Below are 72,089 nucleotides of genomic sequence, written 5' to 3'. Positions count from 1 at the left end.
CACCCCAGGAGGGTGCCCCTTCGTGGGGCATGGTCCCTAGCTATCCGCTGGCACCAGTGGCTGGGAGTCCCGGGAGAGAATTTCAAAGGAGGAGGCCGTGGCGGAACCCAGAGCTTCTTGGGAGCTCTGGACTCTGAAGAAATCCCGGCTTTTTTCCGAAAGCTCCAGGATCCGGGGCGTCTCGCCGCCCCGCCGCCACCCCAGGAGGGTGCCCCTTCGTGGGGCATGGTCCCTAGCTATCCGCTGGCAAAAGTGGCCGAGACTCCCGAGAGAGAATTTCAAAGGAGGGAGCCATGGCGGAGCTCAGAGCTCCTTGGGAGCTCTGGACTCTGAAGAAATCCCGGCTTTTTTCCGAAAGCTCCAGGATTCGGGGCGTCTCGCCGCCCCGCCGCCACCCCAGGAGGGTGCCCCTTCGTGGGGCATGGTCCCTAGCTATCCGCTGGCACCAGTGGCTGGGAGTCCCGGGAGAGAATTTCAAAGGAGGAGGCCGTGGCGGAACCCAGAGCTTCTTGGGAGCTCTGGACTCTGAAGAAATCCCGGCTTTTTTCCGAAAGCTCCAGGATCCGGGGCGTCTCGCCGCCCCGCCGCCACCCCAGGAGGGTGCCCCTTCGTGGGGCATGGTCCCTAGCTATCCGCTGGCAAAAGTGGCCGAGACTCCCGAGAGAGAATTTCAAAGGAGGGAGCCATGGCGGAGCTCAGAGCTCCTTGGGAGCTCTGGACTCTGAAGAAATCCCGGCTTTTTTCCGAAAGCTCCAGGATTCGGGGCGTCTCGCCGCCCCGCCGCCACCCCAGGAGGGTGCCCCTTCGTGGGGCATGGTCCCTAGCTATCCGCTGGCAAAAGTGGCCGAGACTCCCGAGAGAGAATTTCAAAGGAGGGAGCCATGGCGGAGCTCAGAGCTCCTTGGGAGCTCTGGACTCTGAAGAAATCCCGGCTTTTTTCCGAAAGCTCCAGGATCCGGGGCGTCTCGCCGCCCCGCCGCCACCCCAGGAGGGTGCCCCTTCGTGGGGCATGGTCCCTAGCTATCCGCTGGCAAAAGTGGCCGAGACTCCCGAGAGAGAATTTCAAAGGAGGGAGCCATGGCGGAGCTCAGAGCTCCTTGGGAGCTCTGGACTCTGAAGAAATCCCGGCTTTTTTCCGAAAGCTCCAGGATTTTAGCCCCAAAAAGAGCCGATCGACAAGCTCTTAGCGCCCGAAAAAGGTTGAGGTTTTCGGCCGGGGGTCCTCCAGGGGGTCCCCGGGGACCCCTGGAGCCCATGCCAGCACTCGGCGCGATTTTTCAATTTTTTGGAGAACCATGACTCGGGGCCCCTCCGGACCCGTCGCCTGCCCAGGACCCATGCCTCTGTCCTGGGCTACAACTACCCGATGGCACCGGTCGGCCTTCCGGGCCCCTGGAGGAAAAATGACGGAGGCAGGAAGGGTCGTCCTGGCCTCCTCTAGGGCCCTGGGCACTTAGAAGAATTTTCGATTTTTTTCAGAGAACCAGGATTTGGGGCCCCTCGGCGCCCCGGCTCTGCCCCAGGATGGAGCCTCATCCCGGGCATGGTCCCTAGCTACCCGATGGCACCAGTCGGCCTTCCGGGCCCCTGGAGGAAAAATGACGGAGGCAGGAAGGGTCGTCCTGGCCTCCTCTAGGGCCCTGGGCACTTAGAAGAATTTTCGATTTTTTTCAGAGAACCAGGATTTGGGGCCCCTCGGCGTCCCGGCTCTGCCCCAGGATGGAGCCTCATCCCGGGCATGGTCCCTAGCTACCCGATGGCACCAGTCGGCCTTCCGGGCCCCTGGAGGAAAAATGACGGAGGCAGGAAGGGTCGTCCTGGCCTCCTCTAGGGCCCTGGGCACTTAGAAGAATTTTCGATTTTTTTCAGAGAACCAGGATTTGGGGCCCCTCGGCGCCCCGGCTCTGCCCCAGGATGGAGCCTCATCCCGGGCATGGTCCCTAGCTACCCGATGGCACCAGTCGGCCTTCCGGGCCCCTGGAGGAAAAATGACGGAGGCAGGAAGGGTCGTCCTGGCCTCCTCTAGGGCCCTGGGCACTTAGAAGAATTTTCGATTTTTTTCAGAGAACCAGGATTTGGGGCCCCTCGGCGTCCCGGCTCTGCCCCAGGATGGAGCCTCATCCCGGGCATGGTCCCTAGCTACCCGATGGCACCAGTCGGCCTTCCGGGCCCCTGGAGGAAAAATGACGGAGGCAGGAAGGGTCGTCCTGGCCTCCTCTAGGGCCCTGGGCACTTAGAAGAATTTTCGATTTTTTTCAGAGAACCAGGATTTCGGGCCCCTCGGCGTCCCGGCTCTGCCCCAGGATGGAGCCTCATCCCGGGCATGGTCCCTAGCTACCCGATGGCACCAGTCGGCGGTTCCCCCTGCCTTCCCCGCTCACACAGGGGAAGGGCCAGGGAGCCCAGTGCCTCGCGGCACACTGCCGGGTGAGCGCCCGCCCGCTCTACCTGCCCCGGGAGCCACCGTCCCTGGGCACGGAGGTGGTCCATGGACCCCCGATGGGGACCGGGGGACGCCGGTGGTATTGCGCCCCGCGGCCACCACAGGCCTACGCAGCCTTGTCGATCTGCTCTTTTTCGACGGCAGCACTTGGTTCTCTTCCACACTCACCACCAGGGACCCCTTCGGGCGGTCCCTGGGAGATTCCGGCTGTCGGAACTCCGGGGTGTCGGAGTAGCGAGGTGGATCCAATGCACATGCCCTGTTTCCCTGAAATATGTTACAATAAGGACATGAAGTACCATTTCAGTTCATCTTTAAGGATAAGGATAACTAACTTGGATCAGGGGGAACATTGTATCTAGTCTAGTAATGTTTGGGTCATGATCTCATGGAGAAAAACGTGGGTCCTGAGCAAATCAAGTTGAGAGAAAGACTACTTTAGAGTGTTGTGAGCAAGGTTGGTGTGATGGGATGAGACCTTCAATCTGTGAGAAGACGATGTGATTTGAGGTCGACTTTTACTCTTGGCAGAGAATGTTCTTGTTCAAACATGAGGATTTTTCTTTTGATTTATTTTTTATTTTTTTTACAAAAAGGCACTTTCTTCACCGATGTTTGGTTTTCTTTATCGTTTCTTTTATCAACAAAGTACTGACATTTTTTTTAAGGTTTTAAAAATGTCTTATTTGAGTTGGCATAAGTTGTTCATTTTAAATAAATATTTCAAAGATTTTGACAATAAAAAAAAGAGTTGTTGACTAGTTTATCTTGCACTATACTCTTTAAGGCTAACATCGAGGACAACACTTAATACATTTTTTATACGTTGGCTATTAAAACAAATCAGATACGAGCTCACAGCGCGTCACTTTGTGCCACGCTGCGAGCTTGTATCTGATAGAAACCGACACTTGACCCCTCTGAGATCAAGAACTACAGACCGGTTTCCCTTCTATCCTTCCTATCTAAAACTCTCGAACGTGCTGTCTTTAAACAACTGTCCTCGTACCTCCACCAGAACAACCTCCTGGACTCCCACCAGTCTGGGTTCAAAGTGGGTCACTCGACCGAGACTGCCCTCCTGGCAGTGACGGAGTCGCTTCATGCCGCTAGAGCGAACTCTCTCTCCTCCGTCCTGGTACTCCTGGACCTGTCTGCAGCGTTCGACACAGTGAACCATCAGATCCTCCTCTCCACCCTTGAGGGGATGGGTGTCTCAGGCTCTGCACTCTCCCTGTTTGCATCCTACCTGACGGGTCGCTCCTACCAGGTGATGCTGAGAGGGTCTGTGTCAGAACCACACAGACTCACTACTGGGGTTCCCCAAGGCTCGGTTCTGGGTCCTCTTCTTTTCTCTCTCTACACTACATCTCTTGGTGCTGTCATCCACTCCCATGGCTTTTCCTACCACTGCTATGCCGATGACACCCAGCTGATCCTCTCATTCCCCCCCCTCTGACACCCAAGTGGAGGCACGCATTGCTGCTTGTCTGGCTGACATCTCAGAGTGGAGGTCAACGCACCACCTGAAGCTCAACCTGGACAAGACCGAGCTGATGTTCCTCCCGGGGAAGGGCTGTCCGCACCGAGACATGGCCATCACCATTGATAATGCTGAGGTGACCTCAACTCGGACTGCGAAGAATCTGGGTGTGACCCTGGACGATCAACTGACGATCTCGGCAAACATCGCATCAGTGACAAGGTCCTGCAGATTCCTCCTCTACAACATCAGGAGGATTCGCCCCTTCCTCACGGAGAAGGCAGCCCAGGTGCTCATCCAGGCTCTTGTCATCTCCCGCCTGGACTACTGCAACTCCCTCCTTGCTGGTGCTCCGGCATCTGCCATCAGACCTCTGGAGCTTGTTCAGAAAGCTGCGGCTCGTCTGGTGTTCAACCGCCCCAAGTTCTCCCACACAACCATCCTTCTCCGTTCTCTACACTGGCTCCCCGTAGCGGCTCGCATCCAGTTCAAAACCCTGGTGCTAGCCTATAGGGCAGTGAAAGGAACAGCTCCTTCTTACCTCCGGGCTATGGTCGATGCCTACACCCCTGCCCGACCATTTCGGTCTGCCACCTCGGGGCGACTGATTGCCTCGCCACTCAAGGGTCCTTCTGGCCGATCCACACGGTCACAACTTTTTTCTGTTCTGGCCCCACAGTGGTGGAATGAACTTCCCACTGATGTCAAGACAGCAGAGTCACTGCCCATATTTCGCCGCTGAAACCCTCTTCAGGAAACACTACCCTTCCTCTCTGCCTAGCCTACTTGTTGTTAACTAGTTGTACGAACACTTGTTTTATTGTTGTATTGTTTATTGGATCTTGTTTAGTCGATACACTTATTTGTTTTAGCTCCTGCTCATTTGATTTTGCTATTTTGTCTCATCTGTTTAAGGAAATAGGTAGCTGATATATTGCACTTTTACCTTAGCGCTAGGTATACTCTTGGTTGCTTGTTTTTGCAGAAAATGCACTTAAGACTTCTGGTGATTAGTAGTTTTCGTTCCCTACCTATGTTGAATGCACTTATTGTAAGTCGCTTTGGATAAAAGCGTCTGCTAAATGACTGTAATGTAATGTATATTCTGAAACAACGCTAAACACAAGGAAAACTATAATGTAGCTTGGTGGCTCACCGTTGAGACGCTGTCTTGATGCTGCCAAGGTCGTGGGTTCAAACGCCAAGGTTGTCCTAGTCTTTGAACTAAAGCGTATTATGAAGGATAACACAGTGGTGGAAAGTAACAAACTACATTTACTTAAGTACATTCAATACAATGTTGAGGATATTATTACTTTACTTGAGTATTTCCAATTTTCAGTACTTTTACTTCTACTCTCCACTACATCTCAGAGGCAAATATTGTACTTTTTACTACAAGTACGTGTAAGCTTTAGTTACTAGTTATAACTTTTTTTTAGTACAGATTTGAACTATTACAAAACATATACCACTTAAGCCATATTTCATACATAGGATATACAAAAAAAAACATGTGGCGCGTTGTGGGCCTACAGGGGCCTATTACACGAAAGGAGAATTAAATAAGCCTGGATTTAAGTCAAATCCAGGTTTGACAAAGTCTGGTCCGTACAGCCTGGTTTATTCCGTTCCATGAACGCCAAGCCAGGCTGAAAAGGAGCGACTTTGTCGAGCTAGGCCTTGTCTAGGTTTGGGTTGTGTAGTTACCTTGCCATCATGATGTAACTCCAAAGGTGGACAAGAAATAAAAAATAATTTCTCCATTGACTAGAAATAGATCATTTAAAATATGCTCCTCATTGACTTACATTCAGTGAAGAGGTCAGACATTTTTTATAATATAAAACATCTGTAATATCTGTAATATATTATCAAACATCTAACAACAATATGAACTATAGTGTTAACAGAGTGACAATGACATATCACATGAGTCATTGTGAAACGATTATGATTCATGGTCACACACTATTTCAGTAATTTGATTATATCTTATTGTATTTATTTCCTTTTATTTTAATGCAGGGTCATTAAAATGAGTCCATATACAAACATAGGTGTTGAATTAACTTTGGAAAAAGTCATTGGTTTAAGATTGGAGTCATTGGACTAACAGCTATTTCCCAAAACTTGAAGAACAAGGCACTGGATTAATTACGCTTGGCTGTTAGCCTGCTCCTGACCAGGCTAACTTCACAGCTAAATTGCCATGGTAACTAAGGTAGGATTGCTTCAATTTTCTTTCGTGAAATCAAGACATGGATAAACTTAGACAGGGTGAACAGGCTAAGTTAATCTGGCAAGATAACTCAGCTTTCATGAAACCGATTCATCGCAAATCCTGGCTAAATCAAGCCAGGATAGGTGTTAAAGCCAGGCTTAAGCCCTAATTCTGCTTTCGTGAAATAGGGCCCTGGTCCACTACTAATGGATAAAAACACTGGCAGCAGCAGTGTACTTCTGTGTGTATTTGCGAACATTAGATGGATGAAGAAAATAACTCACTGTGTAGTTCTGCTGACATCAAGTGGATAAAGTAAAGAACTGCATTACTGCAAACAACAGCAAACAACAGCAGGATGATAAGGGGAGACCATTTTACCAGTGAATATAATTAAAAAGTATGTATATGTTGTATGTTGTTTTCTCTCTCACAATTGCCTATCTAAAAAAAAAAAAGCAACAAACAAAAAGCAAAACAAGCTAATTGTTTTTTAACTCTGTTAATGGCTGGACATTATTTATTAAGCTTGATATATGATAGTTATTTCTTTGACTGGAACAGTTTTATTAGTTTCTCTCAGGCTTCTCTTCAGTATAAGTAGATGTACTTCTGGCACCGGCACTTCTGTGGAGGAATCCTGATCAGGCAGGCAGGACGTGGTGATGACCGCTGTCCGCTGCTCACTGTGTGGACTGGATCAGGTAACATACTGTTTACATACTGCACTGTATGCATTAAAGTGCCAACCTACGCTTTATTGGCCTTATGAATTTGAGTTACATCCAAAGCGTCTGTGTCATTTTAGATTTGAGCTATATAGCACATTGGCTGGCTATAAAAAAAAAATAGCAGATATACAAGCTCATAGTGCCACGCTATGAGCTTGTAGATCTGCTTTTTTTTTTTTTAATCGAAAGAAATTGTGACAATTCTTTCAATATATATATATATTTAAAGCAAACATTTATGACTCATATCTTTGCTTCTGGGGGTCCCTGGAACAAAATGTTTTGAGATGGGGGTCCGCAGCCAAATACATACAATTTTGGGGGTCCTTGACATGAAAATCTTCGAGAACATACATTTTTCTGAAAATTGTTAGGATTTGGAAGGCATTTGTAGAATTCCCTTTCTCTGTTAAGTTATAGTTTTACATAGATCATAATGTAGATCAATCAATTCATTCAGTGTCAATGCCCGTGAATAAAGGAGCTTGGGGGCTAAATCCTGACTCCGACTGACTATCTGAGTGGAGTTTGGCTAACTGCTTATGTGTACAAGCACACACACAAGGGGAGCAGTGGGGAGGGGGGCACTAAACGTAAGTTGGATTCAATATTTAAAAATAAATATGTTGCGGTTTTATCAACTTGTTTTAGAATCAGGCATTTCCCATTGGCATAGTAATTTGGGGAGGTTACCCCCTCTAGGGGTAGTGACCTGTTCTACACCTATAAAGCGCAGAATGGCTGTAGAACCATGATTTGCTTCAAGAGTGTGTTCAGCCATATAGTATTCAACAATGCCTGTGTGTGTATTGCATTTTTATGTTCGGAAATACAAAATTGTAAGCACGTTTTTGTTTGTCCAATAAGTGCTTTACCACAAGGACAGGTGTGAAAAAAGGCCAGCTGAACTCAGTTAAGAACAGCTGATTGGCAAAGGGCTACTCAGCCTATCCCAGCCCAAGCCACTGGATTGCTAACTAGTGTATTCAGGGTATCTGCACATCAATACAATTTAATGACCTGTAAGACCTTTTAATACAGTTTAATGACCTGTAAGACCTTTTTAATACTTAATTGGCCAAATATTACGTAAGAAAGTGGCAAAGATTGTGAAAATAGCCTATCTACAAGCTTGTAGTTAGGCTATTTTCACAATATTTATCTGTGGAACCGAGTCAAACTAAATGTAATGCCTACAATTAATGCTTGTCAGGGTGGGGGTCCCCAGTTCAAATATGATTCATTTAGAGGTCGCAACCTGAAAAGTTTGGGAACCTCTGAGTTAAGCCTTTCTTCATAAATTGTGAAAATAGTCAATGTACTGTAGATGCGTACATATGATGTGTTTGTAGATCAGAGGGTAGCACCTGTATCACCGAGGTTAACCACTGGACTAGTTCTAGGTTCTTATGAGTGGGGACAATAAAATATTAGACCAGAGACGACTTACTTTAAATGCAAAAGCCGGCAATCTTACTTAGTTAGACATAGACATACAACAACATACAATAACCATGAATTTTAAACCCAGACTAAAATATCCTGCAGGTATCTCTAAGTTAAGTAGCTCACTTTCCCTTTTTGTTTCCTTTAAACTTAATTTTAGAAATAGATTCTCCTTTTTTTAAACTAAGTTTAGTGAATTTTTCTATTTTCGGTCAACTATTTTAGATAGGTCTTTAACTAATTTGAGTAAACAATTTATCTATTTTTGTTCATCTATTTATCTTGAGTTAACCCTTCTTTCCCTTTCTCCACAGGTAAAAGAAGATTCACCAAAACCAGGTTTCAATAATCAACTTTCACAGAGAGGTAAGTAGCAGTTTAAAAAAAATCAAAATAGAATGTTCTCAATACCTTACATCACTTGATGTCGACAATAAAATAAAACAATGTTACATTTCAATCAGGTTAGAGATCAATTCAAAAACGTGTCTGTATCAAACTAAATATGTGACACTGTAACTCTGTCCTTTTTCAGTTCAGTTTGTGTCTTAAATCAAAAGGTTATGACACTTTGACTCTTGTCTTTTTTTCAGTTCCTCCTAGCTCGCCATCTTGTATCTCCAAGAAATATCCTAAATGTTTTCCAACAGAGACAACAAACCTGACCTGTACAACAGGTCATAAAGAAAATAAATCTCTATCAATGATTCAAATCAAACAATAAAGTGCTTCAGGTACTGTGGGTCAAATAACACAAGCTGCAGTGAACACAACGAGACCCACATTGATGGCTGATTGCTGTCAGCTGGCTGCCCAGCTCAGCTGCCTTGATTACACAGCTTGTTCTTTTCCATGAATAAATCTTTATATTTTGCCCCTAAGCCATTCATGGATTTATAAACCAACAGTATTTCAACAGGACAGGAACCTGTTCAGCGTGGGTCAGACGAAGGTCCTCTTCAGGGCGCGGGTCCTGGCCCACTTGGAGGAGGAGTGGGACTGGAAGATCGGTGACACCACCATCCGCTACCAGAGGAGCGCAGATCTGGCCCATAAGTACGATCAATGTCAATGAATACCTCATTAATTTCTCTGAGAGTGTACTGTACAAATGTAACCGAATGGATTTGGTTACTTTTTTTACACTCTCAGTTACAAATGGATACACAAAAAAACGAAAAAATGGATAATAATAATTTATTCTTTAGGGGGAATTAGTCTAAACTGTGTTTGATTTTAAACTGTATTTTGTGGCATTTTGGGGGTAATAGGCTTGTTTACATTGGTAATGTTAGACAGACGTAAAGGGTGTTCAAGTGTTGATTTATGAAAAAATAAATAAACGCTGAATATGAGTTAGCTGGTTTCTGCCCGACAGGGATGATATGTTCTGTTCCAGGCGCGTCATTGTCTGGAGGGATCTAAGGCCGTCCTGGAGGACGAGAGACGCTACCCTTAGGTACAAGCTGAAGACCCTGCAGGGGGGCCGCAGGGGGGCCGCATGGAGAGCGAGAGATGGCGCAAGAGGACCGAGGGCCATCTTGAGGAGCGCGCCGCTCGCCTGGCACAGGCCGACAGAAAGAGAGAAGGAACGAGTAGCCTACAGCCTTTTGTATTTTGACCCTGAAGCAGCGCACCCTGCAGGAGGCGTTGATGAAGTTGTTGCAGCTGAAAGAGGAGGTGGAGAAGGAGAGGGGGATGAGGGAGCGCTGTTTGGCGACAGTGAAGGCCAAATGGTACCGTTAATCTGGAGATGGTGTTGGCATCCGATATCTTGCTGCATCTCTACTCTTCGTTGTTGGTGGCCTTGCCGGCAAGTTTCATAGAGCTAACCCTACATATGATGATTCAACATGTTTTTTCTTCTCTACTACACCCCATACAATGGACTAGTGGACTAGTTCTAGGTTCTTAGAAGTGGGGAATAATAAAGTATTAGACCAGAGACCACTTACTTTAAATACAAAAGCCGGCAAAGTTTTACTTTAAAGTTAGACAAAGACATACAACACAACAACCATGAATTTTAAACCCAGTAATAAAACAAAAATATCCTGCAGGTATCTCTAAAGTAGCCTAGCTCACTTTCCCTTTTTAACCTAATTTTAGAGATCACTAGTTTTAGGTTTATAAACTGATTTTTAGTAAACTAGTTTGTATCTATTTTTGTTAATCTATTTATCTTGAATTAACTCTTTTCCCCTTTTCCTCCACAGGTAAAATAACCAGGATTTGATAATCACATTTCACAGGTAGAGGTAAGTAACAGTATCAAAAATCAAATACAATGAGATCTACAAGCTCACAGCTACGTGTTGATGTGAGCTGCGTTGTGAGCTTGTAGATCAGATAAACTCGGGGCGCGACACCACAATGGTAGCATGTGTGCGTTTATCGTATTCTTTATTATGGTGAAGAAATTGATGCTATTGAAGGATTAATATTATTATTATTATCGGTGTACAGTTGGTGCTCTGGATAGGCCTACAGTAGCAGATACACTGTGAGCATACTCTTCTATTATATGTAAATGCGCAAAATATGATAGCATAATAGCCTCATAATAATAATAATACGTTTAATACGTTTTCCCCCTTATTCAGAATACAGACAGTCAAAATAACGGGAGGTCGAACCTGCAGGACCTCCCTTTAGTCCGAAAGTCTGACGGGTCGAACTAAAGAGACGTCGGATTATTGGGACTTATAGGACGTCTCTGGACTATAGAGACGCCGAACCAATGGGAGGTTGGACTAATGGGAGGTCGGACCAGCGCCACGTTACCTTGAAAACAACCTTGTGGAAGCCAAACCACAGATAACAGTTCATATTGATATTTCATAATTAATGTGTATTGAGTAAAAATGGTAAAACCTAAATATTTGAAGAAGATAAATAATTGCTAAATTCATATGTTTAATTCATGGTATATGTATGTACAAGTATTGACATAAGAGGACTTTTGCTTTAAGAGAACATCACAGAGTACCTTTGTTAATTAAGGCCTTTGATAATTAAGGTTGAGTAAGGACAGGTGTGTATTGTGTCACTGTGACATTTTGATGATTAGACTCAGCTGCTGTCATCAGTTGGACTGAGAGTCAGTCAGTGCCAGTCAGTGTCAGACAGTTTGGAGTTTGGAAGCATACAGTTTTCTTACCGTGTTCATCTCACAATTATTGTAACCTGTGGAATATTATTTTTTGTCTTTTGAGAAGTAAAACTTCAAGTACATTTTTACATCCGTCTGGAGTGAATTATTTTAAGACAATTTTTTGGGAAATACAAACGGTGAGCAAACGAGTAAGCCACATGCTTCCAGTGGACAATTTAAACCTCTACAAACCTTGCAACCTTACAGTACATACATGGTTGTCACCATGGTGACAACATGTATAAGCCCAATTAGAATATCAATCTATGTTGTTTAAAACGATTAAATAAAATAGATTGCAAACTTTTGTCATGATAACAGAATTTGTGACACGAGTTTGGAATCTGCATTATAAGCAACACAATACAGAGATACATTGCAATATCCACAATCCCTCAGCACTCTGCTCAGCTGTTCAGAATGCTCATTTGTTAATTACATGCGGCTGCTTTGTCTCAAGTTCAATCTATTCTGTTTCTATGTCTTATTGTGCTATTATTGCATATTGCTTTTTGCCTTTCATTCTTTGGCCCTGTTTATCACTGCTTGCAGCTATATATTTTTTGTTTTTAGACACTAATACATTCTAATTGTAGGCTGCATAATATAAACGGTGAGGTTCTCTCATAAGCCCTCCTAGGGTTTTTACCTCACCGGCACAACAATACTCTGTCATCTTTCCTAGGAAAGAAGTAGTATACTATATGTATATGATTCCTGTTGTGCATATCAATACATCAAATCAAATCATCAAACACAACCTTGCTTGGTTTTTATGAGATATTTTATTCAAAAGCATGGCCTTTTCATTTCAGTGCCGTTTACGCAAAACAATGATTTAAAATGGAACACACAATCATCATTCCACCTGCCATAGGCTGAGAAACTAAAACATCAGTAGACAATTCTATATCGTTTCTGTTTTGTTTTTTTGTAAATCAATGCCTGACTTTGTCATACTACAGCATCACACAAACATAGTGTGAAACTGGGTTTTATTTTAAGGCACGGTTCAAGATTTAACAAATATTGAACAAATGAAAAGTATTAACAAGAGCTTGTGACTAAATAATAACTACATTGGATCCATTGGAACCATAGAGTTAAAAATAAGATTGGAACACAGGTTATTTTTCCCCCATATCCTGAAAAGTAACGGATTTGGACATACAAGGTTTCCATCCGACAGTGATGATATGACAGCAGTGTTTCTCCATGTACCCCTAGAGGTACACGGAGGAACTACAGGTTACATGAAAGAAATTGGAAAAATTGAAGAATTTATGTTGCCGTTATCATTTATGATAAAACGTTGACAAAGTGTGCGTGAACCTACTGATCTGTGATGTGTAAAACCAAATTAAATCAACGTGACTAGCGCAACTGTTACTGAATAGAAAGCAATACTTATTTGCACATTATTTGAAGATATTTACATTAAGTGGACTTACATGGGTGGGAAAGATTTAGTTGTTCAAACCCATTTTTCCAATATGTAAATTAAATATAGAAAAAAAGTGTGTGTGTGGGGGGGGGGGGGGGGGGGGGGGGGTCTAGAGTAAAACTCCAAAACAAGGTGCTCTTCTATAAAATTGGGTAATAATTAATAAAGAGCCACTAGGGAGGGGCTAAAGAGCCACATGTGGCTCCAGAGCTGCGGGTTGCTGACCACCCACAAAGTAAGGTGGGTTATCATTAGGGCTGTCACGATTACAAATTTAAGTTGACGATTAATTGTCACACTAATAATTGCGATTAACGATTTAATTCTATTTTTGGCATTGAAATATTGGAACATATATAGCCACAAGCCTTTTAGGCTTCGTAATCAAAAATTGCACAGGGAAGATAATGTCAAATACTGTAACTGATATACTGTAGGCTATACAAAGACATTACTAACATGTATTCATTTTTTACAAAAACAAAAAGGTAAAAATAGCGAAAAAATATGATCTACAAGCTTACAACGCGTCACAAAGTGACACATTGTAAGCTTGTAGATCAGCTATTTCTGTTTTTTTATGTATGAACATTTTTCAACATGATTATGACGATTATGCAAAAATAATTGCGATTATCTCAAATAATTGCGATTAGACGATTATGTAATAATTGTGACAGGCCTACTTATCATTGATTCATCAATCATTATGCTATATGGTTTCTTTTGCTGTTTTCTGAGCATAAATGTTCTAGTCATGTAAAGGGGGAATAAGAAATCAGGGAAAGGGGTACTGAATGGAAAAAAACGAAAATGTCTGAGAACGACTGTTGTATGAAGTATGGTGACAAGCTCAAAACGCGTCGCTTCGTGCCGCGTTTCCAGCTTGTCAATCTGCTGCATTTGATGCTTTTGTGTGACGCAGTTGTATGATCAAGTAGGGCGTTCATTTACACAGAAACTAAAAAAGTTTAAATATGGAGATAAGAGGTTTCTGCCCGACAGCAACGCTATACTCCTGTTGCTGCTAACTCCTACTGTTGGACTGTAGACCCAAATGTTTTTCAGCTCGAGACCCAAAAGAGACATCTGGTGTCTCCCCGGGAGCAACTTAAAATACATTGTGAATTAATGACTTACAGTAAGCCCTATTTCAAAATGTGGAAAAGTTCCGAAAATGTCTGGGGAAAAAAAAAAAAAAAGAGAAGAAAAAATAATATATACAACAATGTATATTTGGGAAACATTAGTGTAGACAATGTCTCCTCAGATACACGTCAGTCACCAGTACTGCTTTTCACCAGACAGTGGCCTTTACTTAGCCTGGTAAACCCTCCCTCCGGAAATCTCATTTCCATTTGATTTCAGGAGTGAGTCTGGCCTGATCGCCCATTCTGCAATATTGGCTGTGGGCTGGAGTTGGGCGGGAGTAATACCGTTGACTGACAACCCCTTCAGCCAATGATCGTTGTTCCCCTCCAGCCAATCAGCAGACTTCCAGACTAATGTGACGCAACGGGACTTTTGAGACGGCCATGCCCAAAATAGGTTGCCTTATTCGGATACATGCGTGGCACTGCCCGCCCCTGCTGGTTCTCTAAATTTCTATTTTTAAATAGGCTCTGTCATGATTAATTGACCACATATATGAAGTTAAACAACTAAATTCTATCCAAACGATATCTTAAAAGTAAATTCTGTGCCTCAAAAAAGAAGTTTGAGAGCGTTTTAAAACCGAAAGTAAAAAGTGTAACTGGCCACAGAAACAATGGCGGATCGTTCCATTTTTGTCGGCTGCACTCGGTCCCATTCGGGCTCACTCGTACTCGCCACCTGATTGGCCATTTGTCGCTGTCAATCACAGAACGATGAGCGACGACGCTGATAGGCTCGGTTGGTTGGTAATTCCACTAGAAACCCCCACAATGGGCAATCAGGCCAGACTCACTCCTGAAATCAAATGGAAATGAGATTTCCGGAGGGAGGGTTTAACAGGCTAGTCTTTACTGACCATGGTGGTTCACGCTATGTTCCAAAGTTCCCCTCCCCACTGAACAGGCACCTCTAATGCAGTGATAAGGACACTCTCTCTTGCTGGCTTCCCAACCACCAAAAGGTTCGCTCCAACGAACAATTATGTTTGTTGGAGCGACCGGCCCGGCTTGGCCTGAACCTTTACGTCAGTGGTGCCGTCAAATCACTTTCAAAAGTCAATTCACAATATTTACACAATCTGTTTCTTTAAATTTTATAAGTAGAATTCATATCCATATGTTGCTTGAATAACCACCTCCCTACCAACATACAGCTGGTTAATTCTCACGATGTTTGGGTGGGTTTTTCCCATGGTGTGCGGCCGTACGCTGGTGTTTCTTCAGATTACACGACACACTGAACCCCTTGCTACACTTATTACAGTGGAAAGGTTTTTCTCCGGTGTGGGTATGCAGGTGTGTCTTCAGAGTACCTGACTGACTGAAACTCTTGTCACATTTATTACAGTGGAAAGGTTTTTCTCTGCTGTGTACACGCATGTGTGTCTTCAGGTGACTTGACTTACTGAACCCCTTGTTACACTTATTACAGTGGAAAGGTTTTTCTCTGGTGTGGGTATGCAGGTGTGTCTTCAGAGTACCTGACTGCCTGAAACTCTTGTCACATTTATTACAGTGGAAAGGTTTTTCTCCGGTGTGTACACGCATGTGTGTCTTCAGGTGACTTGACTGACTGAAACTCTTGTTACACTTATTACAGTGGAAAGGTTTTTCTCCGGTGTGTACACGCATGTGCGTCTTCAGATCACTTGACTGACAGAAACTCTTGTTACACTTATTACAGTGGAAAGGTTTTTCTCCGGTGTGTACACGCATGTGTGTCTTCAGGTGACTTGACTTACTGAACACCTTGTTACACGTATTACAGTGGAAAGGTTTTTCTCCGGTGTGGGTATGCAGCTGTGTCTTCAGAGTACCTGACTGACTGAAACTCTTGTCCCATTTATTACAGTGGAAAGGTTTTTCTCTGCTGTGTACACGCATGTGTGTCTTCAGGTGACTTGACTTACTGAACCCCTTGTTACACTTATTACAGTGGAAAGGTTTTTCTCCGGTGTGGGTATGCAGGTGTGTCTTCAGAGAACCTGACTGACTGAAACTCTTGTCACATTTATTACAGTGGAAAGGTTTTTCTCCGGTGTGTACACGCATGTGTGTCTTCAGGTGACCTGACTCACTGAACCCCTTGTTACACTTATTACAGTGGAAAGGTTTTTCTCCGGTGTGGGTATGCAGGTGTGTCTTCAGAGTACCTGACTGCCTGAAACTCTTGTCACATTTATTACAGTGGAAAGGTTTTTCTCCGGTGTGTACACGCATGTGTGTCTTCAGATCACTTGACTGACTGAAACTCTTGTTACACTTATTACAGTGGAAAGGTTTTTCTCCGGTGTGTACACGCATGTGTGTCTTCAGGTGACTTGACTTACTGAACCCCTTGCTACACTTATTACAGTGGAAAGGTTTTTCTCCGGTGTGGGTATGCAGGTGTGTCTTCAGAGTACCTGACTGACTGAAACTCTTGTCACATTTATTACAGTGGAAAGGTTTTTCTCTGCTGTGTACACGCATGTGTGTCTTCAGGTGACTTGACTTACTGAACCCCTTGTTACACTTATTACAGTGGAAAGGTTTTTCTCTGGTGTGGGTATGCAGGTGTGTCTTCAGAGTACCTGACTGACTGAAACTCTTGTCACATTTATTACAGTGGAAAGGTTTTTCTCCGGTGTGTACACGCATGTGTGTCTTCAGGTGACCTGACTCACTGAACCCCTTGTTACACTTATTACAGTGGAAAGGTTTTTCTCCGGTGTGGGTATGCAGGTGTCTCTTCAGGTTACCTGACAGACTGAAACTCTTGTTACACTTATTACAGTGGTAAGGTTTTTCTCCGGTGTGGAGACGCTGGTGTTTCTTCAGATCACCTGGCTGACTGAAACTCTTGTTACACTTATTACAACGGAAAGGTTTTTCTCCGGTGTGGGTATGCAGGTGTGTCTTCAGGTTACCTGACTGACTGAAACTCTTGTTACACTTATTACAGTGGAAAGGTTTTTCTCCCGTGTGGAGACGCTGGTGTGTCTTCAGGTGACCTGACTGATTGTCACAACTCTTGTCAAGGTGTTTACATTTTTGAGTTTTCTTTCTTGTGCAAGTTGGCTGATGTGTTTTTACTTGCCCGTCCCCCGGTTGAGTTAAGGTCTCGGTAAACTGTTGTCGACTGTAAGATGCTGGTTTGTCAGAGAGAGAGAGAGAGAGAGAGAGAGAGAGAGAGAGAGAGAGAGAGAGAGAGAGAGAGAGAGAGAGAGAGAGAGGGGGGGGGGGGTGGGGGGGGGAAGAGAAAAGAGGTGGATACAATCATAACTCATGACATTGACATCAAGTCATGACATTGATCAACAGTTTCAGACAGGGATGCAGCACTGAATATAACTCCTCATTCTCACTGTTTATTTTATGTTCTGGTCCACCTCAACCCTCAAAAGATCACACCCAGTTTTTGTTGCATGAAAATTAAGCAAATAACAGATTTCTGTGTTGTGTGAATCCACCTGTTTGGATTAATTAAGTGTTGCATTTTGACCAAAGCATTTGCCATAAACTACAAACAATGTGTTTAATTCCCCTGTATGAGTCCTCATCCATGGACTTTGTTCATGTGCATCTTCAGATGAGCCTTTTGAGTGAAGCTTATTTTACAAACTGTAGGGTAAACATTTCTATTTTCTTTTCTTTACCTGTATCAGTCTTCATGTGTCGTTTCAGATAACTCCCTCTGTGACTTTTTATGGATGGAGTTTGTTTTGATGATTTCAGCTTGTTGCTCAAAGACAATCGTCGTCCTGCCACATTTAGTGTCTTGCATGCCTTCAGTTTGTTTAAAGCTGACTGACCTTCCCTGGTCTCCTCCGAGTCACTGTCTTCAATGTCAGATTCAGAACAGGGTGAAGTCCTCTCATCTCTGTCTTCAGAGTCAGATTCAGAGCAGTGTGAAGAGAAGAGCTGGTCATCTCTAGTTGGCTGTGAAGTTCCACAGTCCTCGACATCAGCTTGTGATTTCATGTGTTCAGTTGAGGTGCTGGCTACAGGCTCTGTAACATCCTCTTCACTTTGAACTGTCAACGTTGACCCATCAGCCTCCTCTGGTCTTTGCAGTAGCTCCTCCTCCCGTTCCACTTTAGTCTGTGGAGGCTCTGGTCCATCTTGGACCTCACTGGGGCTCTCCTGCTGTTCTTCTTTAATCTGCAGAGGTTCTAGTTTTACCTGGACCACAGGGGACTCGCTCCACACTTCTTTAATCTGGAGAGGTTTCAAATGGACGAGACTGGAACTCCTGTCCTCCTGTTCCTCTTTAATCTCCAGAGGTTCTAGTTTCACCTGCATCAGACTGGGGCTACTCTCCTGCTGTTTAGGGGAAACCTCGTCTTTAAACACAGGGAGATCTAGAAGGAGAAGAGACAATCATTAACTGATGGAACTCACCTGATTGTAACTGAAAGATTGAAAGCTGATCGTTTGCGGCTGGACGATTGTTGGGGTTCAGGGGCACTACTTCATATGGTTCTAAGTGACATTTGTGTCTGGAACACTGTCTGGTATTCACCTGTTTCCTAGGCTTTTCACTGTGTTCAACTTCCTGTCTTTTGATCCAATGAAATACAATGAAACCGGTCAGATGACTAATGATATCCAATGAAATTCGACAGGAAGTGGAAAACACAAGCCTAGGAAACAGGTGAATAGAGCGTGCCAAAAATCCTGAAGGGGGCGTCAACAAGTGTCTTTTGGTAGCAGCGGACATCTTTGAGGGGTATAAACCAGGTTGACTTAACATTGCCCAAAACAAACATGTCTGCCCTACTATGTGTGGTCTTTGGTTTTGGACAAATAAAACATTACAATAGAGCAGAGAAATAGGCCATACATAACTTTGGTGCAAACTTGGTTGCTTTTCGTGGTTGTAAGTAGAAATTTAGGCACTATCAAAAAAATGTTCTTATTTTGTAACAATCCAAAGAATGTAGGCTAAACAGGAGTTTTTTTCCAGTGACGTTTCGGTCAATGCAATAGATAAAAGGAGAGAAGGTGGAGAGCCAGCTGCGTGGCATGAGAAGAAAGATATTTAACAAAATAGTCTTAATCTTCTTAATGACCCTGACACTGTTAGCTACTATTATGTTGATGGCATTTTATCTGTCATCTCTGTTAGAGTTGTACGTCTTGTAGTCCATCCTTGTTTTGTGCTTCACTTCCATATATGAGGAGGACGCTTAGGTTTACTGGTTTATTGTAGCTGTGAATGAAATTGCTGTCAGGCAGAAACCTCTTATCTCCATATTTTAACATGTGTTTTTTCGTAAATGTATGCCCTACTTGATAACACTACTGTGTGTGTGTGTGTGTGTGTGTGTGTGTGTGTGTGTGTGTGTGTGTGTGTGTGTGTGTGTGTGTGTGTGTGTGTGTGTGTGTGTGTGTGTGTGTGTGTGTGTGTGTGTGTGTGTGTGTGTGTTACTCACAGCCTGCAGCAGATCTCAGCTCTTGACTCATGGATGCTGAGTTGTAGGAATGCATGTGGCACTGAGCCATGCTGTGACTGAACAGATGGCCTTCACTGGGCATCTGTACATACACCCACACACACACACACACACACACACACACACACACACACACACACACACACACACACACACACACACACACACACACACACACACACACACACACACACACACACACACACACACACACACATAAAAACACACCCACATTCTTTTTCGTCTCTGTCAGCGGTGCAGTAACAAAGTGCATTTACTTTAGTCCTGTACTGATTGAAGTACATTTTTGTGAGTAACGGTATCTGTACGTATACATACGATGACTTTCACTATATTTAAACATAGGTAGAAATGGTTATAATAGCTGTCACTTTACCTTACCTTTACCCTGAACCAATGCACTTTGTTTAAAAAAAACAATAATGTACAGAGCCATTACATACTGGAATGTGCTCCCCCCACTTTTGAATTGAAATAAATTTGGTTTAAAAAAGATCCGTAAGGGTCCATTTGGTTTCATTTTACACTCTCAATAGTTAAAGATCTATAAGGGTCTATTTGGTTACCAACTCTTCCATCATTTAGCTGGGGACCACCTGGAACATCCTCAAGGACCACGGTTGGTCCCCGGACCACTGGTTGAGAACCACTGGTTTAGACTAATGGGAGATCCCATATAAACAAACACTATTTTAAAGACAAATAGTGTGCTTTTGTCAACATTTTAATACAGCAATGCATTGATTTAAAGAGACTTCAATACTTAAGTACTTTTTTAAACAACGTTTAAGTACACATTTGATACTCCAGTACTTTATCTTTCAAGTAAAAATTTGACACATCACTTTTTCAACTTGTAATATTTGAGGAGTATCTATACTTTGACTCTACGGGTTGAGTTCTTTGTCCACCACTGTGCTCTGTCCATTGGTGTAAAGTAACTAAGTACATGTACTCAAGTACTGTACTTAAGTACTTAACTTTCTTCAGTGTTTACAATGTTCAATACTTTTACTTCTACCCCACTACATCTCAGGAGGAAAACATTGTTATTTTACTCCACTACAATGATATGAAAACTTTAGTTACTAGTTACTTTGTAGATTTTGATTATTAGTACAAAACACACTAACCACTTCAGCCCTATAAATACAGCCATTTGAAAATTGCAGATCTACAAGCTTACAATGCGCATTGTGAGCTTGCTTGTACACACACACACACACATACACGCACACGCACACGCACACGCACGCGCACACTACTAGTATATCAATTCAAAATTAGGATAATATGTGGGGGAAAAAGGGTATTACCTCTGCCATTATTTGTTGCTCTTGCAGTTAGGGTTAATCGCAGTCGCAGAAACGCTTGCGTTCCTTCAAAGTGGAATAGCAGAATGACACTTGGCCCTGGATGGGCAGACAACGGTGCATTATGGCCTAATCTCGTGGGAATGCGTGGGAGGTTGGTAGTCCACCTTACATGGGCGTTGCTGATGCCAGTGTCCTTCCATTTTTTCATTTCTTTCCTCCCCTGACCAAACCCACACAAGATACATTGTTACATTAATAGTTTCCATGGCACTTGATGTCACATGGGCAGACCACAGCTAAAACATGGACCTCACTTCTACGGAGGCCTCTATCTACGGGTCAGAGACATGGTCAGAGGGAGAACGATGAGTCTGAAGTCTGTCACCAGGAGCTGATGGCATCGTGACGAGCAAACCTTGGCTGTGTGAGCGCCAAGGCCAAGGCGAAGCTGTAGGAGGGGAAATAGACACACCACCTACAGTACTGTACGTAGACGCACAGCGGAGCTAGCAACACTGCAGAGATCAACACCCCGATGCTGGAGAGGAGGGTGTGAGGGCAGAGATCCAGCTAGTCCACACTCAAACCATTAATGGGCCATTAGAACTACAAGCTCACGATGCATTGTGAGCTTGTAGATCGGCTATTTTCAAATGGCATGGGTATACAGAGCTGAAGTGGTTAATGAAGGTTTTGTAATAATAATCAAAATCTACAAAGTAACTAGTACTGTAACTAAAGGTTTTCAAATAAATGTAGTGGAGTAAAAGTAAAAGTATTGGACATTGGAAATACTTTGTACTTCAGTACAAATACAAAATTGTACGTAAGTAAATGTACTTTGTTACTTTCCACCACTGAAAGAAACACACACAGCACACTGTTAAGTGGCAGTATGGATCCCCAGATGTACGACGTGTGTACAGTATTGTATTACTTGCATTTTAGGCCTACGGTCAGGGGCGGACTGGCCATTTGGCATACCGTGCATATGCCCGCTGGGCCGGTGGGCCACCCAAAAAAAAAGTTTTTATTTTATTTTATTTTTTTATATTTTTGCTCCCGTGTTATGATTGTTACGGTCATTTCCGGGTCCCAATTATTAGTTACATTAATGTTTGGGCTGGGATGCTTTACAGCAGTGGCATAATTTACATAGGGTTAAAACAGTGAACCTGGCGGAGACCTGTGCTGCAAGAAGCACATTTTTCAAGTTCAATCTTTTAATTCAGTATACATTTTATATGTACGGAAAGGTATGTTTGTGTACTTTACTGTAAGCCATAAAAAGGCATATTAAAAGAAATAAAACATATTATGTTAATGTACACAAAATAAAAAACAAACAAAAAACTAACAATTTTGCCAAATTTAAACAATATTTCCTTTCAAAATGTGTTCTTCACACAGTCACCCAGTACCTAACTAAAAAAAAATATACAGTTGGTGTTCAACACTTCGTCAATCGATCAGGGCCTTTCTCATTTTGGATTTGCAAGGTCTCTCCTTCTTCTTTGGTGCCACCACCTGTGGGTGTCTGCGGTGGCCGCGAGGCTTTCACTTTGAACACGTCCCACTTCTCAGGAACTGCGCCTTTGTTGAAGAGCAGCGAAGCCAGGTAAGAGAACAACAAGATGCTGGCCAGGGCAATGAACATGCAGATGGTCTTGGCGGGGGCAATCTGGACATGAACACCATCCTCTACGGTGCACGCTGGGAGGCAGAGGACAGTCGGAAGCCCCAGCACGGGTTCTCCGCACAGCACTCTCAGCAGCAACCCGACCAGGCAGCCCATAATAGCCCCGTAACCGTTGGAGATGCTGAAGAAAAGCACAGCGACCAGTTGAGGGAGCACAATGATGTAGCTCACCTCCGACCCCAGGAACCAGAACACCATGATGCTATTGTCCAGCACTGTGAGGGAAGTGCCAGCCACACCCACCAACACCACAGAGACACGGACCACCCACTGGAACTCCCTCTGTGATGCCTACGGGAAGAAGTAGGTAAAATTAGGCTGGAGATATACATGAGGTGTCAACAAATACCTAATGGTCAGAAACAAAAGTCTGGAGAGAGTGACACACTTTTAAAAGGCCACTCCTCCCATATTTAATGTTAATCCTATCATTCTATTGTGAGGATGAGATGAGTGATGAGTCCTCTTGAGAGCTTAATCTGTCACACATCCTTCACAACAGGATTATAGGATGCACAGGAAATATAAGAGAAGTTGCCCATTTAAGATGAAGTCAGAACTTTTGTCTTGTCTACTGTATGTATTGTACAAAGATCCTTGGTAGCCTGTGTGGAAGAAAATAATTTGGTACATAGCATCTGTGAACAACATACATTTTGATAATAAGCATCTATAAATACGCACCTAGCAACAAGCCAAATTTATAAGGAATGCTAGTGATTGCTAGTGATTGATTGATTGACTAAATATGCTTCCGGTTCTTCTCACCTGGGGCCTCAGGATGACCTTGTAGATATTGGAGGTGAAGATGGAGGCTGCCGACAGCATCAAGGAGTCCACGGAGGACATCACCGCAGCAGCCACCGCTCCGATTCCAATGAAGGAGATGAAGGGCGGGGTGAGATGCAGAAGGGTGACGGGTATGACCAGACTCGCCTCCCCGCGCTCAAACGGGGACGGAGAACCATATGAGGTCAGGTTCCAGTCTGACGAACATACAGGGAGAGGTTCAGAGAGTAACACATGCCTTTAAGAAAGGTCTTAATCGGGTGTATTAATATGTTTATTGACTTATGAACAGTGATTATACAACAAAACAGTGTAATTATGTCTAACATGATTATTACCCTTGATGTATTTACAGTGTGTTGTTGGTACTTCCTCTGACTTGAAACACTTGACCCTAACCCACAGAGGTGGGGACTTGGACTCAAGCCTCGACTTGGACTCGAGTCCCGATTTTGATGACTTTAGACTTGCTTGATCAAATCAAAAATAGACTCGGACTTGACTTGGACTTGAATGCCAAAGACTTGTGACTTGACTTGACTTGAGGCCTCTTGACTTGATAATTCAAGTATTTTCAAGTCCCTTAATGCTTTACAGCAAGCCCAAATATTAAAATGTTTAAAAAGTGTCCCATCAACTATTAATGTTATTTGTCAAAAATCCCGGCCGTCAGTGACAGCGCCTGTGCTTCACGTGTTACCAAACAGAAGCCGGAAGCTGGAAGCCATTAAATTATATTGATCTGTTTTAAAGGTTAGGAGGTGGAATGCAACCATACGAGAATCGCAGTATGCAAGGCATGCAGTGCTGGAATTACCGATGGAATTGCAACTACTTAGAACTTCAATCGACATTTGAAGAAGGTGCACAAAAACAGGTAAGTCGATCCAGATATACGTGACCTAAGCTAATGCTACAAGAAAACTACTCTTCTATGGCCATGCATGCAGTAATCTGCCAATGTTACAAACCTGCAATCACTAATGTCTGTTAGTCGCTATCATTGATGGGTGGCCAGTGTAGCCTAAAACATTTCACAGCGAGAGAGAAGTACTGTCAATCTGTCAATAACCTCTGCTAACTCAACTATATTATTTCAAAATACATAGCTATAAACAGTGTTCATATAAACCTGCCTGCCTATCTGTTTGTGTTGGTCTTTGACATTTTGACAGTGTTTTTCAAATGTATTCAATCAATACCTGTTGATGTAGCCACCGCCCCCATCAGTATAGGAGGGACTGCAAATATCAGAATAATAACGGCTGCTGCAAGACACATGATCCTGGCGTTTGCCTTAGAAGAGGCAGACAGGGTCCTTTGGTGGAAGTGTGGAAAAGCTAGGTTCCCAAAAGCCTTGGAAAGAGAGGAAATCACAGTAAACACGCTGTGATGGCAAATTGACAGTACAATCTTTCCAAACTGTTGCCACACATCATATTGATGCCACGTGTCAATGTTTCAAATTATTGAAGGGCCATAGTGACATTGTAAGATATTCTGGACAATGGAAATGAAGGGCGTTCCTTGAAGGAGTTAAATGTGACTCCCCAATACAACCACAACCAAATCTGGACAGATTTGGTTGTTAAGAGCATTGCTCAACAATAGTTGGGAAGCAAGGGGCTTACTTCATTCTCTTTCCTTGTCCAGATTTATCCCAACTGAACTGGAGGATTCAGACCAGTAACCTTCAAGATACAATCCTATGTCTCATTGCTTGATGAGTATATGAGTCTAGTGATAAGGTTAGACCTAGACCATACTGTATATACAAATAAGAGCAAAATCATGAGCCGAACCATGAGCAGAAAGTTGTCGATCCACCTCCCTGCTCTGTCCGCATCCACTGTCCCAACCCAGGAGGCACCAACGGTGTGGTTGAAGGCTGTTTTTGTGATGTCAGAAGAGGAGGGATTCATCAGAGCAAAGGGGGCACACAGCCACTGTGGAAACATGGTGCTTGTTATAACACTATGTGCTGATGTTTGAGCTCCATATTGAGGATTGAGGAATAACCAGCTGCAAAATAACTATTAAGTCAGGGTATCGTATTTTTTTGTTTGTTTGACCAGCTACGGAGGAAGCTATAAGCATCTTCACGAGGATCATGTTAAAACGCAAGCTGCATGCTAGCTGGTGGCTAAAGCCGACGGCCAACCGTTTGGGCGCGAGTGAAAAACCTACCCCACCCGGCCTCCAATTAGTGCCAAGTTTGGTGCTAATTGAAGCAACGATACACTTGCAGCTCCCAGGTCCACTGTCATACTTGTGCGACCTTGCGTTTGGGAGGTAGGGGCAAAGAAATGATCAGAGTGGGGGACAAATTTCAATTTCACCCCCTTTAATTATCATAGCTTCCTTTCATATGAGAGATTTGCTTTTAAGGTCCTTACACACCGGGGCGATTTTTTCGTGCGAATAATGCGTTTTTTTTTAAACCTTATAAAGTCAATGGCTCCGTACATGGAGCGAAAAAGCGAAAAAGCGAAGCGAAAAAGCGTCTTTTAATTATTTGGAACGAGTCCGAATTTTGCGTATATTCGCTATATTCGCCGGTGTGTAACAACCTTTACAGATTTCAAATAGCATGCAATCACCATATAAAATGAATATAATCAATTGGAAAGTTAGCATGCTATAATGGAAGCAATTGTTCTTGCGTTAATACAAATTTAAATAAAAAAAATGAAATCTTGTTTGGAAAAAAAACAAAACCTGCCTAACGATGATGTCACTAGGCAGGTTTCTGAAGTATCCACTGCCCTCCTATGAGGTACAGACCGAGTAGAAAAAATGGCACCATTTTATCATGAGTATTAGTGAAGACCAATTATATATGATAGGTTGAAAATGGGTGACGTCGTCCTTTAAGCGGGTTGAGCATGTACAAAAAATTAAGATTGTTTTTGTTTTTCTACATTTCTGTCTAAGGAGTCATCCTTATTTTGTTTGTGGTGTGTGAGTCTTTCACCTCTTGAGTTCAACCCTCAGAAATCACCAGGACCCCTTTTTCAGTTTTACTGGTGACATCATTGCTGAATGCTGCACATCATAATAGCAAATAGTCTGGTGTGCCTACCAGGCTGATGAAGATGAGAGTGAGCTGGATGACATCAGTATAGGCCACAGAGTATAAACCTCCAAGTAGAGTGTAGAAAATGGCCACTGCAGCGGAGATCCAGATACTCATAGTGTATGGCACATCCAGGATCACGTTCATGGTTGCACCTAACACACGCACACACACACACACACACACACACACACACACACACACACACACACACACACACACACACACACACACACACACACACACACACACACACACACACACACACACACACACACACACAGCATCTCTAATTGTATTGTGTCTTATGGCCTTCTGATCAGAGTATAATGTGGGGTCTGACCTTGAGAAAGGAACATAGAATCTGGGGATCGAGAAACGTGTAGTTGTGTGTGATATGACTACCTACAAGGGGGGTGGGGGTACTTATCTTGTCCTCCAACACAGACCCTGGACCATATCTGAAAGCAGGAGGATGGGGTGGGGGCCACTTCTACTGTAAGCTCAACTAAAGAAATATATAAAATGCTGCCTATATTGTATGATTTCCGACCCTGAACTAGCAACTCCTACAGTTTGGTCAGGGCGCCTGTTCAGCGGTATTCCTCTACATGTTATTCCTACCCAGGGAAACTCACTCCTCACTGGTCTTCTTATTGTACGTACGTATTACAACACAATAACATGCATTTGTTTGTGTTTGCGTGCACACTGTACCTAAGCCAATCAACGTTGCAGTCACCCAGATGGTTTCCGATACAAGTGAGGCCAGGGACAGAAACACACTCGATACTTTTCCATACTTGATCTCAAATGGGTCCATCATGGTCACATATTTTCTTTCTCTCATTGGCTGGGCAAAGAACAGTCCACCTTAGCAACAGAACACAAATAGATATTCAGATAGATGCAGCGAACTCTGGTTGTTATAGGACCACTGCAGGAATGGTCTGTACCATATGCATACATGAGCATTACTGTAATTTATTCTTTGTCACATGAATTTTTTTATAAAATAACTGTCATTTTTGGCAAGCGCTACTATTGTATGATTTAGTCTTACATATTATGAAGGACGCTGAATGGCCAACAGGGATGACGATAGCCCAGACCAGGCCCAGGTTTGGGGTATAAACCATCTCTCCCACTCCAACAATGAAACCTCCTCCAAGCAATGTGGCTAGGGGATTAATAAACAAGTTGACCTATGGATAACAGTGATTATGCAATAGAAATTGAATAATCACTGCATAATCACTGTAAAATTGGAATCAATGTTACCCCCTATTGGAGAAAAGGGAAATCGTATTTATTATTGTCCTAATTATTGTGGATTGTTGCATTGTATTGATTGTATATATTGGTTTATTTTCTAATTTATAATTGTGTAACTCCTAATGACACTTAATTAAAAAACATTCTGCTCTGGGGTGAGCAGAAGATTCACTAACCTAAAGATCTGTGACAATTACATTCTATAGGTTCTATAGGATTACAGTGCACAATTGTTCAAGTAATGCATTTATTTTCTGCTTTGATAATTAAACTAATACTAAATCCTGTCTTTTGAGACAGGTTCAACTAAATGACAGGTATTAACTGGATATTCTACATTTGTTATTTAGAACAAATAAGTTAGACATAGACCAAATCATTCAAGACCAATCAAGTCAAACTATCAATCAAGTTAAACTAAACAAGTTAAACTTTAACCAAACACCTTGATCAAACACGATGAACATTTGAATAAACAAATCCAGTAACAAAGGTGGAAGGGGTGGATGATACACTATCTAGGGAAATCATACCCTTTTCAACACCACATTGACAAACAAAAATAAAAGCTAGATTAACAGGAGTTACAAGTTTGACCGTGGGTCATAATAACCCCAAAATGGGTTTAGAGTTTCTGTGACAAGACAGCATGCAATGAACAACTTTAGAAGAGCAGGCTATACTGATGTGTTGAGAACCGATGATCCAGGAAATAATGTTCTTGTCCATAATAGTTTAAAGAGTTAGGCTTTCTCTAGCAAATATTAGGATTGTAGCAAAAGATTACTGACATGTCTGTCTATCTTTTGAAATGGACACACAGACAGCTCACTTGTCATTAGAACTGGGCAATTAACTGAAAATATATCGAAACCGATATTTAGAAAAATATCAGACTTTTCTCATGTATATCAATGAATCGACAGGAAAAAAATTAATAGATTTTTTACAATGGACTAAATTGATTAATCTTATTAACCACTTACCCATGTGTTATACTTTGTTCAACAATGGTGGTGTACACAAATAGTGTAAATAACAGATCTACAAGCTCATAATGCATCACATCGTGACGCGTTGTAAGCTTGTAGATATGTTATGTACATCTGCAAAAGTTTGAAATAATCCTGAATTTGATTTAAAGTCACATCGCCCAGCCCTACCAGTCATGGTGAATATCCCCACTACGAGACTGATGTTCCTGTTGGCCAGGAGGATGGTCTCTGTGCGGTTAATGTCCCCACTTCTCTTCTCTGCCTTCCTGGACTTGAGCGAGGCCCAGATACCTGTCCCTAGAACGAGCAGGTAGAATACCACCATAGCAACTACTCCCGGGACGTTGACGGCCATCTCGAAAAAACAGACACGTCCAGTAGTAGAATAAAAGTAATGTTAAGATCGATTCAAATGTACACTAAGTGACTGTGACTGACATTCATTTGCTCAAAGATCCACTTGTAAACTACACACTGCAACTCAGTGACAGACTGTCTGACGCACAAGTGAATTATAAGCCTTAGTATAATGGGGGGGGGGGGGGTGTTTGGGGGTGTGTTTAGCTTGTCAAAAGTAATGTCAAGATCGATTAAAATGTACACTAGTGTCTGTACAATGTGTACGAACATATTGACCCGTGTACGGGGGTAGGGAAGCCGGGCGGGGAGGATGATAAGCCTAAGTATATGGGGGGTGTTTTGCTGGTGCCTCAAGGCTGTGTTCACACAAGGCTCCTTTTAATATAAACATTTCTTGATATTTTTTTTTTACCTTATTTAATACCAATTTAGCCAGTCTGTCAATTATTTCATTTAGGATATTGTGAGATGCGTATTTTGCATTGTGTTGGATGTTTTTGTTAATGTCATGAGTGCCAGAGTGTATTCAACCATTTTTAAGAATACTGCAGAGAAATCCTGTCCATCATGTGAGCTTTCCAGATTGTTCATTAACTACAAGGAACTGAACTACTTCTATGGTTTTAATTTAGTACCTATTTCGGGCCCATGTCTAGATCCGGGCCCACGATGTTCCATTTTTAGGCTAGGTGCCCGGACCACTACGCCAGCCTTCCGGGCCAATGTTAATCTAAACTGCCCACAAAACGTTCTGAAACTTAACTTCAGTCGATTATTTCTCCCCTTCAATAATACCAATTGGTATAGTATTTGATATCATTTTTATCATTGATTCGTCACCTCTACAAGGAGGTATAACTCGTAAGGATCGTACAATCGTGGACTGAGCAACACAGCCAAACGTGTGGGTAGCGCCTCCAAAAGAAATGCCAAAATTTGTGCCCTGATTTGCCAGCAGATGTGTGACTGGCACCTGAGCATGGGTCCTGCAACTTTGACATCTGGCTTTGGTACCGTTGTGCAAATCTTGCCTGTAAATCTCTGGAAGAAAGCCTATGGTTCCTCAATGAAGCAAAGTTGATGAACTCTTCTTGGAGTGTTGTCTTCCTTTGACTTCGCCAGTCTCACAGAACTTGGTCCTAAGTTTGGAAATGGTACCAGGGCTGAAACCAATTAATGCTGCCACTCTGTGTAACGGAACACCAGCTTCCACTTGCCCAATTGTAATGTTTGCGCGACAAACGTGCCATCTTTCCATGGGGGCAGTGCTGCTGCTTGGAGCATACACAAACAAAGTTGCAGGACATGCTCAGGTGCCAGTCACTCACATGTGACTGGCACCTGAGAGACTGGCAGGTCACTCAAAACGAGAGCGATTATCAACAGAAGCAAATTTTGGGATTTTGGCACATTTATTGTGGGCGCTACCTACATGTTTAGCTGTGTTGCTCACGATTGCACAGTCCTTACAAGCTGTACCTCGTTGTCGGTGTTGCATTGTTGAATCTATCTCCGGTGGGACGCTATTTTAAAGACGTCACACGCACGTCGCTTAAAACCTACACTGCAGGTCACACTATGGACAATTGATATGCATAGGCTCAAAAGTAATGTCAAGATCGATTAAAATGTACACTAGTGTCTGTACAATGTGTACGAACATATTGACCCGTGTACGGGGGTAGGGAAGCCGGGCGGGGAGGATGATAAGCCTAAGTATATGGGGGGGGGGTGTTTTGCTGGTGCCTCAAGGCTGTGTTCACACAAGGCTCCTTTTAAAATAAACATTTTCTTGAATATAGGAGGCAGCCAGAGAGTAATGGCACAATCAAAACGGACCTTCTCCTGGTCATTTCATGTGGATGTGGTTTTTGACTAGCCATTCTTAAAAAAATCTGTCCAAGTATATAAAAATCACACCCAGTGTGAACATGACTCACTTAAAAAAAAGGATAAATGACTTTTTTTTAAGTTCATACTGCTATTCATAGGGCTGCACATGTGTCATGTGTCTCAGAGGAGGGCTGTGGACAGTTCAGAAACTCGCCTTCCTGTGACATCTATGGGGAATCCAAGCTAATGGAAACTGCAGGCTTTCTACTGCAGGCTTTTCTATGCGACGCATTGTGAACTTGTAGATCTGCTATTTTCAAACGTTTTTTATACATTTGAAAATTTGTGAAATGGGACTTTCTGCATAATGAGAACTTTCTACTTTTGGTACTTCAAGTACATTTTGAAACCAATACTTTTGTACTTTTACTCAAATACAGTTTTGAATTCCGGACTTTCACTTGTAACTGAGTACTTCTACATTGCAGTATTGATACTTTTACTTAAGTAAAATATTTGAGTACTTTTTCTACCACTGGGCAGTGGACATCCGTTCATAAATCTGACGTCCCATTAAGGGTTCTCCACGCAGAATTTTCTGCAGAGAATGCCACCACCCTCTCATCCTTCAAAACCATCATCAAAGCCCACCTCTTCAGACTCACTTAAGCCAGCCAGTTTATTGTATTATTTTGCCTACAAAAGTCTTGTTTTTTTTCACCATGCAAAGTGACTTTGAGTGTTCAGAAAGGCATTATATAAGTCTGAGGTATTATTATTATTGTTCTTCTTCTTATTATTATCTCTTACAGCTCAATAAAACAATCCAGTAACATTCCTCATTAATGCAATTCAGATGACACTTTTATCCAAATCACATCACAGCACCATAAATAAATGCATTTTGAGTGTAGGAATCAACCACTAGATGTCACTTCTGCTTAGTTTTCAAATCTGAGTTCACTGTAGCTCCCCTGTATGGGCTCATTGGAAAACATTGAGTGGAAACACCACTGCATTATCAAAATAGAAACATAAATACCTGATATATATATTATTTAATCTTGTAATTCAACAGGGATGCATGTATGGCAAGGCACATTTGTGTACTTAAGATGCTGTAAGACATAAAAAGGCATATTAAACAAAATAAAGAATATGTGGTAATTTACACGATTTCAAGATAAAAACCAAATCAAACAACTTTGGGAAATTCAAACCACTGACGTTCGGGCCCTTACATATAGAGTTTGGAACGCCATATGCGGCCCCACATTGCCGATCCGACCGGTATGCCCATATATGGAGATCCCTGATGTCATCAGTATATGCCCATATATGGGCATGGTTATGTCTGAGTCATAGTGACAGGGTTATGTATGAGTCATAGTGACGGGCCTCGGTGGTCCGCTGGCATTTTTATGCCAATTATTTCCTCCCCAACCACATATCTGTGTGTTGTCACTGCTGTTGTATCCTACTCACCTGCCAGAACACGAGTCAATGTGTTCGTTGTACAGACACTCGACAAAGCCGGAAGCACCATGGCGGGTTCGAACCCCCAGACTCCGTAAGCGGTGGGCAGCTATTTTACCGCTGCACTACCCGAGTGTCTCCCATTAACCAATTTTTTATATATTATAGGATAGTAGGATGATAGGTTGTTCCCTTTGAAAATGAAAAATGAAAAAATCGTCACCCAGTAAAAAAAAAGCCTGGGTACCGAGGTTACCCAGTACCTATCAGAAAACATGTAGAAATCTGGTGTTCAACACTCTGTGTCCTTCATTGTCAATGGAGCATCATGGCCTTTCTCATTTTGGATTTGCAAGGTCTCTTTTTCTTCCTCTTTGGTGCCACCACCTGTGGGTGCTTGTGTCTGCGGTGGCCGCGAGGCTTTCACTTTGAACACGTCCCACTTCTCAGGAACTGCGCCTTTGTTGAAGAGCAGCGAAGCCAGGTAAGAGAACAACAAGGTGCTGGCCAGGGCAGAGAACATGCAGATGGTCTTGAAGGGGGCGATCTGGACATGAACACCATCCTCTACGGTGCATGCTGGGAGGCAGAGGACAGTCGGAAGCCACAACAGGGGTTCTCCGCACAGCACTCTCAGCAGCGACCCGACCAGGCAGCCCATAATAGCCCCGTAACCGTTGGAGATGCTGAAGAAAAGGACAGCGACCAGTTGAGGGAGCACAATGATGTAGCTCACCTCCGACCCCAGGAACCAGAACACCATGATGCTGTTCTCCAGCACTGTGAGGGAAGTGCCAGCCACACCCACCAACACCACAGAGACACGGACCACCCACTGGAACTCCCTCTGTGATGCCTACGGGAAGAAGTGAGTCAAATCAGGCTGGAGATATTCATGAGGCGTCAACCAATACCTAATGGTCAGAAACAAAAGTCTGGAGAGAGTGACAAAGGACATAAAAAATGATTAAAGCACATTTAGATTTTTTAGGCCACTTCTCCTATATCCAATCATTCTATTTTGAGGATGAGATAGAGGAGATGTGAAAAAACACTTTGTGTCCTCTCACTTCTGGAAAATCTCCACCAGCCTGCATAAAACCATGTTATTCGATGCATTTTACGTAGACTGGTGGTGGTTTTCTAGTAGTGAGAGTGAGAGAGAGCCCTTGGCCTATCCTTCTCACAACAGTATTATTATATAGGGTTCACAGTAAATATCAGAGAAGTTAAGATGAAGTCAGAACTTCTGTCCTTGTGTGTGCATACATCGTACAAAGATGAGGCACCTTGGTAGCCTGTATGGAAGAAAGAAACTCAGTATGTTTAGGAGTTGAGCAATGAGCAAAATCATTTATTAGTAGGCCTGAATAGTATCAGTGAACAAGTAAACAATATACATTTTGATAGCATAACTAGCATCTACCTAAATAGGCACCAAGCAACAAGCAAAGGAATTAAGGAATGCTAGTGAACTGAGGTAGAGTCTGAGGAGGTGGGTTTTCAGACAAGGGCAGAAGATAGGAAGTGAGTGTAGTCCTGTGGATTTGTCATTTCACAGCTTGGGAGCAAAGAGGACCAGTTGGAGTCTAGGTCTGGTCTTGTCTTCTAGGTCTAAAGGTGACTCTCCACCAAACAGATTACTTCAGACTGCTTCAGTCTACAACAGACTGGCAGTCTGTTGGCAAAAGTTGGTATTTAGTTCAGCACAAACTGTCGGCCGATGGGCACATTGTTGTGCTAATGCCTTAGAGCTGGCAGCACTGGCCTGCAAGATCCTGCCAGTGTTGCCAGGTCTGCTTATTATACGCGACTTTGGGCTTGTTTTCCTGTAAAGTCCCTTGTAAATATTCATAGTTGCGGGTTGCTTTTGTTTGGGCTTGTTTCTGAAGTGTACTTGCTTATTTGGGCTTGCTTTCAAGACTCTTTTTGCCTTAAGTCACTTTGAGAGTTGGCCAGGTCTGTCATAGGAACGGAAGGGACAGATGTGCATCCAAAAATGCTTCCGGTTCTTCTCACCTGGGGCCTCAGGATGGCCTTGTAGATATTGGAGGTGAAGATGGAGGCTGCCGACAACATGAAGGAGTCCACGGAGGACATCACCGCAGCAGCCACCGCTCCGATTCCAATTAAGGAGATGAAGGGCGGGGTGAGATGCAGAAGGGTGACGGGCATGACCAGACTCGCCTCCCCGCGCTCATACGGGGACGGAGAACCATATGAGGTCAGGTTCCAGTCTGACGAACATACAGGGAGAGGTTCAGAGAGTAACACATGCCTTTAAGAAAGGTCTTAATCGGGTTTATTGACATGTTTAATGACTTATGAGCAACAGTGCTTATACAACAAAACAGTGTAATAAAGTCTAATTTGATTATTACCCTTGATGTATTTACAACAGCGCTTCCAGCTTCCAGTGTGTTGTTGGCACCCAGAATACAGTGCATCTGACTTGAAAACACTTGACCCTAACACAACTATATATTTTTGAAATACATAGAGCTATAAACAGTGTTTGTATAAACCTGCCTGCCTATCTGTTTGCATTGGTCTTTGGCATTTTGACAGTGTTGACATTTTGATACCTGTTGATGCAGCCACCGCCCCCATCAGTATAGGAGGGATCGCAAATATGAGAATAATAACGGCTGCAGCAAGACACATGATCCTGGCGTTTGCCTTAGAAGAGGCAGACAGGGTCCTTTGGTGGAAGTTTTGAAAGCCCAGGTTCCCAAAAGCCTTGGAAAGGGAGGAAATCACAGTAGAACACGTTGTGATGGCAAATTGACAGTACAATTTTTCTACTTGTTGACACAAAATATTGCATCATATTGACACCACATGTCAATGTTTCAAATTATTGAAGGGCCACAGTGACATTGTAAGATATTGTGGAAAATGGAAATGAATGCATTCTTTGGAGGAATTAAATGTGACACGCCAGTACAAGCCCTATCTTCTACTGTTCTACTAGCTCCTCTGGACAGATTTGGTTGTTAAGAGCATTGCTCAACAATAGTTGATAATGGAAGCAAGGGGCTTACTTCATTCTCTTTCCTTGTCCAAATTTATCCCAACTGAACTGGAGGATTCGGACCAGTAACCTTCTAGATACAATCCTGTGTCTCATTGCTTGATGAGTATCTCTCTTGTGAGTCTAGTAATAAGGTTAGAGTCAGACCATACTGTATATAAAAAGAAGAGAAAACCATGAGCTTACAAAAAGCAGAAAGTTGTCGGTCCACTTCCCTGCTCTGTCTGCATCCACTGTCCCGACCCAGGAGGCACGAACGGTGTGGTTGAAGGCTGTCTTTGTGATGTCAGAAGAGGAGGGATTCATCAGCGCAAAGGGGGCACACAGCCACTGTGGAAACATGGTACTTGTTATAACACTACAGTAAGTGATGATGAGCTCCATATTGAGGATTGAGGAATAACTTATTAGCTAATAAGTCAAGACCCAATCTAAATGAAGCATATTGTTACATTTTGTCAATCTTATAGACACAGTTGCTTGATGATGAGGTGGACAAGTAATGGAAAAATGTGAATTATGACATGTGGATTGTCTGCAGTAGAACTAGTATAATTTTAGAATTATTTATTATGTATTATAATAATAATACTCAAATGTATTTGTAATGCACTTTATATTTGAAACAAAGAATGTACATTGTTCAATGGGTTAAAATAACCTGGACTTTGGAAAATGGTTTGATTTGTCAAGTTATCCCTATTTCACACATAGTTTGGTGTATTTACTGTGTTTATCACGACCATTTGGTTCTGTATTGTGGATCAAATGTTGTTTGACATATACGTAAGTGTGCTTAATCCAGTAACATTCCTCTTTAATAACATGCAATTCGGATGACACTTTCACAGGAGTCGACCACTAGACTCTATTTGCATATACTCACTAAGACACTTGGGTAAACTCAGGATTCCAAACTTTAAACCTTTATAACTCCTAAACGAAAAAAGATATCAACATACTCACTAACGGATACATCACTATTGCCTCTTTCTTCCCCAATAATAAAATAATTTGGTCCAAACCGCAAACGTAAAGGTTAGAGTCAAAATAATTACCCTACTAACCCCTCAGCCATTGAAATGACTCTAGATCCAATGGTAAAAAAAAGGAAAGAATGAGTATTCACCAATTTTGCACCCTGTCTCTGCTGCTTGATTGTGATATACTATTGAGATACATTCTCACTTCCATCGTTTCTTCTTGGACCTACATTTGTAACATATGCTCAGTCAGTATTCATAGCGTTCAGTTAATTTGCTAACATAATTCGTATCTTTAGAAATGAATATTAATTCATCATGTAGCCTATAACCATGTTTTTTGTTACATGTAGAAGATACATGTTGAATACTCTTGTCCAGAGTCTACCAGAGAAGGCACAACCATAGCATCAGTTTTTACTCATAGTAATCAGTTTGTGTTATTTTTCTGTGCATAGCATTTTGCTCTATGGTGTATAGCACACACTCGCCTCATCCCTCTGGGCGGTACTATGATTATCCTATAAAAGGGAAGCATCTAATCGCAATGAGAGAAAAACACGCCCATGGCCTACTCCCTCACATGACCCTGTATAAGCGACGTGATTGGTTAAAAAAAACTTTAAAATGTATTTGATTGGCTCCTGCTACAGACAAAAATAGCATAGGTAAGTCTCCTCCCCGGACCTCCGGTCCACTAGGGGGCGAGACAATTGCCGATTGTCCAATTATTTGGAAGGAAATGCTATGCAGCCTGGAGTGTGAAAATCCCCAGACAAAGGCCTCTATGGTGGGCTGGGGTTTATAATAACAGTGCATTTGGCTGAACTGGTTTTAACAGTGGTTCTTTGAGACTGAAGGAGGAAGTACAATCGTTGGTGCTCAACCAGAGGAAGAACAGCCAACAGAATTGTATAGCTTACATAGACTGCCCACGAGAAGTGTACAGACAAAACTATTGTGTGTGTTTAAAAACCCTGTCCAGTCAGCCATCCATGCCCCAAATGTTTTACTGGTGACATCATCAGTGCTGCACATCATTTGCAAATAGTCTGATGTGCCTATGTCGTATCTGGTCATATTTAATATACCAGTATGCAAGTAAAAACACATAGAATGATACTAAAGAAATGTACTCTTGCTAAAGTAAGAATTATGAGTGTTGTGAACCAGGTGCTTGCATAGACAATCAAGGGGCTCTGTAGGTGTGAATGGCATCTACAACTCTTTTGTTATCTTGGAGTCACTAAGTCTACCTTCCTGACAACAACTGTTACTCAGGATGGCCAAATGATCAAAGAACTATTGGTCAACAGCCGGTGGGGGATTCTCCCCCATCCCTCCCCTTTGTTTGTATTCAAATGCGAATGGACAGTTTAAAAGATGAACTAAAATGTTACTCATTGCTACGAGTACTGGTAGGCCGTTAGGCTGTGTAGGCCAGGGGCTACGGCTCCTGGCTCCTGCTTCTGCTATGCTGTTGCTCTGAATGAATAAACCGATGCATGATGGAAACTCTGGGTCCGCGATGTGATGTCTCTTCTCCTCCACTACTTTTGTAACATCTACCAGCCTGGTAACCGCAGATTAATGCCTCAATTACACGACACCTACCAGGCTGATGAAGATGAGAGTGAGCTGGATGACATCAGTGTAGGCCACAGAGTATAAACCTCCAAGTAGGGTGTAGAGAATGGACACCGCAGCGGAGATCCAGATGCTCACAGTGTATGGCACATCCAGGATCACGCTTATGGTTGCACCTGTCACACACGTACACAGACAGACAGATAGACCACCGACAGACAGACAGACACACCTATTCTAGGTCACTGAAAAATACAGCATCCAATTGTATTGTGTCTTATGGCCTTCTGCTAATCAGAGTATAATGTGGGGTCTGACCTTGAGAAAGGAGCATAGATTCTGGGGATCGAGAAATGTGTTGATGTGTGTGATACAGTATGATTACCTATCTAAAACCAGTGTGTACCATATCTCAAAGCAGGAGGGTGGGTGACACATCTACTGAAATCTAAAGAAATGTATAAAATACTGCATATATGTCCCTGAACTACAGCAACTCCTATAGTTTGGTCAGGGCGCCTGTTCAGTGGGGTGCGGAAATGAGGGAATAGTGTGTTCCTCCGCATGTGTTATGCCCACCCGTTGAAAAGAAGTGGACCAGCTAAAGACATGGGGAGATGGTTGAAAGTTTAAGGTCTTCTTACTGTATTTATTACACACAATATATATTTTTTTAAAGATATTTGTTAGCTTTTTCTGACTTTATTAGATAGCACAGTGGTCTGACAAGAGAGATGTTGAGTGACATGCAGAAAAGGTCGTCGGGATCGGGAATCAAACCCACGACATGCTGTCAGGCCTGGGTGCCCGGACCGCTACCCTAGCCCTCTGGGCCCAAGAATATATATATTGTTTGTGTTTGCGTGCACACTGTACCTAAGCCAATCAATGTTCCAGTCAACCAGATGATTTCCGCCACAAGTGAGGCCAGGGACAGAAACACACTCAATACTTTTCCATACTTGATCTGAAATGGGTCCATCATGGTCACATATTTTCTTTCTCTCATTGGCTGGGCAAAGAACAGTCCACCTTAGCAACAGAACACAAATAGTCAGATAGATGCAGCGAGCTCTGGTTGTTATAGGACCACTGCAGGTATGGTCTGTACCATAACATGCATATTTATGGTATTTTGTCACATGAAAAATGTAATAACTGATTATCATTTTTGGCAAGCACTACCATTGTATGATTTAGTCTTACCGATTATGAAGGACACTGAATGGCCAACAGGGATGACGATAGCCCAGACCAGGCCCAGGTTTGGGGTATAAACCACCTCTGTCATTCCAACAATGAAACCTCCTCCAAGCAATGTGGCTAGGGGATTAATAAACAAGTTGACTTATGGATAACAGTGATTATTCAATAAAAAAACAAAGAAGTGATGAGAAGTAGACATGACTGAAAGGTTGCTGGTTTGAATACCCACATTTATTTTCTCTCATTCAAGATAGTCATAACAAAAATAAAATGTCATTACTATAGGTTACATCTTTACCTATAACTCCAAGGGAGTCAATGTTACCCCTATCGGAGAAAAAGAAAATAGCATTATTTCTAATTATCCTAAGTCAGATTTTTTGTGGATTGTTGCATTGTATTAACTCTTAATTACAGTGGGTGCCAGTGGAACGCCACTTATTACCCCCTTCCTCCTTTCATTTACCCGAACTCGGAAAACATTCACTTTAAACAGCTGATCAATGTTATTGCATTAAATTATGACCATTCCTCTTCTGCTATCCTCCTTCTGTTGCCTTAACAGGCCTTTTCAAAAACTAGAGGTTCGGGCTGCTACATGGCCCTCATAACCTACGTTATGCCGATCCGACCGATATGTCTGAGTGATAGTGTCGGGGGAATTGTCAGAGGACCCGTTGTACTCGTCTGTCTGTGTCCCTTTTGTGCCCATATATCTCTGTATCTGTCTACCTGTGTCCATGTGGCACAGGTAGCTCTAATCTGTAATGTAAATTAAAAAATCACACCCTGTGTGAAGGTAGCGGCGACTTTGATACATTTTGTCATTGATATGTGTTTATAATGTGTTTATAGCCATGTGTCACGTGAAGCTTGACCAATCACTTTGTTGACGGGTCTGACCAATCAGAACGTTGACGGTGAACACGGACAAAGTCAGGTATAGAGCAGGATCCGGCTAGCGCCGCTAAAAATCACACCCAGTGTGAAGTGGGCGGTGTGGTCACAGTGGTCATCACAGTGATGGAAGTGATTCACTTAAAAAAAAAACATAAAGTGTTTTTTTAAGTCCATACTGCTATTCATAGGGCTGCACATGTGTCATGTGTTTCGCTAGCCAATCACAGTCCTGAATTTGCAAAGTCAGCCAATCACATTACAGCTAGTGGTGATGACACTAGCTGTAATGTGATTGGCTGACTTTGCAAAAGTATAGATTTGCATTGACTGTGGAAGGGTTAGGGTTGTAGACTGCGTTGTAGACTATTGGCCAATCACGGTGCAGGATTGGTCAGTGTCCAAACCTCACTTATAGGTGGCGGTTACACCGCCCCAAAAACCTCTAGCCAAGTCAAAAACCTTGGTGTAGTCATGGACCTGAATTTAAACAGACACATAATCAACACAACACGATCACAAAGTCAGCCAACTATCACCTCAAAAATATAGCATGGGTTAAAGAACTGTCTCAGCAGGATCTAGAAAAACTTGTCCATGCATTCATCTTCAGACTTAGACTAGAACTTAGAACAAACTCCCACAAAACTGCAGGCCTGCCTTTGATTGAGTTACTTTTCTTTTTCTCTCTCTTCTGCACTGTAATTGTATGTTATTTTTACTTATTTTGTTTTATGCATCCTAATGTCATTTTACAATTGTGTTTCCTTTGCTTGATGTTCTTTTGTAAAGCACATTGAATTGCCTAGTTGTTGAAATGTGCAATACAAATAAAATTGCCTTGCCTTGCCTCGCAAAGAATTGTAGCAAAAGACATGAAAATGAAATGAATGGCAAAACATTTCTACTATTCTACATCTACAAAACATCTACTATTTGATAAATCAATGTATAGCCAATATTGTCTCTCTTTTGAAATGGACGCTCACGCTCATCAGTGATTAGATCTGAGCAATTAACCAAAAATATAAAAATAGCACATCTACAAGCTCAAAACGCATCGTGTCGCATTTACAGCTTGTAGATCTATTATTTTTGCTACTTTTGTATAACACTGTAGTACATACATGGGCAACTGGCGGCCCGGGGGCCACATGCGGCCCCCACCTTTACTTAATGCGGCCCTCAGGTTAATATGGGAATACTGACATATTATTGATTTCAGCTGTTACAATTCCAAACATGCAAGACAGGAAATAATTCTAATAGATTTTTTACAATCGACTAATTGGAATATCTGTGTTATACGATACGTTCAACAATGGTGGTGTATGAAAATATTGAAAATAGCCTATCTACACAACGATGTGACGTGTTGTGAGCTTATAGATATGTTACTTATTTTATCATTCAAAAAATAATAATGGTTCATTAATCGTACTCAAGGCAAAATTTGAAATAATCCTGAATTTGATTTAAAGTCACATCGCCCAGCCCTACCAGTCATGGTGAATATCCCCACTACGAGACTGATGTTCCTGTTGGCCAGGAGGAGGGTCTCTGTGCGGTTAATGTCCTCGCTTCTCTTCTCCGCCTTCCTGGACTTGAGCGAGGCCCAGATACCTGTCCCTAGAACCAGCAGGTAGAATACCACCATGGCAACTACTCCCGGGACGTTGGCGGCCATCTGGAAAAAGCGGACGCGTCCAGTTGTAGACTATTAAAAGTAATGTTAAGATCGATTAAAATGTACACTAACTGACTGTGACTGACATTCATTCAAGGATCCACTTGTAGACTACACACTGCAACGCAGTGACCAACTGACAAACAAGTGAGTTAGAAGCCTAAGTATAATGGGGGGGTGTTTTGCTGGTGCCTCAAGGCTGTGGTCACACAAGGCTCCTTTTAGAATAAATATTTGGTTGAATATAGAATGCAGAAGAGTGTCAGAGAGTAATGGCACAATCAAAACTCCATTCTGAAATAAATATGTCCAAGTCGAGGAAAAGTAGGTCTACAGTAGACTATTAAGTAAAATTAAGATTGATTAAAATGTAAAATGTATGTATGACTACATACTGCAACTCAGTGACCAACTGACAAACAAGTGAGTTGGGTGTGTTTTGCTGGTGCCTCAAGGCTGTGTCCACACAAGTCTCCTTTTAAAACAAATACTTCATGTTTTTCTTGTTCAGCAGAAAAGACACTGAAGGTAGCGCCTATCCTTCATAAAAGGCACTGAACATAATTATCCTAAGGGGAGATCATACATCCGGCCTCATTATCAAGATGATGCTATAGGAGGGAGGATCGAGGGAGAGGCAGAGAGTGTGATGGGGAGTGAGGGAGAGGAAGAGAGGGCGAGAGAGGGATACTTTTCAGTTGGGCAAACTGAAAAGCATTCCAGGTGACTACCTCTGGTTGATAGAATACCAAGAGTGTGCAAAGTTGTCATCAAGTCAAACCAGCCGCCATATCAGCCTCAAAGCTGATACCCCAGCTGATACCAATCAGCGTAAGCTTAAGTGCCACCAGGTGCTGAACTTTCACTGTGGATGTCCTCGCTGCAGAAGAAACTCACCATGTCAACCGTACGACACAAGACACAATTTCTGCAGGTAATAATAATTCATGGCTGAAGGGCATCTACATGGTGTAGGCATAAAGTACTATACTTGCCCACCACAATGGAGTCTGGGGTTTGATTACCTTGCGGTGCCTCTAACATGGCAGTGTTTGCTCTAGTGAGTCCTACTGGTTAGTTAGCCTGTTCAGTGGGAAGCAGATGAGCTATAGGAGAGATGGTGTGTTCCTCTACATGGTGTAGCAGTAGTGGCTCAGAGCCTCTGCCTGATGACTAAAAGCGTAATATCCCCCCCGGCCAAGGGGGGAATTCCTCTTTAGGCTAGTGGTTAAGATGTTGTCTTTTCACTCGAAAGACCTGGGTTCAGATCCTTGTACTCATAAGAGCAGCTGAAGACGATGCGATTCTTCTCGTTATGCTGCACGTTGTGGTGGGGTATAAACCACGATTACCCCTGGACGGCCATCTTTGGAATGGACAGCTTTTGATACGGAGCCTGCGACTTGAATCTTTTTTTATCTCGGCCCCATAGGCCACGGCCATATAAGGATCCTTCAGCCGCTCTGTGCTCCTAAGGCTCGGCATCACATCCTCTGGAGAGGCTTGGAAGAGAGGCGCAAGTGAGTCTTCCTTCTGAGCAGGGGCGTAGCGTACCGGTAGACACCATCAACCTCGACTCGTACCCTCTTGCTTTCTAGGAGAGCGATGGGCTCTTGGTCCTCCTTCGACCGTGTCACCAGCTTCTCATTACGCTAAGGTAGCACATCGCCTGCCAGAGGTGCTCAACTTTATGGAGAAGTTTTGCTGTAGAAGGGTTGGTGGAAGTCAAGAGGCAGCTCTGTGGTGGGCAGTACTGTGGCAGTCCATCGGAGCTTGGTCTTGATGGCTGCAGGTCCCCTTCGTACTGACTCAATAGGCGCACTGGCTCAAGGGGCAAACCCCTCAAGTGCTTGTACTTCCTTTGTAGGGCTAACATGGCTCCATGGATAACCTTGATGTCCTGACGGACTGTTCTCAAAGGCAGATCGTCAGGAGCGCCCTGCAGGCCTAGTTTGACAGCGGCAGTACATAAGAGCACAGTGCGTTCGGAGCCATCGCCATGGATTGCATATGTGTCTAAGGTGCAGTCTTCAGAATGTTGCTGCATGACCCTGATGACCTTCAGGAAGACACAGCTGCAGTCGGCTGGCCTGCCCAGATACAAGGTCGTCTGGGCAGTGCTGGCAGGGTTGTCCTTCACATTCACAGCATTCAGAATCTGAAGGAGCTTCTCCTGACAGATATTACAGGGCTTCTTCAAGTTCAGGACATCGTTTGTTAAACATAAAATAGTGTCGGTCGACGGAGGTATCCATGTGCATCAAGCAATGGCACAACGTTACACAAAGTAGGATTATAGGATACTATCAGCAAAAACAACGGTAAAACACATAATAAACATGAAACATAACTTACTGCTGGTCAATGGTGCACACAGGAATAAAAAGGAATGGTAGAAAAATAATGATAAAATAGTGTACAGTCTGTCCCGGTAAAACAAACAAACTCTCACACAGTCACTTTGATCACTGATTAAAGTGACTGTATAATGTGTATGTCTCTTGGACTTTGTTACACACTCTGTAAATGTTTATTCTTCTTTACTAATGCCAAATAAACATTTTAACACTTACAGCATATTTGATACTTTCACACATTTACAAAAACAGATACTATTTTCTTTTCTGTGGAGAAAAAAAAACATTTTAGGATATAGAATTTCTTCTGTATTGGGAAATGAGTGTGCACAAAGTACTGATAATGTAAATTAAAATTGTGTTTGCCAAACTGCGGCAAGCCAAGGCAAGCCAGCAACTGCTGTCTTTTCCCACACTGTCACAGAGTACATTCACAATGTTAATGTTAATACATTTCTTGGGTGGGATTTTTTGGGGGCTTTTTATGCCTTTATTGATAGGACAGTAGGTTGACAGGAAATGAGGAGAGAGATGGGAAGTGACATGCACCAAAGGCCTTCTGGATCGGGACTCGAACCCGCAATGTGCTGTCAGGCTACATTGAGCCTTGGTTTCCGGACCGCTACGCCAGCCGTCCGGGCCAATGTTAATCTATTTGATAAAGAATGTAAATAAGGCTATGGTTATGTGATAAACAAATTAACAAATTTAACTGATACTGTCAGTCGCAAGACTGACAGCATCTAGCAGCTCCACGCAAGTTGTCTGTCAATTTTAGTGAAAAGGTAATTATTATTTAAAATACTGAAAACAGACCTGAGTATTGAGTTACAACATTTTCTATGTGGCGGTTTTCTTAAAGTAAACTTTAAAATGCAAACTACATTATAACATGGAAAAACAAACAAACAAACATGTAGCGATATCAAATTTAATAAAATAATCTCAGACAAAATGTCAATTATGGCGTCTCATTTCTACACAGTGTTGTAGGTTTCTTTTTCACCACTAGATGGTAGCGACAAAATGCACTGAAAAACCTATGACGTAAACAAAGCATATAAATAAAGCAACACAACTATGACATACTTTGAAAAAGGGAGGAATGCTTTGGTAAATCACATCTAATATTTTTACTCTGACTGTCATAAGAGAAACAGAGAGATGTATAGGCTAGGCTTCACTGCCTACATTGCAAGCACGACGTCACGGCAGCCCTAGAATGTCTGTGATCTGACCAGTGGCGTGCACAGACATTTTGAGGGGCAGGTGCTCAAGTAAATTATACTTTTTTTTGTTGACTTGGTCTGCTCTTTTTTCCCTCTACACCTATACCTCTTTGCCAAAAATAGCCGATCTACAAGCTCACAACGCGTTGTGGGCTTGTAGATCTGCTATTTTTGGCTAAAGTTCTACTCAGAAAAGGGATGCTAGGTTTCGAGTGGTTATGGTAAAAAGAAAAATCATATCACATAAAGATTTGGCGGACCCCCTGTAGTAACTCTGAGGACCCCCTAGGGGTCCCGGACCCCCTGTTGAAGACCCCTGCTGTAAACTGAAGAAAAAAGGGCACTTCTGGTCACGAGGGCAAAGGGCAGCTGCTCTAGCACCACCTAGAGTCTATCTGTGCACGTCCCTCGATCTGACATACATTGCATGTATTCCAAATACACAGCCATAGATCGGTCCTATCCGCGCCAGGTTAGCAGACTGATATCCACGGCATGAAAGTGCTCTGCGCAGCGTATGTAGGCCTACTCACCCAATAAGGAATTACTAAGACTTGAAGACAGATATTGTCCTCTAGTTTCATATCCATTTGAAAGTTCTGGCAGAAAACGTGTGTTTAGCAAAATATCGCCACTTTTCCACTAGATTCACACGGACAACATTCTCCGTCAGTGACCAGGCCGGACCTGAAATGACTGCTGGACTGAACATATGAAAACTTCCTTTGGGCACAGTCGATGTTTGGGAAGCACAAAGGTATGGGGCACACAATTGAAAGGTGAGTTGTGATTGGTGTAGGGTAATTAATCACACCACCTGCCAATTGTGTGCCCCATACAGTTGAGAGTATGAGAAATCAGAAAATGAACGGGCCAATCAGGGGCTGCTTTTCACTGTTGTACGGACAGCAGTTGAAACGCAGTCTCTGGGCCGAAGTCCAGATACCGTGGAGGAACATGTGAGTGAATCCACGTCATCAGTCTGGCAATGTTTTGCACCCTGTCAGTCCGTGTGTCCGTCCGTCTGTCTGTGAGCAGCTAATCTCAGGCACCATTGGCCCGGTCGCTGCGAAACTGTGCACACACACTCCTTGGATGCCAAAGCCGAAGCTCTGCCCCACATTTTTCAAATTGGCCTGTTATAACGCCACCAGGAGTCCGAAAAGCTGATCTACAAGCTCAAAACGCATCGTGTAGCATTTACAGCTTGTAGATCTGTTATTTTTGCTACTTTTGTATGACACTGTAGTATGACGAACTATAGGGCATTCATTTACGAAAATACATACAAATTTAAATCATGGAGATAAGAGGTTTTTAATCGATTTTTTTTACAATCGACTGATTGGATTAATCTGTGTTACACTTCGTTCAACAATGGTGGTGTATGAAAATAGTGAAAATAGCCGATCTACAAGCTCACAACGATGTGTCGTGTTGTGAGCTTATAGATATGTTATTTATTTCACCATTTAAAAAATAATAATCATGAATTAATCGTAGTCAAGACAAAAGTTTGAAACAATGTTGATATTGATTTAAAGTCACATCGCCCAGCCCTACCAGTCATGGTGAATATCCCCACTACGAGACTGATGTTCCTGTTGGCCAGGAGGATGGTCTCTGTGCGGTTAATGTCCTCGCTTCTCTTCCTCGCCTTCCTGGACTTGAGCGAGGCCCAGATACCTGTCCCTAGAACGAGCAGGTAGAATACCACCATGGCAACTACTCCCGGGACGTTGACGGCCATCTGAAAAAAGCGGACGTGTCCAGTAGTAGACTATTAAACGTAATGTTAAGATCGATTAAAATGTACACTAACTGACTGTGACTGCATTAATTTGCTCAAGGATCCACTTGCAGACTACACACTGCAACTCAGTGACCAACTGACAAACAAGTGAGTTGGGTGTGTTTTGCTGGTGCCTCAAGGCTGTGTCCACACAAGTGTCCTTTTAAAACAAATACTTAATGTTTTTTTATTTTAACATGAAACATGACTTACTGCTGGTCAATGGTGCACACAAGAATAAAATGGAATGGTATAAACATAAAAATAAAATAAAATAAATAATATAAAATAAAATAGTGTACAGTCTGTCCCGGTAAAACAAACTTCTCTTGGACTTTGTTACACACTGTGTAAATGTTTATTCTTATTTACTAATGCCATGAGATTCACGCGGACAACATTCTCTGTCAGCGACGAGGCCGGACCTGAAGTGACTGCTGGACTGAACTTATAAAAACGTCCTTTCAGTCGATGTTTGGGAAGCAGAAACGTATGGGGCACACAATTGACAGGTGAGATTGGTTGCGATTGGTGTAGGGTAATTAATCACACCACCTGCCAATTGCGTGCCCCATATATGTGTGCTTCCCAAAGGAAGTTTTGATATATTCAGTCCTGCACTCATTCCCCGAAGAGAATATTATCTGTGTGAAGCTCGTGGAAAAGTGGAGATATTTTTACTAAACACACGTTTTCTGCCAGAATTTTCAAATGGATATGAAACTAGAGGACAATATCTGACTCCAAGTCTTAGGAATTAATTATTGGGTGAGTATAATTAGTGCACTTCTATGCTGCGAAGATCAGTCTGCTAACCGGGCGTGGATAGGACCGATCTATGGCTGTGTATTTAGAATACATGAAAGATCATGTATGTAAGCTCACAAACATTCTAGCCTAGGGCTAGGCCGTACCCCCTCAACTGGACCGTCTCGCCCCCTAAGTCAAGACTGTCAGTAAAACAAAACACCGTCTGGTACTTTTTAATTAATAACGTTTCGGCGTCAAGACTTCCTCAGCGTGTTAAGAAAGTGGTCAGTGGCGTTGTGAGTACCAGGAGGGACTGATAGACATACAGACATGACAAGAAGAACTGCTATTGGTAAAAATGAAATAAAATCGTAGCTAGAAGGAATGGACATCTAGTTTTTGCTTTCACTCTTTGTTTTTCATGTAGGCTAGGTGAAGCACTTTGTAAACCTGTTTTTGAAAAGTGCTAGGCCTATATAAATAAAGTTATTATTTATTAGTATTATGTTCCCCGGGTTCTATGTTCCCAGCTTACCTTAGGGTTAGGGTAGCGGGAACATAACCTGGGGAACATAGACTCTGTGGTCCATGTTTTGCCTCTCATCTGGCCCAGTTGGACTCCTCGCTGCGTCATTTTACAGCTCACAGTCTGAAAAACACTTGAGTTAAAGGCTATAACTCTATGGTTAAAGGCCCAACTATAATACAGGTGTTTTCAGTTACTCTGGCTGATTACTCATCTCAGGGCTGTGTGGGGGTGCACTAACAAGGTTTATTACATGGCTTGGTTGAATGCTTGATTCTGATTGGTCAATCACTGAATTCAACTGTGCGTTATTTCTTGATAATGCCCGATTAGCTCTATAACTAATCAAAGGCTCAGAGCACCTGCTCATATCAATCTGTGCTGCTAGATTTTATGCTGTATCCAACATGACAGCCATGTAAACAAACACACAATGTCATTTACAACTAAACGTTGATCTCAACGTTTTTGAAAACATTTTTTTGAACACTTCCTTGTTTTCCGAGGTGACGGTATCCGCCCAGCGCAACACTTAAGAAACGTAACACGTAAGCAAGGAAATACTTTGTTTTGTTGTTACTTTTGGGTCAATTTATTAATTAATTTACAAGTAGCCATGTAATATAAGCGTGATAGACAGCTCCGCTACACGTCGGTGCCTATCACCCTGTTGGGATTTATTTCTCAATGATGAACGGTGACCCGTCAATTATCCCTTGCTTGACTGACAGCTCCTGTTAGTTTTGCTGCGCCATTATTTTTGGCCCATGCGTTTTTGTGACATCAGAAAATTGCCAGCATAACCTCCACCCAGCTTCAACCTAACTAGAGTTGTAAATAGCAAGATTAACTGAACACACACACACACACACACACACACACACACACACACACACACACACACACACACACACACACACACACACACACACACACACACACGTTATACATTGTTAATTTTAAATCTGTACATTTTAAATGTAACTGTGACAGATCACACAAAACAGGTTCTTGATCAGGGTGGAGAGGAGGGAAAGCTTGCTTTCATTGTTTAAAGTCAAAGATGATAGCACTTTGCCTTTATTTAAATGTAAATTTCTTATTGTATTAAATAATGACTTGAACCTTTTAAAACAATTTCCTTTATTTTAAACCTAAACCACAGTCTTGACTTGAGACAAACACATCCCCAAGTAGGCTATTGTAACCAATAATAAATCAATGCTCAACAACAGCCTTGCAAGTTTGGGTTGATGAATATTTTCTTTCTTTATTTCTTTCTTTCCTTCTTTCTTTCTTTCTTTCTTTCTTTCTGCTGTAGGTAAAAACAATAGGCTTCCTTCCTTGCCTCCTTCCTTCCTTCCTTCCTTCCTCTCTCTTAAAACTTACACACGTGTGTGTGTGTGTGTGTGTGTGTGTGTGTGTGTGTGTGTGTGTGTGTGTGTGTGTGTGTGTGTGTGTGTGCGTGCGTGCGTGCGTGCGTGCGTGTGTGTGTGTGTGTCAGCCGCTGGGGACACACAATCCCCTTGTTTTGTCGTGTGCGTCGCCTTCAGTTGCGTCACGAAGAGCTAAAAATACACCTTGCTCACTCAACCCGCCCCTCCCCTCCCTGCCCTCCCCGACCGGACCAGCTTGCATTGTGCACGAGCAATGTTGCCATGTCCGCTTATCATAAGTGACTTTGAGATTGTTTTTCTGTAAAGTTGGGCTTGTTTCTAAAGTGTAGTAGCTTTGGGCTGGTTTCCTAATGTTGTTTGAACCAGTGGTTCTCAAGCTTTTTCAAGTCAAGGACCCCCAAATGAATACGTATTTGTCCACGGACCCCAATCTAAAAGTATTGTGTGACCCCTGTAGAACTACCAGATGATTGGTTTGATTGATTGATTGAATATTTTATTAGACAGAAATGTAAAAACAGCACGAGTACAGTCAAACACTTTGTCTAAAAGGATAACACCAAAAAAAGTCCTTGCGGTCTTGTTTCCATTGGGGTCCTAGGTATTCAATTCATCGACAAATAAAATAGCACCAAACACTACAGTGTGTTGTTAAAATGTTGTTAAAAAAATATTCAAAATGTTTCACTTTTTTTTCAAGATTGTTTTTGTTGAAAATAGCAGATGTACCTCACAACGTGTTGCATCGCGACGGTTGTGAGCTTGTAGATCGGCTATTTTCACATATCCGACGCTCATGTGGCCTATAATAATAGTCGCTTCTTTTGGGCTTGTTTTCATATGCCTGGTTATTTATTTCTCTCGCAAATCCTGGCAACACTGTGCACGACCCGTTTGATCCAAAGCGCAGCGGGGAGTTTAGAGAACGAGGAGGAAGAGGGAGGGGTTTGGGACGAGAGAGAGAGAGAGAGAGAGAGAGAGAGAGAGAGAGAAAACCCAGTCAGTGCTTTATTGCAGTGTTGCCATGTCTGCTTATTATAAGCTACTTTGGGCTTGTTTTTCTGTAAAGTTGCTTGAAAACATTGGTAGTTACGGGTTGCGTTTTTTTTGGGGCTTTTTTCTAAAGTGTAGTTGCTTATTTGGGTGTTTAAACCAGTGGTTCTCAAACATTTTCATGTCAAGGACCCCCAGATTAATATATAGCTATTTGTATGTAGACAAATAGCTATATGGTGGACTATAATGTATAGGCCCTACTGACAATATTGTAGTGATGACCCCGCAAAAGATTCGGCCGTAAATTGCTCCTCCAGGTGAGCTAGCTCTGGCGTTGCTTGTTACCTGCCGGTCCGACACCAGGTCTCCAGCTCGGTGCGTGAAACTTTACAATATTTTGTGCCATGCATGTGACCCATGTACCAGATTTGTGTTAAATGTTTAAAAAAAGATTCCACATTTTGTTCCAAGATTCTTTTGAAAATACCAGATCTACAAGCTCACAAGGCATCACGATCTTTTTTTCCCAAATAGCCGATGTTCGGTTTAAATTGCTGCAGCAGTGCCCACTGTAGTCCCTTCTTTCGGGCTCCTTTGTCATAGACCCCAGTGGCTTATTTCTCTCGCAAGATCTGGCAACGTTGCCCATAGTGCCTTATTGACTTCAGCGAGCCGTAGTGACGTCACGGTGATGTCAACGTCGCTAATTGTAATCTTGTGCCAAGTTGATGGGTGACCAGCAGCACTCCGTGGTGAAGTTGTAGCCATACGAGGAGAGAGATCGCAGTGAAAGAGAGGGAAAGCGAAAGAGAGGAATATAGGTTTATGATTTACAGGGAACCGGGGGAGAGAAGGAAAGAAGTTATAGACTGCTTATAGTGGTGTGGTGCCGAGGAGTGTACCAGCGCTGTTCTGGGTTATTGGACAGAGGACATGGCTGTGACCGGAGATGAGACAGAGTCAGGTAGGGGGGAGGGGAGGGGTGCATGCGTGTATTACATTGTCAATGTTATTATGATTATTATTATTTATTTATTTTCAAAAATAGCAGATCTTCAAGCTTGTAGATCTGCTATTTTTGAAAGTTTTTGCAGTGGTGGAAAAGTAACAATTGTGTATACTTTTACTTTACTGGAGTATTTCCACATTTTTTTACTTTTAGGCTACTCCACTACATTTCAGAGTCAAATATTGTACTTTACTCCACTGCAATTGATAGACAACTTTAGTGATAGTTACTTTGTAGATGTGGATTATTATTAAAAAACATACATCAACCACTTCAGCCCTATTTAAACTTTGGCTATTTGAATATAGCCGATCTACAAGCATTGCCCCACGTTGTGAGCTTGTAGATCTGCTATTTTCTAAAGATTTGTTATGTGTTATGCATAATGCATTTGAAACCTGTGAAATGGGACATTCTGCATAATGGGTAGCCTACTTTTACTTTTGGTACTTAAAGTATATTTTGATGCCAATACTTTTACTCAAGTGCATTTAGAATTCTGAACTTTTACTTGTAACAGAGTATTTGTACATTACAATATTGATACTTTTTGTATAGCATAGCCTACATAACCTATGACAAACTTATGGTGTAAAAGTGAGGTTCATTTTGTCACTGTCTGTCTGGGAATGTATAGAACCTATTCTGTTGCTGTTTTTATTCAGATAGTTCATTTGTATTATCTTGTCTTGTCTTGTCTACTACTCTACACCTGGCAAAAAAAAAAAAAAACATAACTAAGTTTTCTTGAAAGCATAAATTGCCACTTGGGATATTAGTGGGCACCTAAACATTATGGGCACTTGGCACCTTAATGTTAAATAAATAGTAAAATAAAATCAGTGTATGCTTTGGAAAATGATCAGAATAATGTAAAGTAGGCCTATACAATAAAATGTGTCAATATTATTATTACATGATTTGAACACGATTTGAACATGAACATGAATGCATCATTATCAGATTACCTAAACCGTAATACCTTGTTTGTACCTAAAATGTTTGGCTATCCACAGGTGTAACAACTGTAGAAATATTAGACCTTAAATGTCAGTGTCATGTGTCAAATGGTTATATATATTTGGCCCCCCCCATTTATACAATAAATGTAGCTTAAAATAAAATATAAAATATATGTTTTAAAAATGGTGCCCCAAGTTTTCAGGGACCCATGATTCTGGTTACCATAGTTCAAATAACAAGATAAAAAACAGCCCAAGTGAAAATGGCTCAAATTGAGCAGAAAAGGGAATCTGAACAGCAGAGGAGAAATGCAGAGCACCGTAATGTTTCAGCATACTTTCACTGAAACGGGGGCAAGTTAACCGAACAAGGCAATGAGTGTTTGGTTAGCTTGCTCAACTCTGTGCCTGTCTACACACCCTGCTGTCACACACGCACACACACACACACACACACGCACACACACACACACACACACACACACACACACACACACACACACACACACACACACACACACACACACACACACACACACACACACACACACACACACACACACACACACACACACACACACTTCAATTCAAAGGAGCTTTATTGCCATGGGGAAAAAAATAATTTGCATTGCCAGAGCAAGTGTCAAATGAAAACAATCAAAAACTAAGCAGTGTATGTACAATTAAAGGCAATACGGTAAAGTGTAGTTGATAGAGCTTTGTCACATTGCAAGATGGGAGAGCTAGCTTACTACAAAACCACAAAAGTGTTCATTTGTTGTTAGAAATAGTTACATATGTATAACACACACAGTTTTTCGCACAGCCAGACTTCCAGGCAGGCAGCATGCAGGGAGGCGGGGTGAGAGGAGAGGAAGGGAGGGGCCAGGAGATGAGAGGGTGGGGGTTGGTGGGGCTGTGTGGCTGATAGTCAGCCGTTGGTTTGACGTCACGCCGGTTTCCTGGAACACGAGGGGGAGAGAGAGATCCGCGCAGCTCAGACGCACTCACTGACGTCAGCACAGCGCCTAGCTACTCCTCCCAGTCAGAGAGAGGGAGAGAGAGAGAGAGAGAGAGAGAGAGAGAGTAAGGGAGGGGGGGGGGGGAGAAATGTGTGTGTCTGTGCCTGCTCTGAATGAATGGTCGTGAACGAGTCAGAGCTATTTCAAGTTTGTTAGAGAGAGAGAGCCAGAATGGTTCCAATCCGGTCATTCATGTCACACTGCACTGCTCCAGAAATAGCTCCTTAATTCAATAGGTGCAATAAATATAGAACGGGCTGTTTTGTTGAGCACTCCCCACAGAAAGCTGAATCAGAGAGCCTCTATTCACTGAGCAGCACCATGAAAGTACAGGAATTTGTTCCTGGCTGCTCCGCATTCATTCAGCGAGCGGGTTGAGAACTTCACACAGTACCTACTGACTGACACACAAGGACAGGAGGACCGCACAAACGATACAGAATGATGCAAGACAATGCAATGGTGTGTGTGTGTGTGTGTGTGTGTGTGTGTGTGTGTGTGTGTTTGTGTGTGTGTGCGTGTGTGTGCGTGTGCGGGTGTGTGCGGGTGTGTGCGGGGGTGTCTGCCAATGTGTCACAAATCAACTTGTCCTGACTTGGAGGCCATGACGTCTATGACATCAGTATGATGTCAGCACCCTCTGCCCTGCATTCTGAAATAGGCACACAATACTTGGGGGAGGTCACTCTTGTTACATCAGCACTATAACATGCTGTGCTGTGACGTCAGCACTGCGATTGTCTGTTGTTGTCGTCGCCTAGCGTTGTCCAGGTTATTGCACAATAGCTATGGTCAGTCTATGAACGTATATTTCCAAATGCTGGAGGAGGGCATTGACAGACTATATTTTCAGATCTGGTCAAATCCAGTCTAAAAAAGGTCTCCATATATGGGCATTTTACGTTTGTGACACCCACCAGCCACCGTCGGTGTTGCCAGATTCTGTGAGAGAAACAAGCAACCAGGTCTAGGAAAACCAGGCCAAAAGAAGCTACTATGGGCCACATGAGCACTTTAACATATACATCAGCTATTCGAAAATAGCAGATCTACAAGCTCGCGATGCGACGCATTGTGAGCTTGTAGATCGGCTATTTTCAAACAAAATATTGCGGGGAAATTATAATAAGCAGATCTGGCAACCCTGTCCACCGTCCACCCACAAGGCAATTTTAATGTATACGGTATAAAGATAAATTCAGAAAAAGTCATACCTCTAATAATTTTGCACCCTCTACCCCATTTCAGCCGCCACAGGAGACATGCCAACATACCAGTTGTGTTCGCCAAGCACGGGCCTCACTCAGAGCATCGTGATCGCCGCGTCGCCAGGCACCATGCACTGCCCTTCTGGACAGATCTCTGAGGAGGTCACTCGCAAGAGGGAAGTCCGTCTCATGAAGAACAGGTGAGAAACGGATTGGAGTCGTTTTGATCGATTGATTGAATACTTAGTTAGTCAAAAAATGTAAACAGCACAGAGGTACAGTAAAACATTTAGGCTGAAAGGATAACACAAAAAAAGTCCTGAGGACGTTGGGTCTTCAGATTGAATTTACTGTATTGTGTGTCAATGACAACAGGAAAAAACAAAGGCAAGAACAAACAAAGTAGTTGACAAGACGAGAAGATTTCTCGTCCCACGTCACAGACTGACATGGTACTAACATCACAGGTATGACATCATCGTACTGATGTCATAGACTCAGTGGTGGAAAAAGTACTCAAATGTTTTACTTAAGTAAAAGTATCAATACTGCATTGTAGAAGTACTCTGTTATAAGTTAAAGTCCGGAATTCAAAATTTACTTGCGCAAAAGTACAAAAGTATTGGTATCAAAATGTACTTAAAGTACCAAAAGTAAAGGTACTAAAATGTTTGAAAATAGCAGATCTACAAGCTTGTAGATCGGCTAGTAACTAAAGTTTTCAAATAATTGTAGTGGAATAAAGGTACAATATTTGCCTCTGAGATGTAGTGGAATAGAAGTAAAAGTATAGACAATTGGAAATACTCCAGTAAAGTAAAAGTACCTCAAAATTGTACTTAAGTACAGTACTTGAGTAAATGTAGTACATGTATGTTTTACACCACTGCATAGACTACCCTTCAAGTACAGGGTCAATGTGTTAAATCCATCTTGTTCTCCCTCCTCTCGTTCTTCAGGGAGGCAGCGCGCGAGTGCCGCAGGAAAAAGAAGGAGTATGTCAAATGTCTGGAGAACCGCGTGGCCGTGCTGGAGAACCAAAACAAAACACTGATCGAGGAACTCAAGGCGCTCAAGGACATTTATTGCCACAAAGCTGAGTAGAGACATCTCGTATTTTGTCACGACGTCTACTACTGAAGATAAACACACGGAGCTGTTTACAGACATAATATATATTTTGCTTATACTGTATATATTGACGGAACAAAAGCTACGTCTTTGTATTCTAGCTTGCTGTTGTATGGTCGGGGGAGGGTGGTTGTGGGGGCTTCCAGGACTGAATGGGCTAGTACAGCACCCGCAGCACTTGCCTAAGACCCGGCCACACGCACACGACAGGCCAACGGGCAAGGAGCATGAAGGAGAAAGAGGAGCAAAGTGGCGTCCCGTGTAAAGAGTCCCGCTTAACCACATGAACCGTAGCATCCCTATTTTAAAGGGACAGTTCACCCCCAAAATGACTTTTTTTTCTATCGACACAAAGAGTCTCCTTTGTGTCTCCTACCGAAACCCACTGCTCGTCATCAAATTATTGGCTTAGGAAAGCGGGAAAAACAAAAAAAACATATCCGTGAATTCCGTCTCCATGGGGTGAGTAATCGATAGTAAATACATTTTTTTGGGGTGAACTGTCCCTTTAAGCGAAGAGATTTGGAGTGTGTGGGGTCAACAAAGTATATACGGTTTAAGTGGTTACTTTTGTTGGGATTGAGGCAGATGTGCACTAGCCAGCGAGTTTCACTCAGGTCTGCATACAAATGGAGCATGAAAAGCTAAAGCTACACTGAACCAGCTAGCACCAGCAAACCCAGCCCACCCAGCATCTACGTCTCTGAGAGTTGTTGTAAATAATTCCATTTTACACTCATCAGTGAATTGGTTATGTTTTTTTGGTATTTCTCAAATGTAGTGATGCATCATTGTTTAACCACAATATGTATTATTTCAATGTATATTTATATATATACTTTATATATTTCTACCCATTTTAATGTTTAACCTAAATACAAAACAGGCTTTATTTTTCATGTTGGAGTTAAGCTGATAGTTGAATTTACGATGCCTCTGTACACGACTGAAAGCACAGAAAGTACCTGATATCTGAGAGTGGTTATTTTTTACCTTTTTGTGTTTCATGTGAAGGGTTTCATTCCACAATGTGCCATTGGTGAAAACATTTACTATACTGTACCTGAAAACACTGCAGAAAAAAGAAAGAAAGAAAGAAAGCTCAAATACATAACTTAATTGGAATTAAATATAAAGAATAACTGTCTGACAATAGTGTCTAAAATTATGTCTCATTCATGTAGTAGGCATGTTCAGGTTAAATTGTTAAATCACTGTTTTCTTTCTTTTTTTTGGTTTAAATTCACTCATATTTGCTATAATGAAGAGAACAAGCAATTGTTATATGACTATAATAGAAACCCCTTTCTAGAATAAATTGCTTGTATTTTATTTATTTTTGTAACCATAGTGACATCTGTGGTGTTACAGGTCAAAATGTACCTGTACTTGTATACTGTACAGTAGATCAACGTTTTTTAAGTCCCTTAAAAAGTCCCGTGTCCAAACATTTTGTTAATATTAGCAGATGCAAATCGAACATGAATGTGAACAAGATTGTTTCTCCGTTCCAAAGGAACACATTAAACACGTTAATGTTCCAGTTCAATGTGTGTGTCCGTATTCTGTGGAAAAGGTTTGAGTTCCCATTGGCGAAGAGAGCCAATGATTGTTTCCAGGGAGGAAGGGGAGGGGTGGGGTGAAAATATGAATCTTGCTTGCTATCAATAGCCAGAATTATTCACTGCTGACCAGCCACAGATGTAACTTTTAGAGATCTTCAGAATTTACTGAAATGGTGACCTTTTTTGTTTTTTTTGGTGTCAACTTAAACTAGATCTAGATGCTATGTCTATTACTTATCTTAACTTAACACAATAGAAGGTTAATCAAATGGTGTATTTCTCAATTCTGAATGAAAGAGCTAGGAGCTTGATGTCAGCTAAATGCCCTGTTTAAAGGGTGATTCCAGGGATATTTTTTTCTTGATGTAAAGAACGTTTTATTTATATGATTAAGCAAGGGATGTTTTCCAGTAATTCCTGGACTGCTGGGACCCGCTTGCTCAATTAGCCACTTAAACCCTACTTAGTTGACCGGAGTCCCTCAGGGCTCTATACTAGGCCCCCTCCTGTTTTCACTCTACATTAAATATCTTCTGCTATTTTCGCCAAATGTTCACACCAGAATAGGGATGCTAGGGTTCAAGTGGTTAAGAATGGTTGGAATGGCCTTTTCCTTGTTTCTTTCTGTTTACATAGCCAAGTAGTAGTCTGTTCCACTGAATATATTGTATTGTTAGTCTCGTATTAGTCTTGCGTTGGCAGGCGCTCAGAGACAGAGATCCACCTGGAGGCCTCAAAATGCAGGGTAGTTGTTAGAACAGCGGCGAGAACAACCGCTAACACCTACACCTATTGCTTTGGAAACCAATATGTCAACGTCCCAATGCAAAGGACTTTGGATTCGATTAGTTTTTTGTTTTCCATGCAGCTTTGGCATCAAAAACCAGTGTGCAGGTTTAGAGACTGACTGGAAGGGATAGAAAGAGGGCTACAGTAAGTGCCACTACACACTTTTTATGTGTACCATTCAAATGACTGAAGAGTTGATTAAGGAAGCCCATTCTATCCTTTCTAGCTCAAGTGGTAGGCCTAATGAGAGTCGGGTCTCTTTGGTATTGAATCTCCCCACACACTGTTTCAACTGGATTTTTGTATCTGATTTTGTCTTAGATTTAAACACAGTTCTACAGTACGTACAGGCCAAAACATATTTTTGTTTATATTGATGTTTTCTTTCTGTTTTCTTTTCCAGTGTTAAGCGTCGCTTTAACAACGCGTTCTGAGCTTGTAAATCGTCTATTTTCAAATAGCTGAATAGCGTTAAAGTGGTTAAACACCACATTGAGCACCACTGATTTAGATGGTCCCAGACATTAACACATCTGCACACCTGAAGGTTCCAATGTTTGTAACTGTTAACTAACTCTCCTTAAAATATTCCATGAGATATTTGTATCAACACAGATTGTTCTCAGTTTGCTTTAAGCCAACCCTTTTACTGTTCTCAACAGCTGACAGGATGTTGACAAGGGTTTCCACACGTCCCCTAGCAACAACAGACTGTTGAACTTGTCTTTTTTTTAAAAAGAACAAAAGGATCATCCTCCAATCTTGGACCTTGATATTACTACACGTGTTTGTGTGTGTGTGTGTGTGTGTGTGTGTGTGTGTGTGTGTGTGTGTGTGTGTGTGTGTGTGTGTGTGTGTGTGTGTGTGTGTGTGTGTGTGTGTGTGTGTGTGTGTGTGTGCGTGTGTGCGTGTGTGTGCACGCGGATGTGCAGCGTGCGTGCACGAGCATGTGAGTGAGGGGGGAGGCACCCGAGGACAACCTTGAAACAACTGCTCATCTGAGCAACAACAAAAACATTCCTTTCTCCTTCCACAACACTAGCATAAACAATCCTTTCCACACTCTCAAAGTTTCCCATGTAATGCATGCACACATTTTGTGTCATTATTTGTTCATCTCCCTTGCATTCCTCCAAGACCACACTGGTGCCTGTGGAATGGTTGTAACAACAGTTGCTGATATTTCCATTCAGTGAATCTTTCTGCGTAACCTTCTAAGCCAGTGTTTCCTAACCTGGGGTCCTGGACCCTCTTGGGGAGCCGCCAAAGATCACAGGGGGGACGTGAAGCTTTGACTGTTTGTAAGTAGTCCAACATTTTCAAGATGTTGCACAAAATCATGAAATTGCTTTCATCCACTTTCAACCTGGGATCCCTATGTGGGGCAGCGATTACATTGTCACAATTTAAGAAAAAAATACGATTTTCAAAAAGTTAAAGCAATAGCAGAAATAGCTAATCTACAAGCTCACAACATGGCGCGTTGTGACGTGTTTTGATCTTGTAAATCGGCTATTTTCATTATTTGTTATATGAGAGGTAGGCTATATAGTATATAGTATAATAGTATTTAGTGTGCGTGCGTGTGTGGGTGGGTGCCAGCGTGTGTCTGTGCATGTGTGGGGGGCCTCAGCTTCTCTCAGAAGAAAGAGGCTGGGGAGGTCTCCAAGGAAACCACTGTTCTAAGCCAATATGATATTACCAATTCTACTAACAAGGTGACTCACTGGATTTATTATGAAAAACAAATGTGTTGTGGGCCATGTCTAATGGTCAAGTCAAATATCCTCTAGAATCTTTTAAGTCTTTTGCAACAAAAACATTGATCTGTCCATTATGATCCTACAGTACACATGTACGTACACTACAAATTATGTGAAAGGATGCTTGATCAATAGAAGTGACTGAAAAGCAGTTCAGATTTTGTTTGTAGATGGTCTGAACTCAAGTGAATTGTCTTGAAGGGCTTAATGTTTGAGTATTTTTCACACTTTCAGCTAAAACTAAACACACTTTCAGCCAGCTAAATGGAGAAGTTGTGGGTATGTGTCATTACTAATGACTCATTAGTAGTTCATGCTTTAAGCGTGCTTGCTACATCTTCCTGAGGTTTCATCCACTGCTGCTTGAGTGGAATTTTCCACTGTGACACATAATGGTTTCTAGTGGTAGGATTAATATTGGGAGATTGAAGACAAATACCCCTTCTCTATTCGTCAGTGGTGGACAACTCTACTCAAACCTAGCACTTGAGTCAAATGGTAGATAGTCCTGGTCAAATTTACTCAACTACAAGTGAAAGTAGTACCACAAAAATGTATAGGAGTAAAAAATATTGGATTACAGTTTTTCTTTTTAGCTATACTGTATAATTGTCTACTGTAAGTGGAGAGGTTGTAATACAATCTGTAAACTGTTGCAATAGTCAGAGTGGGACCTCTACTGTCCCACATATGGTACTGCAGCAGAAACCTATTTTCACTAGCCTTTTTCACATTGTGTATTGTGTGTTTTCAAAGTGCACACACCATAGCAAGGGGTAAAGCAAAGCAAAGTTTGTTGTTTACCCAGGGTGTCGGACTAAGCACAAAGCTTGTTTCCAGCCGGACCCTGCATGGAAGCCTTGCTCAAGGGCTATTCAGCGGTGATTCATGATTGATGTGATGAATTGGGGAATCGAACTAGGGACCTTCCGGTATCAAGGCCGCCCCTCTAACCACTAGGCCACCGCTGCCACTTACATAGAGTCTGTGGGTGACATAGACTCTGAAGAGGTGAGTTTTCAGACTGCTGCAGAAAATGTCTATCCACAACTTGGGAGACAGGAGGTAGAAGAGTGCTAGACTAGGATGCTTGGGGCAGTCATCAGTCCCAGCAATGGTAAATTTAAGTGTGCAGAAAAGGGTGTAGGGGTGGATCATGTCCTGAAGTTAAAGGGCTACCTTTCCCTTGATTGCCTTATAGGCCGTCACCGTTTTTTAAAAATTGGATGCAGACAGCGACCGGAAGCCAGTGAAGAGAACACAGAAGGTGTACACAAAAGAATGATGTTTCGAGGCTCGAAACATCACCTGGGTGGTAAGAAATAATACCTTTGGAGCTTTATCCAGTGTGCAGACAGAATATGTATTTTGTGATGTGTGAGGCTAATTGAACTGTGGATGTGCGTGCTTTATTCACTTGTTTGTGACATAGAAGGGGGAGCCGTAAAAATGTCGGGAGAGGTCAAACACCAGTCATGGCGGTGCATTCTGGATCAGTTGAGTGAGCATGCCGGCATGGAGGGAGTTGCACTAGTCAAGCCTGGAGATAAGGAGCTGGGAAGACTCCTTGGTGAAGATGGGTCTGACTCCGATCCTCCAGAATCAGATCCAATGTGGGGTCCAAGGACTCCAAATGGACCCTTACAGGTCTGTAACTCTGAGAGTGTACATCCTGTAGGTTATTTGTACTGTACATCTGGAGCAGTGGTTCTCAAACTTTTACATTTCAAGGACCCCATGGCCATATAACTCAAGTTTACGTATGGAACCAAATGGACCCTTGAACAGTGTAGTACAAATAACCAACACTCCTACAGGATCAAGTGATCACAGATCACAAGTGTGCCTTGAAAGACAACGGACTGTGTGCACACGCACGCGCGCGCGCACACACACACACACACACACACACACACACACACACACACACACACACACACACACACACACACACACACACACACACACACACACACACACACAGTGCTCTAGTAGTTTGCTACATAGTGGTTTGCTACCTCCCACTTGAACCGGAACTTGTTCTGGTGCAGCAGCAGTGACCCCTGTGTGAGGCTGTGACAGCAGTAGTGTTGCCAGATTCTGTGAGAGATACAAGCAACCAGGTCTAGGAAAACCAGCCCAAAAGAAGCGAGTACGGGCCACATGAGCACTTTAACATACATATACATCAGCTATTTGAAAATAGCCGATCTACAAGCTCACAACGCGTCGCGATTGTGAGCTTGTAAATCGGCTATTTTCAAATAAAATCTTGCGGGGAAATCATAATAAGCAGATCTGGCAACCCTGGACAGCAGCCCGTTCACACAACCAGCAGAGCAGAGACACCACAGTGTTCAGAGCACTGACGTCAAGCGGATCAGCCGAAAGACAGACCGACAGACATGCATCCTATTCCACCCATGTCTCGGGTTGTCGTCGCGATCGCGGACGAGGAGTCGGTCCCACATTTTAGCACATAGCCCGACGTGAACCACCCATTTTATCTCCCCCGCCTGTACGTTATGGGCGACGACCAGAAGCCCCACGAATGACAGGAGCAGAGCCGTGCACCACGGCCACGGACGCACCCACTTTTTCCAGACCCAAGACCGAACCGAGGCGTTTGGGTATCATCATCACATCATCGTCGTAGTAGTAGGTCTGCTGCAGTTCTAAGGCTATAATAACAACACGATCATGGGGAGCACGACCTCCTGCTGCGTGTCTTCGAGCCCCAAGCTCCGGAGGAATGCCCACTCCAGGCTGGAGTCCTACCAGCCGGAGCCCGAGCTGAGCCGCGAGGAGACGGGCTGCAACCTGCAGCACATCAGCGACAGGGAGCACGTCGACGGTATGGTAGCGTGACTGTGTGATCGTCTTGATCCAAGGCTAATGCATCTATGATAGTCTTGATCCAAGGCTATATATCTATGATCGTCTCGATCCAAGGCTAATGCATCTATGATCGTCTCGATCCAAGGCTATATATCTATGATCGTCTCGATCCAAGGCTATGTATCTATGATCGTCTCGATCCAAAGGCTACCCACCACAGTCGTGGTGGTAGCCTTGGATCGAGACGATCATAGACGTATAGCCTTGGTTGGATCGAGACGATCATAGATGCATTTTTTTCGAGTCTGACTTTTCTTTTCTTTCGTATCTATGATGGATATGCAAATGTCAAAAATCGATCAAATGCATCTATGATGGTCTTGATCCAAGGCTAGAGTCGTGGGCTAATAGGCTATGGACGCTGTGACAGGCTAATGTTGTTGGGTTGTAGGGTCAACCTCCTCAACCCGCTCACATAGGCTAATCGTAGCCCCGAACAGCAACATTATTGTATCATCATCATAACGAGGGCCTCAATCTAATAAATGACGTCGATACGGGGGCTAGCCGCTATACATGATAAGAAGACTAGTGGGGAATTTATCTTAAATATAGGCCTACTACTGTACAACTCACAGAGGTTGCCTAAATAAGTAGTGTGTTAAGATTTGTGTTAAGATCTGTCTGTCTGAGTCTGACTGTCTGTCTATCTAGCCTTGTATCAAGACTATCATAGATTTGATCGAGTCTGACTTTTACTTTCCTATGTATATGCAAATGTCAACATCGATGAAATACATCTATGATAGTCTTGATCCAAGGCTACTATCTATCTATCTGTCTATCTATCTATCTATCTATCTATCTATCTATCTATCTATCTATCTATCTATCTATCTAGTACACATACCTAAGATGACAGATAAGGGAAAGTGTATTTTATTATAAACAACACAGCAGCAACTCTGTATAAATAGGCAAATTAATAATTACCTGACCTTAAACTCAACTGGTCTAGACTAGATGTTATTAAATGACAGAATTCATGTCTATTTCTTGTGACATAATGAGCATTGACTGTAGCTGTAGTAGTCTTGTAGCCTGCATGAAAAGCTGTGTGCATTTTAATCTCGTATGTGCCTACTGTCAAATAGTCTGGTGGTGAAATGGTTAACATTAAGCTTTTTAGTGACTGACTGCAGGACTAATCTGTCATGTGTGACATACTGTATACAAGACATTACTGTGGCTTAGTCTAGTCTAGTCTAGTCTAAGGTAGATAATACATTTTAGTACCCTCTCCTCTGTGGCTTATAGCAAAATATGGTGCCGCTCACCAGGTCTGGTCTGGGCGATATGACTTCAAATCAATATCGTGATCATTTCCAACTTATGATTCATGAACGATTATTAAAACAAAGTGGTGAAAATAGCAGATCTACAAGCTCACAACGTGCTGCAATGTGACGTGTTGTGAACTTATAAAAAAATCTATTCGATTTCCTCCTTTGTCGATGCGTTGATATAAGAAATAACGTTTTTTAATTAAAAAAAAGTCCTGTTTCTCGATTAAAAGATGAACCCATTAAAACCGGGAAAGCATCTGTGTCATTTCAGATTTTTGCATTGGCTTTTCAAAAATAGTAGATATACAAGCTCACAGCGCGTCACTTTCATTTTGAACATTTTAGAAAAATCTTGAAAGTGTGTGAACCACTGATTTAGAAGGCATTTGTAGAATGGGCCTCAGGTCTTGTTAACCTACATATAGAGAAAGGTGAAGTCGGTTATTGGTTCTAGATGTGGGTTTCGATATATATATATACAGCCCTACTGCAGACGGCATCCTGCTCATGAAGGCAGATTCCTTTGTGTTATGTCTTTGTTTTCAGGGCTGAGCATGAAAGCAACTGCAACTGTGTGGATAGCAGCCCCCTCCATTGACACATGCAAATGTGCTTTACAATTGACCCATTCACACTGGAAAGTGTCTGCTAAATGGCTAGTCTTTTTCAGGCAACAGCCAACTGTTATAACATTAGGCTAATGGCTTTAATCAAACATTGTACACAAACAAACCCTAGTTTTTATTTATTTAAGAACCTACACAGTAGTGATGTGCGGGTCGGGTTTTTTCATGACCCGCCCCGCCACGGAACCCAACCCGCCTCAACCCGCCCGCGAACCCATATATAAATCTATGGCTCAACCGGCCCCGCGGTAAAAAAAAAATCGGTAAAATCATGAAGGAAAATAATCTTCAAGTATACACCCCAAGTGTATTCAAACTGTTTTACTGTTATTATTCTTATTAGGAATAAAGACAAAACAAGAGGATGTGATTTTTTAAATTTTTTTTGCATGCGAGAGGCTGACCCGCTCACCCGCAGCCCGCATAATTGCCTCTGAAATCCTGACTCGACCCACCTGCGCCGCGGGTTGACCCGCGGGTCCCGCGGGTCCCGCGGGTTACGGGTCGGCCCGGTCATCACTACTACACAAGGTATTAAAACCACACCACTGCGTGTACTCAAAGAGCCTACACTAGAAGGCTGATCGTTACTGTATCGTATTCCAAATTTGATTTGTGTTTAACTTGCACTTGGAAGGTCCTTGCAGGTGTGTACATGTGTAGCCTACTGCCACAGTAAGCCACAAGGATTGGGTTTCTGTGTCTAGAGATATTCACTGATCTCTGGCGTTGCCTTGTCACTCCACAGTTTGAGCAACTTGCTGAGTGCCTGAACAAATAATCCAGCGTGAATATAATATATATATAATATATATATATATATATATATATATATATATATGTATATTTGTGTTGGTAGTAATCTTACACCCCTCTAGGTACAGTAGTTAAGTGGTGATCTCTAAAGGAGGGACACTTTGGATTTTAAATTAAGACTTTTAAACACAAACATACATGATATTGTAACAGAGCCTTGCGCTATAGTGTACTTAATTCTCTCTGTCCCCTGTGCGACTTAAAGCTAAAATGAGCTCCTTCCATCGATTCCTGTCCTTGACATTGTGTTGTGCATGGCCCACAATGACACATCATCAGTCACAGTTCTGTTCTGTACCAGGTCGGTCTTCTTTTGCCTGGTGGAGGGCTTGTGATCAAGAAGATTATGTTTAGAATTTTCTTCAAGTTATTTAGTCTCCCGATCCCATTTGTACAGTTCTGCCTCGCAAATATTGTTAAACAAACATTTAAACTAGCCATTGTAAATGTGAAACGAATCTATATTGAGCAACTGCATGGCCCAATTCTTGGCTAAAATGTTATCAGAAAGTGTTTTTGTTGGTGATGTAGACAAGCCGTGACTGTAATGCTGCTGCCTGGAGCCTTCTGTCTCATGTCTCTCACCTCATGTCTCTCGCCTGGTACGAAGGAGCAACTGCACCGGGTCAAATTAACCAACAGGCTCCAGTCCTAATGTGTTTTTAATTAGCAGTGGTTATCAAACGAAGGACCGGACCCCATCTGAGAAGGTTTTGTAGAGACACTATGAGAGAAGATTTATAGAAGTGTATGAAGGCAGACTTCATGGTGGTACAGTATATAGTTATAATTCCACACCTATCAACCAATCATTGCGTGATTTGACCAATCAACGTGTCGCATTGCGTCGCATTGAGACTGAGCTTGTAAGATCGGCAGTTTTTTGCTATTTGACGTACAACGAAGTGTGTTACACCAAATAACCGAAAGTGTTTTCACTGTCGGACAAATTTCCATGTCGGGATAAAATCGTGAGAGTTTTGCTCGGGTTGTTGTGTGCTCCCATGATCTGGGTGGTTTGGTGTAAGTGTACATTCTGTTGTCTGTTGCAGTATTTTGACAAACTTCATATCAAAGAAAATACATGTTAAATTACTCTTACATAAGGTCATCTTAAAACTCAGTCCGAGCTTCGATGACAGGTGTTTATTGTTTTAGCAGGGAGCAGACATTTACTGTACATGAATGCAGCGACCATGCAGACTGTCTGCAGACCTTTGCCTTTCGTAGTACAGGGGAATACAAGAACGCTCGCCCCAAAACACGCTCGCCCCGGGTCAAATCCGGCGACCTCGGAACAGTCGCCGCCAGATATTCCTAAACGTAACCTCAGTAAAACGATGCCTAAACCTAACCTTATTCCTAAACCTAACCTCAGTAAAACTATGCCTAAACCTAACCTTATTCCTAAACCTAACCTCAGTAAAACTATGCCTAAACCTAACCTTATTCCTAAAGCTAACCTCAGTAAAACTATGCCTAAACCTAACCTTATTCCTAAACCTAACCTCAGTAAAACTATGCCTAAACCTAACCTTATTCCTAAACGTAACCTCAGTAAAACTATGCCTAAACCTAACCTTATTCCTGAACGTAACCTCAGTAAAACTATGCCTAAACCTAACCTTATTCCTAAACGTAACCTCAGTAAAACTATGCCTAAACCTAAACGTATTCCTAACCTTGTCCTCAGTAAAACAAATACAAGAATACAAGAACCGCTGGGGGCGAGCGGTCCACGAAAAAAATGGGGGCGAGTGCGTTTTGGGGCGAGCGTTCCGGTCTCCGTCCAGGCCGGGTACTGGAAGCATATTATAGTGGGCCAGCCCCATCATGTAAACATTTGTCATGGACAGGTACACATGGTACAAACATTGCTGCGTGTGTGTGTGTGTGTGTGTGTGTCTGTGTCCTTGTGGACATCTGCTCAAGGCTAGCCTCGGTGCCCAGGCCTTTTTTTGTTTTGTTTAAAAACTAAAAGCGACGCGGCCTGCTATACATCTGCACGGATCTAAAGTGAACCACGTATGTCTAGGTCTAGGAGGTCTGCAGTCTGTTTAGCCAGCAGGCATTCCCTGTACAAGTGTGCATTGTTTATTTGGTAGCAGATGTAAGATGTTAGAAGTTTCACTGCCCAGTCCTCCACACTGTTGCCGCTTGCCAGTATACTCCAAAGAAGGTAGAGAACAGTTGCTCCCAGGAACAAACAGAGCTACTGTACAATAATTGTGCTGGCAATATTCTATTGTGAAAACATTACATACAACCTACTAACCACCAAATTAACCCACAATTACACTTAATAGAACGTAGTTGTAGTACAAAAAAACCATTACAACAACATTACAACTGTAATTGTAATTGTAAGTGTAATCCAACATGAATGCATTTGGCATGCTTCTACCTACTTTCAATATGTATGGTTTCTAAACAATAGTGCGATCTTTGTCTGACAAGCAGTGCTTTGCATTTGATGTAACTATGGTTACCGTGCGAGAGAAGAGGAGGGCAGGGTGATGTCATGTGAAATGGTCCATGCCCACTCCGAGCTACATGGGGACTGGAACCCCCAACCCTCCTGGCAGTGCTAGCCATAGCATCATAACAGTTTTGGGAAAGTTACTTGTAATGTAAGGCTTCGTCCACACGTACACGGGTATTTTCATAAACGTAGCTTTTTATATGCGTTTTGGGGGGTTCGTCCACACGCAAACGCGTTTTTGCTCCATGTAAACGCATCTTTTGGAAAACTCCTGCCACAGTGTAGATTTTTAAAAACTCCGGCTATGTGTTCCCGTGTGGACACGGTAAACGGAGTTTTTGCATGGGTCGTTTAACGTTTAGCCGTTGTCGTGTGGACAGAGAGATTTTTTTAAACAGGGCCGTGTAGACGCGGAGGTTTTCAAAAACGAAAACGAAATATCTGCGTTTATGAAAATACCCGTGTACGTGTGGACGAAGCCTAATATGTCGTCGCTGTCGGACATCCAATTAGCAGATCCGCAAGCTCAAAACGCGGCGCGAAGCCAGCGGCACATTTTGAGCTTGTAGATCTGCTACTTTTGCTATTTTTGAATTTGACAGTTTTTGACATATTAGGTTTCCCCCGACAGAGACAATTATGTTCAGTTAAAAGTAATAAAGTAAATTACAATATTACTTGTGCCAAGTAATGTAATTACTCACAAAACACCCTCAAGTGAAGAACAAAAGGACTAGGCATAATCTTTGATGGAATTTATAAGTAAGAAGAATCACACAATAATGTTATTGGTATTACAATGCTATTTTAGCACACAAACCAGTGCACAACCTTGGACTACATGTTGTCTAAATCTTGGTATGTTTTTTTCCCCCCCCATTTATTTTAATCCTGATCTGTGTCCTTTCTTCTCTCCAAAATGCAATGTGACAAACTGACAAAAGCGGTTGCCACAGCAGCTTCTAGCCATCTACTAAATATATTCTGACGTCAAGCTGGACAGGATGCATATTGCACCCAGGCAGACGTCCCGCGGCGCGTGGCTGAGAAAAAAATCAGACGGTTGAGATTGAACTTGTGTCGTCTCTTTACAATGGCTGCATGAAGACGAGCTCTGAGGGGGGATCCCCTACCCTCCCCCCCCCCGTGATTGAAAACAGAGCGTGTCTAATGCATGGTGTGTGTGTGTTAGAGGTTCATAGACAGTACAAGGATGCAGATTAGTGGGTTTTCACCCACGCGCGCACCATTGAATGTCTACAGGCTAGCAGAATGCCAACAAAGACCCCAAATCTTAACGCCAACACCTTATCGCCAACTCTAGGGTTGGGGATAACCCTAAATCTTTAATGTCAGCTCTAACCCTAACCCTTGTGCCACAAAGGGTCAAAAAACACATTTTCTCCTTTTTAATCCATTAAGACCTGAGGCGATTCTTAAAAATGCTTTCTAAATCCTAAAAAAAATCAAAACATTTTTTTTTCAAGATTTTTCAAAAATAGCAGATCTACAAGCTCTAATCTACAAGATATTGTATATCTGCTATTTTTGAATAGCCAAAGAAATCTAAAGTGACACAGATGCGTTCCAGGTCTTAATGGGTTAAATTAAACTGAAACATATTCTGTTGCCATCAGCCTTTTGCCCCTGTTCAAATATACCAAAGTACACCCAAAACAGCCAATCTACGGGCTATTTTTTTTGTAGATCGGCTATTTTGGGTGTGAGACGGCATCGCGCAGCTTAGTCGAGCCTAAATCTACCATTTTTATAACCATAAAACGACGATTTGCCTTGTTGGGATAAGGAAAATGGTCCTCACGATGTCTATTCCTGAAATTCTTAATTACTGTACTTGTGGGGACATTTAGTCCTCACAAGTATAGCAATAGAAGTGCAAACACACACGACTCCATCTGTGTCAGAGCAGATAGCAGATACCCACTGTGATGACAGCCAAGAACTGACGCCTCGGTTTAGACCTTGGAGTCTTATGATGCGCTTTTTGAAAGGGCTTCCTTGTTCTTGATTGGATGGGCTGTTAGGTTTAAATGAGCAGTTATTATGGTGTTTATTCCTATTGGTCATGGAGAGCAGTTCTGTGTCTGTCTACTGTGAAAGATAATAGATTAGATTTCCAAAAAGTGTCATGTTTTTGGATCATGTTCTGAGATGGCTGTTTCAACCCATTCAGTCCGGGAACGCATCTCTTGTCATTTTAGATTTCTTTGGCTATCCAAAAATAGCAGATATACAAGCTCATAGTGCAGCACGGAGCTATGAGCTTGTAGATCGTGAAAATGTGTGCAAATCTTGTATTTTTTTAAGCAAACATTTGTCAAAATATTTTGTTCCATGGACCCTCAGAAGCAGATCTACAAGCTCATAGCGCGACACTCGGTTCCGCCCTATGAGCTTGCATATCTGCTATTTTTGAATAGCCAAATAGAGTGAGCTTGTAGGTCAGCTATGGTCGGCGAGGAGATTTGGTGCAGAGGGGAAAAAAGGAGAGGAGGATCAAGTGGTTCAGAGCTTAGTGATTAGGCCAATCTTAAAGATTTGTGTGTGTGTGTGTGTGTGTGTGTGTGTGTGTGTGTGTGTGTGTGTGTGTGTGTGTGTGTGTGTGTGTGTGTGTGTGTGTGTGTGTGTGTGTGTGTGTGTGTGTGTGTGTGTGTGTGTGTGTGTGTGTGTGTGTGTGTGTGTTGGGTGAGGGTGTTTCTACTGTTGTTGGTAGTAGGTACCACTTGTATTTCATGTTGTGAAAAGCAGTGGCAGCAATGTTTTGTCGTTGGTGCCTAGTTTTTGTCAGCCTTGCAATTTAATGGTTCAGAAATACTTAGTAAAAGCAAGGACACTCTTTGAGATGCTGGCTTCTAGAGTATGCCAACCAGCAGTTTTCTTCTCCATAAGCCAACTAAGCCAGTTTCACACATCTGAATTGCAGTGGTCTAGTCGCCCTAACCTAAGATCAGACGACAATGGTCCTTTTATCATCAAGAGGACATGGGGCACGTCTTAACCACTTAAGCTTGTACATCTGCTATTTTGGGAAATTCATTTCCACCTATAAAGACATGCCCAAAGGGACACCAAGTTGAAAGTGGTTAAAATGTATTTTTAAGGCAACATAGAGAAAGAGAGAGACTGGACATGTTAGACAGAGGGATGACATGTGACACATAAATAAACTTAGGATGCTGTTTATGTATTGACCACTAGGCCTGTCACAATTATTGTTACATAATCGCCTAATCACAATTATTTGAGATAATTGCAATTCATTTTGACATAATCGTCACAATAATTTCCATCATCATCAAAGTATCAAATCGTTTAAGTATACATTCAATTGCACATACCTTAGTATTTAACCACATGAACCCTAGCATCCCTATTCTGGGGCAAAAATATCTTTTGGCACATTTGGCAAAAATAGCTGATCTACAAGCTCACCTACAGCTAGACCCTGGGGGACGGTCAACAAGTAATAACACATTATAAACGATTTAATTCCATGGGGTAAATTCAGTTTTCTTACTTTTAGTACTCGATTGACCAAGGTCCCCCTGGGGTCTGTAATTGGCTCCTTTTCTTTGCCGAAAATAGTCCATCTACAGTACAAGCCCACAAGGCGTACTGAAGGTGTTTTCTCGCCTATTTTCACAGAACGTTCACCTATTATGAGATTCCCAGAGGAGGGACCCTAGGTTTCATGTGGTTAATACACATAAGAT

At 42.5% G+C, this 72,089-nt stretch overlaps 4 protein-coding genes across 4 annotated transcripts in view; 2 read left to right on the top strand and 2 right to left on the bottom strand.

Moving 5' to 3' along the window:
* Positions 1-21,235: 21,235 nt before the first annotated feature.
* LOC311044977 (high-affinity choline transporter 1-like) lies at positions 21,236-29,043 on the bottom strand (the record flags this gene model as incomplete). Its single annotated transcript, XM_084056785.1, has 9 exons — positions 21,236-21,392; positions 22,312-22,844; positions 23,322-23,539; positions 24,545-24,698; positions 25,145-25,288; positions 26,425-26,530; positions 27,222-27,291; positions 27,482-27,598; positions 28,857-29,043. 9 exons carry the CDS (start codon positions 29,041-29,043, stop codon positions 21,236-21,238), a joined length of 1,686 nt encoding a protein of 561 aa, XP_083912911.1.
* Positions 29,044-32,649: 3,606 nt separating this feature from the next.
* Positions 32,650-41,751, bottom strand: LOC311044976 (high-affinity choline transporter 1-like; the record flags this gene model as incomplete). The annotated part of the gene is made up of 8 exons (XM_084056784.1): positions 32,650-33,213; positions 34,377-34,594; positions 34,943-35,096; positions 35,578-35,721; positions 37,989-38,137; positions 38,838-38,993; positions 39,168-39,284; positions 41,565-41,751. 8 exons carry the CDS (start codon positions 41,749-41,751, stop codon positions 32,650-32,652), a joined length of 1,689 nt encoding a protein of 562 aa, XP_083912910.1.
* Positions 41,752-51,491: 9,740 nt separating this feature from the next.
* On the top strand, positions 51,492-57,635 carry LOC311045345 (cAMP-responsive element modulator-like). Its single transcript, XM_084057189.1, has 3 exons — positions 51,492-51,762; positions 55,040-55,199; positions 55,959-57,635. Exons 1-3 carry the CDS (start codon positions 51,732-51,734, stop codon positions 56,101-56,103), a joined length of 336 nt encoding a protein of 111 aa, XP_083913315.1. The 5' UTR covers positions 51,492-51,731; the 3' UTR covers positions 56,104-57,635.
* Positions 57,636-62,604: 4,969 nt separating this feature from the next.
* LOC311046325 (cyclin-Y-like) overlaps positions 62,605-72,089 on the top strand; it is a 35,942-nt gene continuing 26,457 nt past the window's right edge. Inside the window, exon 1 of the mRNA XM_084058558.1 lies at positions 62,605-63,101. Coding sequence (XP_083914684.1) covers positions 62,948-63,101 — 154 coding nt within the window. The 5' untranslated portion in view covers positions 62,605-62,947. The remainder of the gene's footprint in view (positions 63,102-72,089) is intronic.

This window comes from Gymnoscopelus microlampas, assembly GCF_963454915.1.
Source record: "Gymnoscopelus microlampas genome assembly, chromosome: 5".
NCBI classification, from domain to species: Eukaryota; Metazoa; Chordata; class Actinopteri; order Myctophiformes; family Myctophidae; genus Gymnoscopelus; species Gymnoscopelus microlampas.
Note: the sequence above shows the minus strand (reverse complement) of the source record. Positions and strands in the feature narration are given on the sequence as shown.

What these genes read in the sequence shown, in the direction of transcription:
- LOC311045345 (XM_084057189.1), top strand. Translation starts at nt 51,732, where the DNA reads ATGGCTGTGACCGGAGATGAGACAGAGTCAG. An exon ending in CGGAGATGAGACAGAGTCAG is followed by an intron (nt 51,763 to 55,039) that starts GTAGGGGGGAGG and finishes ACCCCATTTCAG; the next exon opens with CCGCCACAGGAGACATGCCA. An exon ending in GTCCGTCTCATGAAGAACAG is followed by an intron (nt 55,200 to 55,958) that starts GTGAGAAACGGA and finishes CTCGTTCTTCAG; the next exon opens with GGAGGCAGCGCGCGAGTGCC.